The sequence below is a fragment of the Bacillus rossius genome, chromosome 12, assembly GCF_032445375.1.
Source record: "Bacillus rossius redtenbacheri isolate Brsri chromosome 12, Brsri_v3, whole genome shotgun sequence".
Lineage (NCBI taxonomy): Eukaryota > Metazoa > Arthropoda > Insecta > Phasmatodea > Bacillidae > Bacillus > Bacillus rossius.
Window position 1 is genome coordinate 20,974,882 of NC_086339.1, and position 72,089 is coordinate 21,046,970.

Below are 72,089 nucleotides of genomic sequence, written 5' to 3' on the forward strand. Positions count from 1 at the left end.
CAACACGATGATCCAACTAAAACTTCACCAACTAATATTAATGTCGGAAGGCATACGTTTTTTTTTTACATGACGTTGATTTATTTATCTTTGAAAGATTTGTGCAATGGGAGTGCATGACTTGATGTAAGCTTTTGGACATACGCCATTGATAAGCACATGTATGTCTGTAGAAGAAAACTACAAAAAACACAAAAGACAAAAAGCACAAACTAAGCACCTGTATTTTCGTACCATGTGCGTCTCTGCCTGAGGATGGGAGCAGATAGCAGTTCCCAAAACGTCGCTTGTTTCTGTTTTAGAAAACTATTGTGTTTGTTTCGTCTCTTCGATTTGTCGTGTTTTAGTCTCGTTTCAACTGTTGTGCTGAGTTTTTTTTGGGTTCAATATTTTTTGTGCTGTCATCATTTGTGGGGTTTTTTTTTCGTTCTCTTCTGTTTTTGGAAAACTATTGTGTTTGTTTCGTCTTTTCGTTTTGCTGTGTTTTTGTCTCGTTTAAACTGTTGTAATGTTGACAACAACAATTTTTTGCTTAATTTGTGTTTTTTGTCTTTTGTGTTTTTTATAGTTTTCTTCTACAGACATACATGTGCTTAGCAATGGCGTATGTCAAAAAGCTTACATCAAGGCTGATTTATTTGACCGAATCAATGACGTTTCATATAAAAAAAAAAGGTTCACACAAAAATTCACATCGTATGTCTTGTCTGAAGATAAAACTGTCAAGTTGACTGAGCAACGAAACGTAACCTACGTGTGTCCATGCACATCCGTCTGATGGCCTGACGGTATTTTCAACTGTTCGTCTTGTGTTCCGGCTCAAGTTAGCCTGTTTTCTGTGTTCTAGCCCGACTCGCGAGTTATGCTCATGCATATATGAGTCACGAGTCTGGCTCATGCGTATATGAGTCGCGAGCCTGGCTCGGCAAACTCGGCTTACGAGCCAGACGGCTCGGTATGTTACGAACACACTCCAAACATTGCTCGTAGATTTTATTATTCGAAATAAGTGTACATTTGATACTTTAACTTCATTTATCTGGCATTAAATGCATCATATTTTGTTTCTGGTCCCTTTCTATTTGTTCACGTAAGGGATAGCAATAATAATTTGACTGCGAGGTACCCATGGACATATATTTATGTTAAATATTTATGTTCCTTGAAAAAAAATGCAACTCAACTAATAGTAGATACATTTAATTTCAACTATTACACTGAATAAACAAAACGATTGACCATTTCGTTTTACCTTTTTCATCAGTAGAATATCTCTTTAGTTTTAATATTTTTAAGTAATTTCATTACGAAAACCGTCTTCCTTTTCAGTTCCCAACCGGTCTAGAAGAACGCCGTATATTTTCTATAAATGTGGAATATTTCATTGTGGTGGGTGAGCTCTTGGCAATTTATAACCTCGTAACGAAGGCTTGTGTTGCTTCAACTACAAAGCATGCCATTACATTATTTTATGGCCCTTGTGGATGCAGACTTGGAATTAATTTTGTACATTTGCATGATATGAGACGACGGTCGGTGTCCGTTTTTGTTCTTGATTTAGCATACACTAACTGACATTATCATCTCTAATTAAAAAAAAAAATACCGCAGTTAAATTTGTTGTTCGCAAAAACTAGCACTACCTATATACCTTAAACTAAAAAAGTCGCTTGCCCCCACTGTTCACGCCAGATAGCAATCGCGGGAAGCCATCACATCTGCCGGTGGGTGACGCAATTAGTACCCGAAATAGACCAACCCGCATCGCATCTGTCTGAACCACTCCGTCATCGCAGGAAGTGACGGTAAAGATTTCGACCGAATCTGTATAGACGTATACAAAAAAACTGCGGCATTCCTGTTTTCTCTGGCGAAACATCAGTAGTCAGCCAACAGCGTATTGCACGATACTGCCCATAGTCACTGGACGCCTAAATAAAAGCTCTACAACTTAAAAGCTTTATATGTCACTAGATATCTGTAAATCGTTCATATTTGCGTAGAATTTTTCAGTTAAATATGTAGTTATAATTGCACGATTCTATAAACTAGTCTACACTATGTATGTATATAATCTGTTACTTATGTCACCTGCGTTATTGTGACGGATGTTTAAATGGGAAATCACAAGGAAAGATTACAGATGGATTGGTTGGAATGTTCTTGCAATGAAGGCTACGGACGTTGAACTTCTGACCCTGGAAATCTCCCGTAGCCAAGTGGCGCGTTCCAGGATGTTCCAGGCACTCGCTCAGTATGAACACTGACACTCCCTGTGCCTGTTTGTTCATCAGTCAGGAGGTGGAACATGGCCTTGTGAGGCACACTCTGGAAACGGTTTGGAAGTTTCCTGTTTTTCATTTTAAAACGACTCGTTTCCTACCTTGTGAAATACACGTGGGAGTCACAGATTTATGACTGGCCAATTTTTTTTTGATCCCTACACTTAAAAAAAATTGTTATTTTACACCTATGTAAATATCATCTGTAATTCAAGCGATATAAGTGTTTTTTTTTTACCCCTTCATGCGTGGGTGTATTTTAACCCACACATGTCTGTGTAAAAACACAGTTTTGTCGTAAATTAAAGGTGAACATTTACTTATCACTTACAGGTAATTTAACCTTGTAGCACTAAAAATCACATATATATTGCAAGCGTAATTTCACACAGTTTTGATGAGAAATTCTACTAATTTCTATGTAAACATATGGCTACGTTATTTACGTAACTATACAATATGTATATTTGTAAAATAATATTTGCTAGTGTAATTAATACCTTTATTGCTTGTGAATTTTATTACATGTCTATTAAACAGCTGTATGAGAGTTTTTATCATCTATGAAGTAAAATTATACATACACTACCTATGTAATTTTTCTTCGAAATATGTATTTGAAACACGTAGAATGTAGGTGTATATTTACTCATCGTGCACAAGTTATTTATCCATAGTGTCTTAAATCACAGAGTAGTTTAGAATAACTTACCGTGCCAAGATTAGGTACTGGTTATTCCAACAAAGTTGAAAAGTTGTACAGAATCTGCTGCGAATGTGAGGCATTCTGGAGACGAGAATTGAATTGCAATCCTTGCAGGTGTGATGAAATATAGAGAAAATTTCCACAGCTAAAAAGATTCTACATTTATCCACTATCCACTTGATTGTTGATGCATTGTATTTACTACCCTCAGTGACTCAAAACTTTTGATGGTTTAAACAACTTTATGTAACAAAAAAAAAAACTAAAGATAAAAAAATGTTAAAGCTAGCACGACCGTGGAAAAATCGGGGTAAACGTTGCAGTTATGTTCTTAAATATATACCTATACATCTTTTTAGTTTATTAGTTGAAAAAAAAAAGATTGCATTTATTAAATTAGTTCTTATTAATTTTTGGCTGTTTTATTTAATTTTTGATACATTTAGTGTGTCTAAAATATTCATTTTTATCTTTTTTAACTCTGATGGTAACCATGTACAGAAACTAACATGAAATCGGCATGTTTGTAGATCTGTATGAATCTCTGTAGGTCCAGGGAAATCAGAGCTGCCAACTGCAGCCCTCCCGGGCCCGCATCCCGGCGGATACTGGCAGGAAGGTGGTCGCATTGGTTTTCCTCTGCATATTTTTCTCGCGCGCTTTTTCCTTGCTGCACAACCTGGCTCGCAGGTCTACCACAAGCTCTCCGCTTTCGTATGTCATACAGATATAATATATATGAACACAAAATTATTATATTAATTAAAAGTAAATAATTTAATTGAGTGATATTAAGTATTTATTTTTAACAACCAGTAGTTCCATCTTGTTTAAAAAAAAAAGTAAATTAGTTCGGTTTTGAAAAGGAAAATAATTTTTCAGTTATTCCCTAAAACGAATAGTTTAGAATATAAGAGTACCTAAAGAATTTGATAGTGTTTGAAATATGTTCGTGTTATATATAGGTACAGTAATAGTGTAACATAAATTTTGATGGTTTTATATACAATTACTATGTGTAATATATATGTATATCAACTTAAGGATTTAACACCCCAAAATAAAGATAATTTATAACCTGTGTCCACGTAAGGAGTTCAACTTTACATGTTTAGAGTGTTAAAGCGTCCTAAGTGTTTTATAGTAGTGTTACTGGTTTTTTTTTTTTCAAGCCTTTTCCGTTTTTATCGGAGCCGTGTCATTATATATTTTAAATTTTCGCTCTGCAAATCGAATGATTCGGCGGTCGACATAGCTGACCCCGGCGGCGAATTATACCGGCGCGGCGGGTGCTGAAACTACATGTGATTCGCGTCCATAAATGTAATTGAAAACCAAATTTTGCGTATACTAATACGCTCGACATTATTTTGAAGAATTCTAAGTTAGATCTGGTGTCCGAGTTTCGTATTGTGTGTTTTTTACAACATGAAAACACATGAATTTTCCCGTTGCCACTTTTTATTTGACTTGACAACGTCTAATAAATCGATGAACGCCGGCTGCACGCACGAAAAAGTGTCCCGTAACGCACATTGTCCCGTTACGCGGTGTCCCGTTACGCGGTGTCCCGTTACGCTCATTGTACGCTTGCGCCGCATCAATCTCTCTTCCACTCGATTGGAACAACCATCGATTTGACTTTTTCGAGGCACATTAAACTTGAAACACACCCATTTGTTTCCTACTTTTCCTATCATCGTCCTATCCTTAACAGAATAACACAGATTGGAAGAAGTTAAATAGCAAACATGTACAAAAGTTATAATTAAAATAATCTCTTCCTTAAAGTAATAAACATATTTGAATTAATGAGTGTAAATAAAAGTAAATTTATCAATCAAATTGCAGATTTCATTTCACTACTTCTTTGTATCCATACAAAATAGTGATAATTCAATAAAAATGATTCAATTTTATTCATAAAAGTATGCAATCATTTCGTCAACGTTTTGTTACGACGTTGTCACGTTAAACTATCGTCCGTAAACCGACTTTACAGACAACCAATATTTTTTTTTTATCATTCACGTCGCATCGTCGCGCTCCGAGATGCCCGGACACGCGCGCGTGAGAGAACGTCACCACCGCGCGACACTCGTCCCCGGGCGACCTTGCGGGCCGGGACAGCTGCGGTATCTCAGACCGCCGCGCCGCTCCGTCTCCGAAGCGCGGCGGTGAAGATCGACGTCAAGATAGCGTCCGACAGGAAAAAATAAAAATAAAATAAAGATGTATGTACGTGGCTGTCGCCGCGCGCGGACGTGTCACCGGGAGGTGACGACGCGAGTAAAAGGCAGCCGACACGCCACGGCGGGCCCGTGAGTCATCCCCTCCTCCCACCTCTCTCACACCCAGGGTGTCCGGCGCCCGGATGGTGTGACGTCCCCCCACCCGGGCGAGGCTGGCCTCGACTGCGGACCACTTCTCGTCCAGGCGTCCTCAATCAGACTCGTGTTTGTTCCAGTGTTCTCCCGCGCGGGAATGATTTCCAGTTAAACACACGCACGCACACGTGAGCGAGTCTCTCAGTACCTTTGAATATATATACTGTATAGAAGTCGCCAGCCCAGGTTAAAATTTCTAATACGGTTTTGAGGTAGTTGGTTAATTCACCGCCGCAATCGCCACCATCTCTAGGGCATCGACTTGTGGTGGTCCCTAGCGGACAAGTGTCGAACTCTTCAAACAACACCCCTTCCCCCTCCCGCTGAACGACCTTCAGCTGCAGTGAATGATAGGTGGGGGGTGCGGGGAATGACAGCGGGCGACAGTGCTGCGCTCTAACGTATAAATAACAACTAAGACGATACAGGGCGTTACGGCAGCGCACTGCAGCGGTGAAGTTCCCAAGCTGCTCATCATAAGCTTCTAAAAAACGTAGAGTAAATCCTATCCACTCGCGACTTCTATACAGTATATGTATTCAAAGGTGTGACGTCCCCCACCCGGGTGAAGGTCGCGGTCGGCGGGGCTGGCCTCGACTGCGGACCACTTCTCGTCCAGGCGTCCTCATTCAGACTCGTGCTTGTTCCAGTGTTCTCCCGCGCGGGGAATGATTTCCAGGTAAACACACACACGTGAGCGAGTCTTTCATTACTCCCCCCAGAGCCGGCGCGTCCATACAGGCGAACTAGGCAACCGCCCAGGGCGCCAAGTAGCTGGGGGCGGCGCAGCACGACACATAACAGCTGATATAACGTGTTTAACGATTATTGAAACTAGATAAAAATAGATTTTTGTAACAGTTTGGAATGTTTATATTGATATAAGTAATTATTTAAAGTCCACGGTGACCTGTTTATGATTTGTAATAAGAAAAAAAAAAGAAAAAAACTAGGCTTACGTGATGTATTTTGAGGCAAGGAAATTTTTTTTGGGGTGTACTGGCGGGAGGGGGGGAGAGGGCAGAATTAAGGTTTTTCGCCTAGGGCACCAATTTACCTTGCACCGGCCCTGACTCCCCCAGTGATGTGTAAACATCTAACCTCCTTGGCAACAAAAATACACGTGTTCTCACGTTGTCCACGTTGCCAATAAACTTATAATACGCAACTCGAACATTAAAAAAAAGTAAAAATTATTTCAAAATAATGCCAAGCCTGATAAATGGACGTACTTATGCAAAAAGGAACCAACCCACAATTTTCTTATATTTTTTTTTGAAATTAAATTAAAATAGTACAAGGTTGATCGTACCGTTGTTGCTATTATTATATCAGTATTTATACTAGACCATTTAAATTATACCCACATTATGTTATCAATACGAGAATTACAATTTATAATTAACTTTAACTTCAAAATATTCAGAATAGGTTTCATGTGGGTTGGTTCCTTTTTGCATAACTACGTCCAAATTATATTTGGTTTATAAAAATATTCTGTTTTTAAATATCTACTTAAAAAATTTTAGACGCGAATCACGCACTGACTTTCTGCGCCCACCGCTATAATTAATTCGCTGCCTGAATCGTAAACGTTGCTTACCACAATCAAGCATAGATAGCCACGAAACAGACGGAAATTTTAAACTATTAGAAACGGCTCCGATAAAAGTGAAAAAAAGAATTGAAAAAAAATCCTGAACCCCGAATTTGGAACTGATTTTCGACAAGGAATTTTATTATAAAATACTGGCCATCTTGTTAAAATTCATCAAACAGTTCAAGTTTTAACTTTCTACGGACGGATAATATAATAACCTCCAAAATGTTAGCAAGATACTTATTGCCGGCTATTTGTACTGTCTTATAAGGTTTCTAAGTACCTATTATTTGTTTAGCTGCTTCCATTAAATGTTATTAACATATGTTTGAACATATTTTTAAGTACTGAAAATGTGTTAATAAATATCATAGTGGGAAAAAAATTGAATTTAATTATTATTTAAGTGCCTAAATTTCATGATCGTCAATATAATATAACTATACAAGACAAATTTTCACCAGTATTTAAGGATGTTTGGTCTGTTGGCAGCATTAAAATGGAAAAAAAAAAAAACGTATTTGACGGACGGTTGACCAAGAATTGATTGGATCTTGATCACCATTTTTCACACACAACGTATACATTAATTAGACACGTGTTCATTGTAACACAGCGGTGAGAAGTAATGTGTATATAAAACTAGCTATTTTGTTACAGAGCATTTTTACATAATTATATTAAGTAACATTTTGTCAAATATATTGCGAATGAACCACTTTTCTGTATAAATTTTATATCAATAAAAATATTAATAAATATATAAGTAACGTGTTTCTCTCTTTTCTTCTACAACCAATAGGTCCCAGTTTGACGCACTCTTGCATACATCTCACGTTAACTTCATTTTAATTTTTGTTTTGTCATGATATTCTTCAATGCGCAAATTTTATAGTTCAGGTAATTTCTCTACAGACACCAAAAGTTCTGGTACTATATTGTTTGATAAATAACGTGTGTGAACGCGCTGCGAGGTGCCGTATCCCTGCGCTGTTGCATCTGTCACACTGACCGGTGTAGTCGCAGCTGCCGTCTTGTCGCCCGTGCGAAGGAGCAGGTGCGAACACCCAGTGTTTCCTTGTCCTCGGCCATCGCCCAGCGACTGTTCCCGACGTGACTGCTCACGACACAAATGGAACAGGTTGTTGTTTTTTTTTTTTCTTTTTTTCAGTTGAGACGAGTGACATTGGTTTCATTAAGAACGACAGAAGGTCGCCCGGCTCTGAGCGTCCAGACACAACGGGGCCAGCTGCTGCGATACACTTCAGAGCCACCACAGCTAGATGCTTTTTACCGATCGCTTATAAATTACTTCAGCTTAGGCAAGCAGTTTTAACTGCAGTTGGCGATTGTGCCGATATTCCCCATTTTGTATTTTTTGACGTGACAACGTCTAATAAATCGATGAACGCCGGCTGCACGCACGAAAAAGTGTCCCGTTACGCACATTGTTCCGTTACGCTGTCGGCGAGTGTAGTAATAATAGGTTATGTTACAATTGACTAAAAAATTATGGCGATTCATATAATTGATTATAGATATTTGATTACAGTGTATTTATATGAAAACTTGTTCATAATTATATTTAAACTTTATAGCTAAACGCCAGTTTTTAAAATTAATTACAAGTCATCTACACGTGAACTGTTTCGTTGACTGTTTATAAAGTGAAGTGAAAGTTTAATGTGGTTTTCATTGCTTATTACAACAACAATTTCGGCAATAAAGGTTAATTATTCTTGCATTTTAAAAATCTGATTACTAGTATGATTTCAAGTATTTATTCTTTTATTATTAAAATAAAAATGATTCAATTTTATTCATAAAAGTATGCAATCATTTCATCAATGTTTTGTTATGACGTCACGTTAAACTATCGTCCGTAAACCGACTTTACAGACAAGCAGTTTTTTTTAAGAGATATTTTTCATGGTGGGGGGGGGGGAGGTTGAATCGAGTCCCTCAGTACTCGTCAGAGATGTGTAACATCTAACCTCGGTAACGATCACATTCATGTGTTATCATGCTGCAAATACACTTACAAATAACAAAAATCGAAAACCGAAATTTAACGCAGAATTATTTTAAATAATGCCGAGCGTGATAAATGTACGCAGATTGTGTTTTCAACCGCATTTCTGGACGCGAAGCACCCGCCGCTAGAATTCGCTCCCGGAGCAGCTACGTCGACTATCGAATCATTCCACTTGCAGACCGAAATGTTAAACTATATAATGAAACGGCTCCGATAAAAGTGAAACAGACTTGAACAAAAAAACAACTAAATATCGGCTTTGGACCTGATTTTCGAACAAGGAATTTTATTAACATACTGCGCACCTTGTTAACATTCATTACTATAAAGTTTCCCTTTGGCTTTGTGAAATTTGGGTAGCGACATCCACTACAGACGGCAGCACCATGGTTACACATTTCCGAACCATTAAGAAATTACTTCTACCAAATGTGGAATACCGAAGCTTAGATGTTACACATAGAAAAAGTTTTATATATCCTTAAGAAGGCCACGTCCTTCCATCTTCATTCGGTGCCGGTCCTAAGGAAGGGGTGATGAGGCGGGCCTCCCACCCCATCACCATAAACTAAAACTAAAACTAAAACTAAAAAAACTGAACCTTTGTAGTCGGTTCAATATCTTTTGTAAAAATGTATTTTTTGTTACATATTCTTAGTGCTACTCGAGGTCAGAAATGCCTTAAAAAGTTATTTTAAGGTGCAATTAGTTTTTACAACATTCAAACTCCCCGTAAAATTGTGATAAGAGTCCATACCACTGTTGTGATTCCAACTTGACGCTGGTATTTCAGCCGTACACCATGTAATTATATATAAAAAAAATATATATGAAATTGAGTTAGATAAAGAGATGTATAGATGTATAGAGCTATATAGAGATTGGTATATAGAAAAGAGAGAGATAGTGGGAGGTATATATGTATATATAAAGAGATAAATAGAGATGGAGAGATACATAGATATTTATAGATGTAGATAGAGATAAATATAGCCAATATTTAGAGAGATGGATAGATTTGTATATGTGTAACTACTTCAAACATATTACAAAACAAAACTGAATTGCAATGCATGCCGAGTATTAGCTAGATAATGGAATATTTTCAATATTAGTAATCTCTTATTTTTCAGCTTTTTTCTTTAGTGCTTTATAGAGTCTAGATTACATACATACGTACCACAAATTTTTAGATATATACAGGTAAATAACTATACACTGTATAGCATAGCTAGTATATATATATATATATATATATATACATACACACACACACACACACACACACACACACACACACTAGCTGCGTTGCCCGGTTGCCAGGGTGAAGGGGACCTTTTTCGAAATCAGATGTAGTTAGTAATTGTATTCTTAATTTGAATGTCAAGTGTGAAAAATAATTTATATCACTTTCAGATCTCGACAGACGTTGTTCTGCCAGTGTATAGTTATTTACCTGTATATATCTAAAAATTGGTGGTACGTATGTATGTAATCTAGAGACTATATATATATATATATATATATATATATATATATATATATATATATATACTATATGACCCGGCAAACGTTGTTTTGCCATATAAATTATTTCTAGGGAATTTCTACTGTAGAAAAAAAAACTAACTTATTGTAAGTGTGTAAGAATGTGGTAGGTATATGAGGATGTGGTGAAAGAGGCATGGAGCGCTGTGAACGATGAGGGAATATAAAAATAAACAAAACACCAAAAAATTAATTTTTATAATTACGATAGTAACAGTAACAATCAATATCAATCTCTTAATGCTATAGCGTGAACAATATTTTTTGTTAGCTCATCTTTAGCTAACACATATAAACTGGATGGTTTACCCACTCGAGAGCATGCCACGTATAATATTGTCCGTGAGAAAAACACGGTGTGCTCAAATCTAAGCCACAAATAGACATCGTTTGGCCTTGGGACTTATTGCAAATGCCAATCTAATCGGAAACTGAATACGTATAAATTGAAGTGACACATCTGTAGGTATAATAGGGATTCGTGGTATTAATATATTTTCACCTCGGAACTTTCCATTTAAAATGCTGGCTTCGATAACGTTTTTCATTAATTTTTTAATGACTAATCGTGTACCGTTGGACAGCCGTGGTGGGTTCAAATTACGAAGTAAAATAATCGGAGATCCAACCTTCAATTGTAAATTATACGGTGGCATGCCTGGCAAATCCAGTGAGTTCAAAAACTCTGTTGGAAAATTAACAGCTTCATTGGTATCGCAAACTGTACCAATTACCTGTTACCTGGTTATCTGGCAACAACTGTTGTATCTTTAGATTTAAATCGTCAACGTCCACATTTTTTTGCCGCTAAAATTTATTATTCTGGTGTTATAAATGAAAAAAAAAAAATTGCCCAATTGTAATAAAAATTTAACTTTCACCGAATTTATTTTTGATCATTTACAACAACATTTTCGATATAAATATTTAATCTTTGATTGTACACACATTCATATACATATCATGTAAATATTAGATTGTTTTACGAAAGGGAAAAATGTTATTTTTCTTAATAATATCGAAAATATATTGTTAGAAATGGTGAAAAAACAATTCTTTGGAAGTTACAGCTCTTATAAATGAATAAAAAAAAATTACCCAATTATAATAAAAATCTAACTTTCACCTAATTTATTTTTGACCATTTACAACAATATATTTTCGATATAAATAAAAAAATTATTGATTTTATAATAAATGTATAAGAATAATTTATACTTACAACACAAAAGCCGTTGTTGGCGGGAGCTCGTGACACGTATTGAGTACTTTTGAGGTTATGTAAATCACTTAATTAACTAATGGTGCAAACTACACTCAAAATTAATAATTTTATTAATTATTAATAAAATATGAATAAATAATTATAGCGATTGGCGTTATGCTGGAACCATAATAGCGCAACGGCGGCGACGCGAACATTTCTAACCAATTACGTTTGACACATCTGTGAAGTCAGCGCGACAAAATGGCGGACGCGATGGAATCCCTGATCAGGGATATTTTCTTTTTCTATCACGTCGCTGGCGCGGCGTTACTGAAATGCGTGTCAGAATTTTGTTTTCGAAAGATGGTTAAACTGGTGCAATGCTACTTAATAAGTAGCACTATAATATATTATAATTCTTGTATTTTAATATTTTTTTTTACAAATTTTATGTGTAAAAACCTCTGAAATGTGTTTACGCACGGTGATTTTTCTAACTGAATGTTAAATTTGAATTAAAAATAGTATTCTCTCAGAAATAAAAATATATAGATTTGACATGTAGATTTAGTTTTTCACTCTCTCAAGCACAATTTCTGTTTTTAAAAAAAACTGTATGATTGGTGGTTGTCGTGTGTTTAGTGCGAATGCAATATAAATAACAATTTTATATACATATAATCATTTGTTTGGTTGAAACGATGATAAAAACTGTATGTTTACAATAACGCGACATTTTGCTGTCGCGTCGCCATCTTCGCATCGCGCCGTCGTGTAAGGCTGGGCGCACGCAGAATCAGAAAAGACGCGACACGAAACGGCGCTTCACTGAACGATGCATCGCGACGTTATTTCTTCCCATGTTCTTGAAATGATATTACTCTCGTGACACTCCTTCAAAGATGGATTATATAAAATATGTCTTTGCTGTACTAAACATACTCATATATCTGCTTCCATCTCAATATTGAGGAAAATTCAATTACATTACTTTAGAAGTGAATATTTGCACTAATTTAATTAACAATGTAAACAGTGTTTAACTAGTCAGCTATAAACACACTACGGCATGCCTTTGTCGACAAATTTGTTAAATTAGCGTATGGGGCAGAACAATGCAGCCATCGGACAGTCTGTTCGCGATGCAGTTGGAGCAGTCATTCGATTATTTTGTCGCCCCGTGTCTGATCGCGACGGTTTTGTAGCGTCGTGCCGCGTCTGATTCTGTGTGCATTGCTCGCATGTAAATACATGGAAGTCTACTATCATCAGACAAAATGTCACGTCGTCGTGTCGTGCCTCATTCCGCGTGCACCCGACCTTAAGCTCGTTCTGCAATGGCACGGAAACATGACAAAAGGCAAAAAAAGAGATTTCATTTCAATGTTATGAAATATTAATTTAATTATAAAATATATTATCCCTTAAAATTACATCACAGATACAATTTACGTTTATAATAAAAAAAAATTGGTTGTCTTTAAAGTCGGTTTACGGACGATAGTTTAACGTGACAACGCCATAACAAAACATTGATGAAATGATTGCATACTTTTATGAATAATATTGAATCATTTTTATTGAATTATCACTAGAGACCTGCAAAATTCGCGGTTTCGATGGCCTTCAGGATGGACTGCACATACCCCTGTACACTTGGGCAAATAACGCAAGTTCATTGGCTGCCGACTTGTAAGTAGTCTCAGCTGGTTTGTATGTGATTCGATCCTTCTTTGGTTGAGGGTTTATAACTGGTTGAGATTCGTCCAGATGAACAGTAAGCCAATAGCAAAATTATCTAAGAGGTATATGTGTTTGAATTCTAGCCTATCACCGAATGAATCCGCGAATTTTGCAGGTCTCTAATTATCACTATTTTGAATGGATACAAAGAAGGAGTGAAATGAAATCTACAATTTAATTGATAAATATACTTTTATTTGCACTCATTAATTCAAATATGTTTATTACTTTAACGAAGAGATTATTTTAACTATAACTTTTATACATGTTTGCTATTTAACTTCTTCCAATCTGTGTTATTCTACTAAGGATAGGACGATGATAGGAAAAGTAGGAAACTAATGGGAGTGTTTCAAGTTTAATGTTCCTCGAAAAAGTCAAATCTATGGTTGTTCCAATCGAGTGGAAGAGAGATAGATGCGGCGCAAGCGTACAATGAGCGTAACGGGACACAACGTAACGGGACAATGTGCGTAACGGGACTTTTTTACATGCGTGCAGCCGGCGTTCATCGATTTATTAGACGTTGTCACGTCAATAAACGACAGAGTTATAATAGAACACTAGATATTCTTTTACTTGAAGCAATTTTTAACGTATTTAGAACGTAAATATGGCTTCCACAGTCGGCTTCTGTAGGCCCGTCCACAACAGTCCGAACCTGTGGGCGGTCCGTGTCCTTATCCTAATGTGAAGAATGTCACATTTCGCACGGAAAACTGCCCAGTCTACAATTGCGATGTCCTGTGTCCGAATTTCCTGAATTCTAAAGTGGTCACTAAATCGCAGTAAATGTTTTTCGACTGTTTTTGTTTATTGTTTTCAAGCATAATTTTTTTTTTCAAACGAGAACTGGAAACTCAAATATCTTGAATGTTGTGTTGTTGTTGTTATTTCAACCAAATGATAGAGATTGGGACTAAAAAGTTCAAGTTGACCCATTGTATTCAAAACGGGGACCATCGCTCACATCACGCATGACGTCATGGGTTCACGTGGTGCCGATCGACGATCAGTGTCCGTCGGACACAGTTTAAAGACATTGAAATTGTAAGCGGGGCTTATTTGTCGCACGGGATACGTGAACGGGAGAGCTCATCGGGTTTCTCCGTCCAACTAGGCAACCGCCTAGGGCGCCAAGTAGCTGGGGGCGGCGCAGCACGACACATAACAGCTGATATCATATGTTTAACGATTATTGAAACTAGATGAAAATGGAATTTTGTAACAGTTTGGAATGTTTATATAGATATAAGTAATTATTTAAAGTCCACGGTGACCTGTTTATGATTTTTAATAAGTAAAAAAGAAAAAAAAACACAAGCCTGCTTACATTTGATTGTTGACAAAATATTAGGCTTACGTGATGTATTTTGAGGCAAGGAAAAAATTTTTTGTGGTGTCCGGTTGGGGCGGGGGGGGGGGGGGGCATTAAGGTTTTTCGCCTAGGGCGCCAATTTACCTTGCACCGGCCCTGCTCGATGCGATTCCAACATCTTCGCCTCGCGAGCTCGCCCGCGATACGACCGGCCGACCTGCCCGCGCTTTCCCAAGCAAACCCACAATCGGTCCAATGCCGGGCGGCGGCGACCTTGGCCGCTTTCGCTCCTCCTCGGCGCGGCGGCGGTCAGCCCCGGGGCCGGCGAGGGACACGCGGGGGGGAAAAACCCCTCGGAGACGTCCTCCCGCCAGCACGCCCTTCGGGAACTCACTCGCGCGTCAGGTATTCCAGCGGCCAGTCCCGGAGCCTCGTGTTCGCGTGTCCCCGTTATCTCTTCTCCGAAGCAGTGGCGGCGGAGGTCTGACGTCGCTCGCCTCCCGCAGAGTCGGTCCCGGTTTCGAGTCCTCAGGGATGTCCGTGGGGACCGGACACCTCCCTTCCAAACGTACGAGCGAAGAGAATAAGAAAAAATACAGCAACCTAGCAGACCAACAATAATGTATTTCCTCCCGATTACGTATAACCCTACATGCCTCGTACAGAGAAGCTGCAGGAATTTTTTTTTTGTTTCCAAGTAGTCCACACGTAATGCGTTACTGTAAGCTTGTCTTTCATACAAACCTGACATGTGTTCACATGGATTTAATAACACACACACGTGTATATATATACACATATATACATATACACGTGTGTGTATATATACAAGTATATATATATATATATATATATATATATATATATATGCATTGATGACTTGTTTTTAACGAAATAATCAACCACTTGTCTTACGAGCAAAGTATAAAACAATAGATTATAAAACATATGAAGTATTCTGTGCTCTTTTCGCAAGCAAAATCTTTATTCAAATTTCTATGTATAAACTTTGAAGTTCGAAAATTCTACTATTTCCTGAGATTTTAGTGTGACAATCAAGTTTCTTTTAAAATTCAACTATATAGAAATTTTACTCATTAAAAAAGAATTTATATTTATAATGGTTATACTAGACCCCCTTCTTCAGAAAATCTTAACTAGGGCACTGGATTCCTGCTCGGAGCTGGTGGGCCTTCTCATATCTGTGCCTCGGAGGCATAACACACTATGTCACAAATACCATATATTTCATGAGAGCAGTTCAAATAATTTTAACTAGTTCCTCACTTATTTACTCAACTATTTTATACCAAAAAACGTGAATTTTTGACGTATTGTTTATCTTAGTGTTGTATGTCACTAGAAAGAACGTCAAACGGTGGTGAAGAGTATGGTTAAAAGTGCATTTTCCCCAAAAGTGGACATAGTGTCTTATGCCTCCGAGCTCCCAAGTACAGTTATATTCAATTATCATTTCTCAATGTCGACGAAATGTTAAGGCTCAGTCTCACACACCGTGTTGATTTCTTTTTTCGTTTTTCGTCAATACTTTTTTTAAAGGATATTTCTAACATTTTAACTGATTTTTCCCTTGCATTTTTTGTTCTGCCATAATGATCTTCAATAGCTATTCACCTAGCGTATTATCATAAGTGTAAAAAAGGAGCGCAAATCTTCGTAATTATCATCACTCGCACGAAGTTTTACACCTACGATATTACCTACACTAAGTGAATATCCATCGCAAATACTTGTGGCAGAAAAAAAAAATTAATAAATAAATCGAGTTAACGTTTTAAAAATAGCCATTAAAAATTAATGACGAAAAAAACAAATAGTCAATGTGGCATGTGAGACCGTGCAGATGTTGGTAAAGTTTTGTAGAGTTGTATTAATTCATTTTAGTTGCCTGCATGAAATTTTGTACTTTTTTTCCCCTTAATTTGAGATATTTGATTATTGATTACAACCTTATTTTGTAGGTACCAAGATAAAGTTTCATTGTCACAAAAGCAATAGTTATAATATAAAATTATTAAAATATAACCTCTTGTTTAACACCAATATGCAGTCTTCTAGGGAAATGCATCTCAAAAAAATACCTAATGCTTCAAAAGAGATGATAGTTGAACCATGACACACAAAATAATCACAAAATAATTGCATTTTCCACAATTTGTCTGCGATATCTGGGAATGCTCAACGATTTGGAGTTAAAAGCAACAAATTTTTACTTCCTGTAAGTGAGTGGTTCTGGGATAATACTCTTTAAGCAGCACACATGCGTTTCACACGATGGTTCATACTACTGAAAAAACATATGAAATGGTACAGAATTGTTTGATACCTATTGGCTATTACATATAGGCGCGATTTCTGGAACCCTCAAACGAATTTATGAAATACGTCAGATTTTGAGTTTTTTGACTTCTTCGCACAAATATTTACGGACAAAGACATGCAGATGAGTGATGCCAAGGCTGCGGCAGGCATCTCACCGCCAGTAGCCCGATTAACCCTCAGCACTTATCTCCTCCATATCGCATTACTATCACATCGCGTTTAGAAGAATGATTTTTACACATCAACCTGCAAGTTACTTACTCTTTATTCTATGGCTGCAGGCCTCTTCCGCCCGAGGCGACCACTGTTTTAATCATACATTTAATACTAAAACATCGTACAATATATTTATTTAATATTAACGCACTTTTTTTTCAAATTTCTTTTGGAATGCGTACTTCTGTGTTTTCTAATAGCTACATTAGCTGTCACTGCAACCAAAGTTTGTCAGACGAATTCAGACTTAATCTGTATATGAACGAAATGCCACTCACTGATTTAATCATCACGAACTATCCGGAACAATAAGACCTACAGGCATGGAATTTGGCACATATTTCATATTGCTACATACAGGGGCGCAACAACAAGGGGGGGGGGGGGCAAGTGTATTTTACCCCCCCTCTGAAACCATGAAGTGGGGGCAAACGGGGGCAAAGAAAGTGCTGTGTAATCAATTTTTAGATGATAAAACTGCTTAAATAGCACCATTTTCCACCTTCAAATACAAATTTTCCCGGGGGAGGACCCCCGGACCACCCACTTCAATAGGAGGGATCGATGATTCTTTATAAAAAGGTATATTGCCCCCCCCCCCCCCTGGAAATTTAGTTGTTGCGCCCCTGGCTACATAGGCATTTGTTAAGAACTGATTTTACGAAAGATCAGTACATTCTACAAAATTTAATGTTGATGTTTCTTCGTCTCCACGACAACATATATTGCATTGTTGAATTTGTTAATCTTTATTTGACTAATAGAAACCTCTTCAAGAAATGTTTAGCTCGGGCAATGCCGGGCACTTCAGTTTACATAACATAATATAGCAGTTTTGGATTGTTCGGGCAAATTAGTAGGTATTCCTTGAAATATTCATAAATCTGTGGATGTTAAAAACCTAACGAATTGCTATAGAGTTATTAATAGGTTTAGTTGCTACGCCCTTATAGCTTATACAGACGCCATCTCCCAACACCAGCGGTAACCGCGAACACTGTGCGAGATCAATACAGCCAGGTTCTGGAACTGACATTTATATCAACTGCTCCATGCCCCCTCTTAGATACTCCTTTTGCATAGCCGTCTCTCTCTCTTTCACATACACACACAAGCATACACACACACACTCTCTCTCTCTCTCTTTCTTTGGGTGTTAAAACAGGCCACTACTTGCGTAAGAAAAACCTAAGAAAAATTTTGTTTTCAAGCACAGTACAAAAACTATATATTTCAGAGAATGCTTACAGAAATTAGCTATTAAAAACATATTTTTCGAAGGTTTGGTGGCTATTACTATGGTATGGCACCTTTTCTCTTATAAATGCTTTTTATTAATTGAAAAATTATTTTTCCAGTGTAAGTGTTTTAGGATTCCTAACTTCTTCGCCCTTGTTGGAAATATTTAATGTGAATATGTTTTATTATTTAAAGGCTACTACTGCTTATCTTTTAATTTTTAGTTTAACAATGAATACGTGTAAACTGTTGTCGATTAATATTTGCACATTCGACCAGTTTGTTCATTTACCGATTTGCGAAGGTTGGTCCTATCTTTGAGTTTTGAAGAGATGAAATTGGATAATCTATGAACAGTTTGGAGATACGTAAACAAACTTGGGTCGGTTAAGAAGTCGTTTTACAATATGTGTGCTTTAGACTTGGATGGTATAATAGAAAGGCTGATGAAATGTACTTTAATAACTGAAGATGAAGTTAAAGCTTTGTGTGGAAAAGCTCGTGAAATATTAATTGAAGAAGGAAATGTTCAAAGAGTAGACTCACCTGTCACAGTGTGTGGGGATATACACGGGCAATTTTATGATTTGCAAGAACTTTTTAAAGTGGGCGGAAGAGTTCCAGAGACAAATTATTTGTTTTTGGGGGATTTCGTAGATAGAGGCTTTTATAGCGTGGAAACATTTCTGCTCCTCATTGCGTTGAAGGTAAACTCATAATAGACTGATGGTAGTAATTATGCAATTTAGCGGCTTTTATGCAATAAATAAAGATAATAGGAATTTGAATATGTAATATAGAGTTATTAAAATAGTTAAAGATCTGAAACTGCTGAAAACACCATTGCATTAACACTTGCACTGTAACCCCATTTTTCTTTTTTTCTTTTTTTAAACATCTTCCCTGTAAATTGTTATTCCAGACAATAAATAATTATCTCACTAAGTAGCTTGTCTTGTAGAATTTTTAGTTCATTTCTTTGCAGTGGTATGGATTGACATCATAAGTATATGATTCTAGAGCAGAGTAACCTTTCCATTAAAAAAAATTCATATTACATTTCATTACTTACTGACTTTTCCAAACATTTATGCTAGCGAGCGTTGTGATTATTCAAAATGTTAACTATTTTAACAAGTGGTTAGATTAGCTACATTAAAATTACAATGAAATCATAAAAAAAATTGGGGTTAGGTTAACTACAATAGAAATACTGTGAAATCACTTAAATAAAATACTTATTCTAATTTGATTGACTTATCTAACCAACTACCCACACACATTTTATAGCATTTTAAATGTTGCTAACCTATCCAAATGTCCACACAATTTCACAGTATTTTAATTTGACCTAAAAAAAGTTAAATTTAAAAAAAATTAAAATGTTGTGTTAGAGAGTGATTAGAAAACATTTCAGGAAGTACATTTCATGGAAAACTTATTCTGCTTCAGGATTATGATAAAAAATTTAAATTTAAGCATTTACCATTTTTAACTTGTCTTTTGCACCTAATAAAATATAGGAAATGGGCCACAATGTATTTAACTTTATTAGGTTATCATTTAGGGTTGGATATTGTATTTGCTGCCATTATGTTAATATATATATGTAATCAGACAAAATAGTGCATGTAATATATTACACTAGATAGCATTAACATTACATACCAAGGAAATAGAAATGATATGGCAAACTTTCGACTTGTATTCCTCTATTTTTGCTCTGCATATTCTGTATCAAAAACTATAATAAGTAAAATCTGTATAATATATTAACTAGCAATACTTAGATATTGTTATTGAATAAGGTGTTTCATTTGGATCAGCAAACGGAATTTTGTGATTTAAATTACTTAACTAGAATAATTGCCTGCCAAACATTTGATTATTTTTAATTATCTAAACAGCAGTCACGAAATAACTGCATCTTAGAGCTTTTGAAGCCAGTCAGCAAAGAGGGAGTGGTTTATCAACTCTGCTTCTGACTTCCTACACAACCACGTCAGTAATGCTGTCAGTCTTAATAACTTTGAAATGTTACAGGTTCGATATCCTGATCGTATAACTCTGATAAGAGGAAACCATGAATCCAGGCAGATTACCCAGGTAGGTATTATTAGTTAAGTAAAAGGTTATTAAAATATTGGTACACTTCTTATGTTAAAATCTACCTGTATTGGTTTTTACACATCAAGCTGTTTTCTCATGGCACAACAATTTATTTTACTGTAGATGTAATATTTTGGCTTTTATCATAAAATTATTACCTATCAAAGTCTATACAACATGTTTTTAAGGTCATGTTAACATAGAGAGTGCCATCTATTTACAGTACTTCAATTAATCTGTCACGTTTAGCACTGTGTAGGTTCCAGATTACAAAAAAGGCAGTATACCTCGCAGTTGGTGAACACTAAGTTGTAAAGGATATACGTCTTTAAGAAGGTTTTTTGTCAGGAAAAATGAAAATCTACATGTAGTTTCCTGCATCCTGCCTGAGGCAGGGTCTGCATGGATGGAATGAGACTTACACTCACAGGAGCCGGCTGCCCTACCACAGGGACAGACCTGTCTTTCCGGCCAGCCTTAATTATGCGTGAGTTGAGATGAGATAGGATACTGAGCAGCGACTGAATGAAAACCTACAGGCCACGGCAACGTCTGCCACATTTACCACGTACGAAAAATCCGGGTTTGACTCTGGTCTCCTTGGAGGGAGGTAAGTGTTCTAACCACTCAACCATGACACTTCGTTTAGCAACATTTCAACACAAATGCAGGACGAAACTAAATTTTTATTGTTCTTTTTAAAGTCTCATATGTACAATTCCAAGCGATTCCAAACCGTGCCAAATGCTCCCAACTAATGCTGGGCTGTGCCAAGCCCTTTCGACTACCACTGATGTGCGTGCTGTAAACGTGTTTTCGACCTTAGCTAAAGATAAAAGGTTTTAAGTTTCCCTAGTTGACCCAAGTCTACAGTTCTCACTGGTGCTGGACCACTGAAAGCCAGAGTATTCTAAGTCTACTGTACTTGGATATTTTGGAAATACGTGTTTGGTACTATTTTATGTGACTTAACACTCTGGTATACAAGTCATTGTTCACAATATCACTTTAAAAAAATAAACAGCACTGTGAATTTTAAAGAGAAAAACATGAATTTAAAACTATTAGCTAGAAAAATTCACCACAGGAATGTGTTTCTAAGTGTTTTTTGCGGTGTTGTAATGTTTTAAACCTAGGTTATATAACATTATTCATGAATTCAGACAGGATTGCATGTCGATTTTATAAGTGAGAAATAGCAGAGGTGTTTGGCAAGAAGTAGTTTTCTGTGCCTGCTCTGAAATGGTAATTCATATTTTCAAACTTAAATTTAAACATTATCTCAAAAGAGAAGAGGGGTGTAGCCTTGCTAGTTCCCAATTTTAACAATAATAAAAATAAGAATGATCATTTAAGGGACCTGGCCCACCTACTTGGGTACAGACACGGTGAGAGCTACTAGCGATTTGAAAACTGCTTTAAGATATCCAAGTGGTGTCCGTTTACGAAAAGCATTTAAAAATGCACTGAGGGTAGATGAGTACTTCTGATTTCGTTTTTAAACTGTATTTGTATGAGAGTGGAAAGGGCTAAAACACATGCTTTTAGGATAACTTTTAGACATGAAACACCCGAATAAGAAGACTACACACCAATTCAGAGCCTTGCACTTAGAGGAGATACCACGCTAGAAACATCAGCAAGCATCACACTTATTATCCCGCCTCACTGACACACATACATCCCTGACTAGGTGGACCCCTTAGGGGGGCATATCTACTTTGAGAGACCCAACCAATTTGCAGATGGTTCTTGAATAATTGTTTCTGGCTAGTCAGGAGAACTGATCAAATAGCCAACTACATGTTTAGAGAGTTAAATTTTACAATAAACAAAATATTAAAAAATATGTGGTTGCTCCCACAAAATGGAAGGCTTAACAGAATGTTTTAAATAGTGTGGATGATTTGGGTCTATGTTAGCAAATCAGCTTTTGGATTTCAGTGTTTTTCACACATAAATAATTGTGGCGAGAAGACTTAATGGTACACAATTATTGTTGTGCATGTACAAGAGAAGGTTACAAGTCTTTCATACTTATGAACAATAATTTTAATATTTTTTCTTTCACTGAAATTTTAGGGTACCAATAAAGCATGGATTTGTGTAACATTGCAGAAACGTAGTTTTATTTCAGTTAGGTAATGTTACATTTCTGAACTGTAGTTGAAATATTTTGTGCTGGGTGTGTAGTTTTTTTTTTTTTATTCTGGAACATTACAGTGCTTTCTTAATACTCTAAATTCATGCATGTTTGGTGTAAATGTAGCTGACGTGTCGCAACCACTAGGTGTACGGGTTCTTCGACGAGTGCCTCAAGAAGTACGGCAGCATATCGGTGTGGAAGTACTGCACGGACCTGTTCGACTACCTCAGCCTGTCGGCCATCATCGATGGGAAGATCTTCTGCGTCCACGGCGGCCTGTCGCCCTCCATCCAGACGCTGGACCAGATCCGGGCCATCGACCGCAAGCAGGAGGTGCCCCACGACGGGGCCATGTGCGACCTGCTGTGGTCCGACCCGGAGGACACCCAGGGCTGGGGGGTCAGCCCACGGGGCGCCGGTTACTTGTTTGGCGCGGACATCGTGCAAGAGGTACGTCCCGTGGGGTACATTTGATTTTATTGGGCCTGAGGCAACAGGACTTACGTATTATAGTGGCATCTGAACCAATAAGTAGAGACCCGGAAAATTTGCGGGTTCATTTCGTGTTATGCTAAAATTCAAATAATTATACCTTAGTGCTGCTTCTGTCATTGGTTCACTGTTAATCTGTAGGACTGAGGGCCAATTAGATACCCTCGCTCATTGAAGTGTCGAATCACAGGCCACCCAGTCGAGACGGCTCACAAGTTAGCAGCCAATGAACAGTCGGCATTTGCCCGAGTGTGTAGAGGATATTGGAGTCTATCCTGGAGGTCGTTGAACCCGCGAATTTTCCAGGTCTCTACTAATAAGATACTGATTTAGTGCTCATAAATTTGAATAATTTTTGGGGGTGTTGAGTGTGAACCCACGACCCGGGTCACTTGGGCATGACGCTTGGCGATCATAGCCGCCAAGGACCCTCCATATGTTGGACCAGTGCTGTCCAAATACAATCAAATCAAGGTCTACATGCTTGTTTCTTTGTCAGATGAAGAAGGGCCATTTGTATGCGGAAAAAAAAATTTGGCAAATAAATTACAACTGAGATTGTGATAGTTTAAAATTGCTCGTATGTGGCTACAGGTGAATGGTAGTGATAAGTCTTATTTTAAAAATATAAACTAGCATTCGACGGATGACACAAGTTTGTATTAATGAGCTCATGACCTATATAGTCTGATCCAACAGAGGATTAAGTGCACTGTAAACCATTAAAAATTATTTCGAATATAAAATTGAAACGTGATCTGGTTCATAGCAATGAGAAACACTTTGTTTTAATTAAAAACATCACATTTTCTGCATTATGTTTTTCCCAATTTTTCTTTGTAAGTATGAATCGTTTATATCTTCTGTACTATTGCTATTAAATTAACAATTTTAAGTTGATAAAATATACATTTCAAACATGATTTGATGAGTGCATATTTTATCAATATTGTGGTAAATGTTCTTGCCTTAGAATTTTCATTTTGAAAAAAATAGAAATAACATAAAATTTACATCCAAAAAGTTTATATAACATATTATATACCTGGCAGATATTATAACAAACCAAACCTCTGGCTAGCTCAAATTTATCCAGCTATTAAATGCATAAACACTTCAAGAAATTTTGTTTGAATGTTGAAATATTAGTTCCAGGAAAAAAATCTTACTGTCGAAGATTGATTACTGAAATAAAGTCTCTTAGCAAACTGTTTCTGGTTTTTACTGCATTTTATTAACCTTAATGAAAAATTCACAAGCCACAATGGCCGCCATCTTCCAACCACAAAAACAAGTCCATAGTGAAAATAACTAGTCGCACAAAACATCTTCACTTGCACCAAAATACAAATTTACTGTTCATTAGTACGGAGAGCTGGAAAATACATACTCATGGTACACATTAAAGAACTTTTTCTTGGAACGATGACAATTTAGTCTATCCTCATTTAGGCTATTACCGACAGCTGTGACCATAATTTTAACATAAAAATTCTAAACTATGAAAAATGTTAATTATTAACGATGGAGCTCCAACCCCAGCTGAAAAATTCTCTGCCTGTACATTCTTATGTTAATTATAATCCGACGCATGACTTTTCAGTTTCTTGATCAGTTAACATTCCAGCTACTATGTGAATCTTAATTTACCTGATACTGGAACCCAAAACTTTCAGCTGGCATCTTCCCATTCAACTATGTATGTATGTATGTATGTATGAATGGGAGCCAGGTTGTGTGTTTGTAGTTTCAAACCAGCTGCACCTAATGATGAAGCTGATAGTTGCTTTGCATATTGTGTTTCAGTTCAACACGATGAACAACATAGACATTGTGTGTCGAGCTCATCAGTTGGTGATGGAAGGATACAAGTGGCACTTCACCGAGACTTTACTGACAGTGTGGTCGGCCCCCAACTACTGCTATCGCTGCGGCAATGTCGCGGCCATCCTCGAACTCAGTGAAAACTTGCACCCAGAGTTCATTATATTCGAGGCGGCACCCAACGACAACAGAGGGAGTCAGCCATTCCGCAAGCAGCAGCCAGACTATTTCCTGTAATTTGAGCAGAATGACGAATGTTCCTACACCTGTGTGAAAATATCCTTTGAGTAAAATTTAACTGAAATACATTTGTGAAGAGAGCAGTTGTGGTTTTAATGTGCAAATCTGAGTAAAATATTTTAATAATTTTCATGAATGTTTTTCCATCAAATTCTTCTTTTAACGATTGCTTTTATTTTTCTACCTTATTCTGAAGTTGTGAAATGAACTTAATATTCTAGTAATGCTGTTGCTGACATAATTATATAACAATGTTTACAAAAAAGTATGTATATTTTAATAACAAAAAACTTGCAGAAATCTTTTTTAAAACTAGAATAATGTTCTAGTATAGGGTCAGATATCAATCAGTATTATTATTTTTTTGTGAATGTGAATTTGCTGCGACTGATTGAATTCTCTACTTCGTGGTTTAATTTCAGACTTTAGCGACTTGGTTTCATTGGATTGCTTGGTAACTACATGCCAGGGATTGTGTTCACATTTGTTATTTCTGTATCGTCTGTATTTGTAGGTAGAGCTCCCACAGGTGTTCGGGTGTTAGTCATGTAGAATTTCAAGAGTCAACCACTGTTTTTTACACCACTTTTCTGGAATCTCATGTTATAAATATTCAACCTGTTTGAATGTACCTACCTAATTTCCAGCATTCTACATTACTTTTTCCTTGAGAAATGTTAACAGTTGGGGTTTTCACTTATAATTTATGATATTCTTGTGTGGTGTAAGTACATATTGTGTTTGTGTTTTGTAAAAAAAAAAAAAATTCAGTTTTTGATGTACTTTATGATTTATTATTTTTCCTCTTGCCTGTATTTAAAAATGGACAAGAAACCACATCCATTTCACATTATTCATGTTAGTTATAAAGTTATGTTATAACCTGTAATCAGCATAGACCCGCATGCTGATTTTAATGACATCCAATTTTTTTTTGTAATATTTTGTAAAATGTAGGGTTTTTTTAACCTAGAAACTAAAGTTTTATTTAAGGTTTGTCCAAGATTCATTGTTTAATAGTATCTTATTTTGTAAAAATATACTTTCATCCTTTAATATTTTGTATTGATGAAGTGGGTATGTATTAAAACTTCTCTTTTTTTATTCTGTTTGCCACAGAGAAAAAATTTCTGAATGCTATTCCATTGTGGATAGGATAAAAAAGGATATACAAAGCACTGGCCTTTACCTAGAAGTTTCAGGGAAAGAGCAAAATCTCTAGCCAGGTTTTTATCTGATGCTGACATTTCCATCTGGTTTTGACATTATTTGTGGAAGATATGAATGATACAGAACTTGATCATCTTAAGCAACAAGCAAGTGCAGAATATTTTGGCTTTTCTGGACACTTTTTTAAATCAGACTGAAAGAAAAAATTTCACTGTCTGTAATTTGGGGAAAGAAATTATGAATTCACACTGTGATAATCATGTTGGGTTAACACAGTATCAAGAAAAGTAGTGCATACCTTGGTCTGACATTGTAAAAAGCTCCATGTTAGAAATTGGTGACTGCTTAACATTGGTTTATATATTTTTTTGTTTTGTTTTCAATATAACCATATTCTGTACACAAAGCAAATAAGTGAGATAGCCAGATAGCATACTAATTTTAAAATTTCTAACAACGTAAAAGTTTCTCCTAAGTCCCAAAACACAATTCCTAATTGGAAAATGTTTTAACCAAATCTCATATATATGTGTTATTAAAATTAAAATTTTCCAAATCATATTAATGTCATATCAAAAATATGATCATACATTTTTGGGCAGTCAAGAAAATTTAAGCATTGCAATTTTTATTCCTAATACTTAGGTGTTTTCGTTTTTGCTTTAAAAAATAAGTTGAAAAATGTGTTTTTTTTGCTAAGTGGCAATCTTTTGTTTTGTAACATGCTTTTTACACTTTAAATAATTAATATCTCTGCAATTATCTCAACACAGATGTTCATTTCAACTTTGAGATGAAGACAGTGGTTCGTGTTATTCTGTGTGAGACAGACGTGCTATCACTCCCTCGGGTGAGGCCCTTATCCCTTGGCCGTATTCCAGACATCCCAGCAGCAGGCAAGGTCGCTGGCTGCACCCCTCCCCTTCACTTGTGACTTTGCTCAGGCTCGGAGATATTGGGAGCGAAATATTCTTGTTGGATTTAGAAAGTTGTGTGTGTTAACCAGAGATTTGTGTGATTTAAATCCTGGTATTGATGTGTAATGCAAAATATTTTCAGTGTGTGAATTTTTATGCAAATATCTTTTTGCAATAAAGAATTATTAATGTGGTGATCGTTTCATTGGTTCCGTTAGGGTGTTAATACCTAAAGGAAAAGTGTAATTATATGTTCATTGGGTGAATGATCAAGCAGAACTGTTAGAGATGAGAGAGGATTGAAATGGTAAATAAGGCTGCTGGCAGTGTATAGGCACCAGGGCAATAGGAGGAAACCATTCTAGAGGTTAGGAATAAACTGGTCAGGCTAGGAGAGAAGAGTTTGGGTGATGGGAGCAAGGGATCAGAGATGGGCAGTTCAATTGGTATATAGAGGACTGGAGCAGGTGGTTGGGGAGAACACCAGAAAGGGTAACGGTACAGGAGAGGAGGAAAATGTAAATCTGCTAGATGTGGTGCTGGTGAGACCAGTGGAGGCAGTATAAGTAGTATTGTGATGGAGGGGATCAGCGACCACAGGATCCCGTAGTGGAGATTGAAATGGAGCAGCAAGCAAATAAGGAAAGGAGGGAGAAAGTGCTTAAAATATGGGGAAGGGCGGATAAAGTGGAGACGGGCATATTTGAAGATTGAGTATTGTAGATGGGTAAATACTGGGGGACTTGGTGTAAGGTGGGTTGCCCTAAATGACATACTGGAGCCTATGGTGGAGTGTTGTGTGCCTGAAAGGAGGGTATGGAAAGGGGTTGACCCTCCCTACTATGGGAGAGAGAAAGGCCTGGCCATATGGTCGACATTGACCCCCTGAGAACCCTTGTTCTCTACGCTTAAAAACACAGGGAGGCTGCTGGACCCGCGTCAACTCTATTGAATGCCTTTACAAAGTCCATGAAGATTTCATGTTACTATTATATGTGCTGTTACTATTTTCATAATGCACAGAAAGTAATGATTATTTTAATGATACTATTATTTATAAAATATTATTTTGATTGTTATTATTATTATGAAATTTTATTATTTAATTTGTATATTGTTCGCCCGCAAAAGTTATTTAAATATATTTTTATTAATTATGTATATCTACGAGAGCTATGCTCTATGACCTGAAATGGACTTATAAGGACAGTCAATTGAGTATACCCCTCTAAGGACTAATGAACTTAACGAATTAACGATGATTTTATTCGGGGTATTACTTTGAGAAATTTTCATTGTTGGAAATTTTCGTTTTAAATTTACCGCATTTCTGTGTTTTCAATTGTATTAATAAGTGTTATTTACAGTATTTATATTGTAAATTACGTTAACCGATTTTGGTTTCGGCCAATGAGAGGCCGTGTTTTAGATGTGAGGCGTCTAGAACGTCTTAATTAATAAGAGTTTTTTTTGGTTGTATGAAGGCGTCTGATGCCGACGCAAAGGCGCGAGGCCTATTTTAAAATTGAAAGATAGCTAGCTAGATTATGCCATCCGACACTAAGGATGAGCTTAAACGACGTATAAATAAATAATGTGTAAGATTATAAGGGCATATTCTGACGGATATGTTACTAGGAGTGAAAATCTGTAAGTAAAGATCTTGCATTTTGTATCGCCCATAGACATACCCAGCTGTATGTAATTTCTTCGTGAATCACTCCGATTTGACTACAAACTGATTAGTTTTCACGGAAAAGGTGTTAATTATCCTGAACTACGTCATGAATTGTTATTTCCAAGATTTAAATTATTATTTTATTTTGTGATACCCAGAGGTGAAATGGGAGTACAAGTTTCGTGACTCTGCCATATAAACTGAGTTAAGCCAAGGCAAATACGAACCCAAATATAAACATCAATAATAATCATACTAATTGGTTGTGCTGAGATTTCAAACATTTCCTTTTTTTTATGTAAGAATGCGTCCGTAAAAACATCATTTGATTGATTTTCTGAACTTACACTAACGAACTTTTGTGAACGATTCATGTGTGCTACGTATTTTCCTGATGTTTAATTTACATAAGCGCATATCCACGAGTCATGTTCAGTATCGTTAGGATTGATTTTCTGTGATTTTTTTATCTAATTATATTAATATTGATTTTTATCTCTACACCTTGTCGTCGTCCGTCCGAAGGCCATAAAGCCCGGCCTTCACCCGCCAGTATTAAACCCCGCTAACGGAACGCAACCCTAGCCCAGGTCACGTGAGTCAAGCGAGCCGTCGATGTCGGTGAGTGTTTAAATAGATTACGCCCATATGCCAACTCCACCAAACAGCTCTTATGCTTCATTAATTACTGGGAGTAATTAAGTGATTTTTAATTATCAAAACAACCCTTAAGAGTGAAAGTGCGTCGTAGGGGTGCAGCGGTTTTCCCCGTGGGAAACCGCAGTTAATAAACGTTCGGAACATCCCTTGCGGCCTTCCGCTAATAATTAACAACAGCATAAATCAACCTAATTAACCTCCCCGTTTTCACCTGCAAATAGCCACTGGAGTAGTCAACAAGTGACAGACAGTCTCCAGCTTGACTTTCTATTTTCAAATATTATTAATCTCAATTTTATTAAGTATTATTATTATAGGCCTTCCGCCAACTAATTCAGACAGATTTCATTAAGTTACGAGGGTTCTAGAAATAATAATGTCTAATTATAATTATAAATTTGGAATAACGGCACATTAGAAAGTTCGGCGCGTTATGACGCTTCCTCCCCCCCCCCCCCCCCTCAAGCCGGCACAAAGCGGCAGTAGAGTTTTACTCACGGGCCGGGACGGACACGTGATCTCGCGGGGAGACTTCAACCTTTGTGCTACTGATTTCTTCATACTGGTAAATATTATAATTCATTAAAACCTCTTTTTTCCTCTCCCCGCGTGCCCCCGTGCCCTTTTCCGGTGCAGGGCTTAACCCGACCGCGTTAATTTTTTCTCGTCGCACAACAACGGTTCGCGACGCAGTCACCTTACGGTCCGGGCCGACTCCCGCGAACAGAACTTAATTTAATTCGTCGAGCAGACGCCTGCCGGCTACAAACATAAAGACTTTTCTCTTAATATTACCTTCGTGGGCCCGCGACTCACACAGGTGAGCCCGGGCACGAAGCTAGTTCCAGTTTATCACGGGAGTGGCCGTTAACCCACTCAAACTCTTCGAGGACCCCCAAGCCCATGTAGGGATCTTATTTGCATGTGCCGCAACTTAACACGTAATTAATTATTCAGTGCGAGTGTGTGTAGTGTCAGCGTATTTGTCCAGTGTAATTGTATAACTTGTGCCCATCCACACTTTGTGAGATACGGGATTAAAAACCAGCACCTAATTAACATGTTCTTTATTTCATAGACGCCCCCTGAACAGTTAGGAAACAGTCCTCTACACTGTTTAGGGCCAGTGCGTATTAAAAGCAGGGACTCCCTTCCACCATCAACAGCCGCCGATCCTAGTGGAACACGCAGGGGCAAAAACCCACGACCACCTAGGTTAATACTCAAATTAACCTGGCGCCCGCCGGAGATTTCATTAAGAGCCACTAAAACCACTAGGACCGCCCCGGGTCTCGATCACGAGACCGCGGGTGACGGCAACCTATGTTAGTTGTCCCTGATGAATAGCCATTTTATTCTTAATAATAAAAAACCTGAATTATATCCCTATGTGTTGATATATGTTACCTAGTTACCTGTGTCCAAGAGTGTGTGTTTCATGATAATAACATTTAATGCATGCTTCTAAGAGTCACAGTACAAGAGCATAACAGTACCATTGACACATATATATGTCTATATATATATTTTGAAAAATAGTAACAGCCAGTGTATATCGTCCCGACAACACACACACAACAAAAGGGTCTATTTATAAATCAACGAGTAATATTAATGGTACTGGCGCCAGTAGTAAGCAGCAGTAGAGAGAGTGGCTACCACAACAGTGGGCTCAACACACCGAAGAAGTTTAGCAGCAGTACAACGCTTAAAAACACAGGGAGGCAGCTGGACCCGCGTCAACTCTATTGAATGCCTTTACAAAGTCCATGAAGATTTCATTTATCTGTTTCTCCCAGATCTTCCAGCAACCCCACCATCTGTGTTTCACATGAGAGCCCCCTCCTGAATTCATGCTATCTATCGTACACCCAACCTAGTTCATTCATTACTCCCACCATATAACTACCCACCAGCCTCTCCATTACTTTCCCTACCCAGGACGTCAGTCTGACTGGTCTGTAATTTGCCAGGTTGGTCTTATCTCGACCTCGCTTGTAAATTGGTACCACTACTGTTTCTTTCCTTTGATTTGGTTACTTTCCCACCAGGAATTGTTAGAATATCACCGTTAGGTATGTATATATATATATATATATATATATATATATATATATACACATTCCCCCCCCCCCCCCCCCACTTAAGGTGACTTCCCTAGCCTGTCCTATTTCACACCTCTTCCATCTGTATCTCTAAACCCCTCCGTTCTACTGTGTTTACTACTTTCCGACCCTCCTATACCTCTCCCCTTACAAATGCAGATAGGTAGGCCTACTGCTCTTGTAGCAACTTTTGCCATCTCCCTGACCATAAATTCCTGCCCCTCTCTTCCTCTTAGATCCACTATTCCTTCATTTCCCTTCACCCTCGCTCATAGCTTTAAGGATATACCCCATTTAATTTCCCCCCTTCTCCCATCAACCTTTCCATGCACACATCCTTTGCCTCCCTTGATTTTCTCCCCATTTCCTTACCCAGCTACATAGCTGCCTATATTTCTCCCCCACCTGGCCCTTGCATGTAGCACCAGAACCCATGGGTTGGGCGGGAAAAATACAGATGTGCACTTGGTGGAGTTATACACATGATTGGAGGTCGGTAGATGCGCAGGCGGTTATCGACACATCGGCGGTGCTGGCCGTCCGAAAAACTACATTTTTTGCATCGCACTGCACGCACAGGTGCGCATGTACTGGTTGAGGCGCTGATAAGGCATAATGGCCTGTGCAACCTGTTAGGGAGCACCAACGGATCAGCGTCAGAGTACCACACAAGAGGCTAATGGAGAAGGTAAAGATTTTGGTGGAGGTTGAGATTGTGATTAGGAGACTTCCTGAGGGATAGATAGCAGTGGTAAGGGTGGATGAGGAAAGGTCTGAAGAGGGGAAAGTGACGTCAGGAGTGTCACAGGGTAGTTTGTAGGGGCCAATGTTGTTTACGATAGTAATGAATGATATTGTAGAGGGAATGGAAGGCAGGATGAGAGTATTTGCGGATGATTGCTTGTGTATGAGGGGTGTGGGACAAGGGGACTTGAGCAAACTGGAACGATGGACAGGGGAGAATGGGATGTGGCTGGATTTTGAAAAGACGAGGTGGTTTGATTCACAAGGAAGCGGAAGGTAAAGAAAGAAGTGTACAGCTGGAAAGTACAGTGGAGAACATAAAGGAGAGTGACGATTATAAGTGCCTGGGGGTGACTATACAAAATCACCAAGGATGGCCAAAACAGGTTCAGCAGGTGGTGAACATGGATAGGAGGGCGCTGGGGCTGCTTGGCAGGAACCTTCAGGGAGAAGGAAAAAGGGCAAGGGAGAAGGCATACTCCACATTGGTCAAGTCAGTGATGGAGTATGTAGTTATGATCTGGACCCCTTACCTAGTGACTAGGGTAAGGGAGCTAGAGAAGGTGTAGCTTAGAGCGGCGAGGTGGGTGATGTGTATGTGGAGGAGAAGGGAAGACCCGGAGGGAGAAATGCATAGTCCGACTGTGATTATTAAGGAGCATTACAACAGTGAAGTGTGGAAAGGTCAGTTAGTCCGTATAAGGTTATAAAGTGAGAGGGGGTTGGGTACAGCTGGGGACTAGGGTACACAGAGGTGGGTTTAAAGGGTGGAGAGATCACATGGAAACTTCAGAGGGAATGGAGGCTAACAGAAAGAATTAGGAAGACTTTCCTTGGGAGGACAGAGAGTGAGAAGAATGGGCTGGATGAAGAGAGAAACAAGGGATCTTTGGAGAATACAAAAAAAAATGGTTGGGGGGGGGGGGGAATTAGAGAAAGGGGACTCTTTGTTACTGGGTGAAAGCCGAATTGCAAGCGTACCTAACGTACCTAACGTACTAAATCCTTCACAATATTGTCCAAAAAATCATCAGGAATGACAAATTGTGGCACAAGTGCAATTTTAACAGCACTCCAACAAAATTGTGTAATAATTATATATAAAATGGCATTGAAGGTAAAGAAGGTTATGTACCTACTGATATTTCCACATCAGTAACAAATCAGCATACCTACCTAATATAATTCTTTAGTCACTCATACCTACCTCACACCACACACAGGTAGTAACAGTGGTTAATAACTGTCTAGTCAAGACCAGAAGAGAATAACGGATCTGGTGATGTTCTGTGCGATTGATAATAAAAAAGTAAGTATCCATTTAGGAAACAATAAAAAATCCTGAAAGCTATTTTCTCTCTTCAGGCTACAGCTTGCTGACTGTGCTAATTTTAATATCCAATCGAAAACCATTATGGTAACGCCATTATTCTGGATATGAAGAAAGGCTTGACAGTGATCTTAGGTGCTGATTGTATAAAAATAAAATGTATTAAGAATAGTACACAGTATCCTGAAGCAAATGTAGCCTCCATTTTGTTTTCAATGTACAAAACCGTTTCTGAGCGTGTATGCACTGAAACGGCTTTTTATTGTTTTATACAATTTTTAACCCCTTTAAATATTTTTCTTGACTATACTTGGACGTTTTAAATTGTTTAATTTTTTAATAGTAATACAGTATTACTACCGGTACAAGTTTGGCTACAAGTGAATTTGGAAGCTAGCTTACAAAACATTCGTAAGTCTGATGTTTATTTTTATTCTGCTAGTAAATATAGGAACGTATCATTATTTATGATAACATTGCTGATATGAATTGCATAATATTTGAGTCCATATGGTTTTAAATTATTCACAGAAGTGCAGAAATGCTGCACTCTTGAAATGCAAGTGAAAATCAGAAACTTTAAACAAGGATTTAGTTTCGTAATTGTATTAGTTATAGGTAATTAAAATATGTTAATTTTTATGACTTGTCGATTTATTAATTTCTAAGTAGTAGATGGTTGAAGTAGCCCTCTAAGTATTGTATTATTTTATTTTTAAGAGAGATGAATTATTTCAGTTTTAGGTTTGTGTGTCTACACTAAGTGGGATCCTGGTCGAGAGATCTATGCCTATAGTAGCAAGCAACGAAAACATTTCCATTCATACAATGCTGATAAATTACAGCCCAATGAGGTCGACACCCGGAGGACGGCTCTGTACGCAGAAGAAATTAATATTTCCGAATTGCAGAATCAGATAACAGAACTGCAAAAGAAGATAAAAGATTTAGAGTCTAGAATACCTCAGAGATTTCCTGATGTAAAATTTCTGAATTATCGATCAAAAAAGCGCATTCTAGTAAGTACTATTTCGATTTTTTTTTATCCTGTGGATTCTCTTAAAATAGGTCTACATTGTAAATTAATAATAATAATAATACACCTGCAATTGGGCATCTGCCCGGTGGCAACGAGTTCCCACCCCCGAACTACCATCACTCCTCCCCCCTCTGGAGCCTCCTTTATAAGTCCTTCCCTCCTCCCACATCCAGTGTCCTCCCCTCAAGCTCGTTCCACTCTCGCCCCATCCTCACAAGGAATACCTGCCTTCCTCTCTGTCTGTCTCCATTCCCTCTGAATCTTTTCCTTCATCATCACCGATGGTCTGTGTGTTTCCCCCATCCTGCCTTCGCCTTCCCTTCTCCTCCACATGTTTGTCACCCATCTCGCTGCCTTGCGCTGCACCCTCTCCAACTCCTCAATTTCTTTCTCCACATAGGGGTCCCACACCGCCGCGGCACTGTCAAATTTTTATTATGTAAGTAACTAAGTTATAGAGGTTCACTATTTTCTTGAAAGAAAGTCTTAATTCAGTTGGTTTATCAGTGATTTTGATTTCATGTTGGTCTAAGGGTTTCTTAGGAATGTTAGTTTAGTGTTGTTCCTGTGTGATTTACCACAAATCCTATGTTAGTGCATGGAGGTGAGGTGGCACATTTTTTTTAGACACTAGACTCATAGTTTTGCAAAGGTTCCTGGTTCAATTTCTGTTCGGGCCATTCTGCTTTCTGTTTTCCATCCATGGTTTCCCAAAATCACCCCCAAGGCAAATACGGGGATGGTTCTTTACCATGGGCCATGGCTGATAACTGTCGCTAACGACCTCGCTGTCGAAAAGACAAACACAATTAAAAATAATATGCAGGTCTACTTCGTATACTCTAACTACATTTATTTTGTCTTATATCAAAGGCGAAGGCAGGGGAGGAGACGGGCATGTTTACCTCTCTCCCCAGCCTTCCCAAAATCATAGAAAAAAAAAACTGTCATTTCAACCAACAAAACGAAATAATTTGAAAGTTAACAGCGAGCAAAGTTGTTTTATCCCCTGAAATAAAATTCCGTGTACGATCCCGTATCGTATGTTGCCAAGTTGCAGGAAAAAAATTTCATCAGTTAGGCCTTGAAAAGGAAAGTTTCCAACGCAGTTTCGCGTGCAGATCACGGGGGGCGCCGGCTTCGTCGGCTCCCACCTGGTGGACAGCCTCATGATGGCGGGCCACGAGGTGATCGTCGCGGACAACTTCTTCACCGGCCGCAAGAGCAACGTGGAGCACTGGATCGGCCACGAGAACTTCGAGCTCATCCACCACGACATCGTGAACCCGCTGTTCATCGAGGTGGACGAGATCTACCACCTGGCGAGCCCCGCGTCGCCCCCGCACTACATGTACAACCCGGTCAAGACCATCAAGACCAACACTGTCGGGACCATCAACATGCTGGGTGGGTGGCCGCCGGAAATGTCAGTGCAAGAATCTCCTCAGGATACTTTTCTTTTCTGAAAATTAAAAAAATATATATAACCACAAAGCGGACAAAATTTTCCAAGCTCCCGCCCATTTGCACAGTAGTCTTTCTACTCTGTCCAACTCTTCTTCCAGAACCATCCTTCTGTTTCCTGTAACCAACCTGCTTGTAATTAATGCATGAAATTTTTGCATCCCGCATGTCAGTGCCCAGGGTTTCCCCTGCTGTGTCCGTGCAGGTTTTACCTGGGCCCGACTTATCTAGTTTTAACTTAGAATAGTCAGCGAGGGGAGTTGGTCGTGGCTAAAACGTTGCCATGGCTGGCCAATCCCCCTCCTAGCACATGATGCATGCTTCCTCTCCTGCATGGTTCGTAACCTGCATGCTTAGAGCGTATAGGCTTCGGCCTGAGACACACTTAAGAGTCTTCCCTACCCAGACCCCTCCCAAATAAACTTAGTAATTAGTTAGGTTAGGAAAAAAAAACGTAATCACAAATTTTTCCAATGCTAACATAAATTTATATAATTTAAGGTAGGTTGATATACTAAGGTAATAAATAGTACACTATATCTACACTGTGGGCTGTATTCGTATATACTATTTATATGACTTGTAAAGTTTTACAATTCAGATGAAGTAGGTAGTTTGAAGGTAAAAAAAGGGGTACCAAACTGTGAATCATGCCCGTATGTTAAGAATTTTTTTTTTATCACATAATGGCTCACTTGTTCTGTAATTTTGAAATTTTTGTATAAAATGATAAAATTTATTTGTGAGTTTCTGTAAAAGTATAATTCATTGGAGAATAAAATAATACAGTTTTTTTTTCAGAAACATTTTTGGTAAGTTACCAAAAAAAATTTCCCAACAATTCTTTCACGGAAAACTAACATTTCTAGTTGCTGCACCTAGTTTTGTCTCTGTAAGGAGCTCGCTGCCCATGAACTTCCTTTAGGTGAAAATAGTGATGGTCACAAAGTCACACTAGTTCTATGGTTTAAGCTTTCCCCCTCTTCCTCACTTTATCTTAAACAATTGTAATTTTCTGATTTGATTAAGGACTGTATTTTTCTAGGAAAAAAAACATTTATCACCAAACAAAAATCAAGGAATTAAAAAAAAAAACATTAAAATTGTTTTTTTGAGTATGTAGTTTAGCTGTTTACTTTTTGGATGTAGGTTATCTTGATAGCCTATTTCTTAAAAGAAAAAAGAATTAAAGCTATTAAAAATGGGTTTACAGAAAATTGAAGGAAACACTTTAAGTTGTGACAGTCTTCGTAGCAAATGAAAATGTAACAGAATGTGCTGGGTAAGGTTTAATTATTATGCGGCAATGTTTTACAGAAAGAAGAGCTAGACCTTTTTCAAGTCATTTGTGGTTTGTATACTTAATAATAAATGGTAAAGGTAGGATAAAAACTATAAAAATTGACAAAGTTTTTAACATCTGACCAAATAATTGCAAATTATATGCCAGTTAAGAGTTCTGAAGTGAGGTAGTTTTTGCATCGAACTGATGTGAAGACTTCAGCAACAACTGCAGTGGTTATGATGAATTGGCATGGAAGTAATTACTTTTGAGTTTCTGTGCTACCTGAACAGGGTATAGAAATTCTGAAAAGTTAGGGAAATTGGTATTGGTCAAGGGGAAAGTCAGGGAATTTTCTTGAAATCCTGGAAAAGTCATGGCAAAATACCTAGTGACAGTAATTTGAGGGAAAAAAGTCATGCTCCAATATGCCCTCACAAAGACAGTAAAACCATTTTATTCCCATTCACTTTGTAGTGTGTACTGTTTGATTTTTAAAGAAATAAATAAAGTGGATAGAGAACTAGGTTAGTTAGTGGAAGATGATTTTTTTTTAATTTCAGAAAATTGCAATATAGGTAACTTTTTTTTTTTAATTAGGTAAATTTGAAATGGTAATTAGGGAAAGTCGGGGGGGGGGGGGGAAGATAAATTTCATTTCAGATTTGTGTGGACATGCTGCTAAATCTTGCTGTGACCAAGTAAAAAAGGTAATAATCTAAGTCTATTAAAAAACTTAAAATAATAATAGGCCTACTTTTCTCTTGCTTAATACAGTTAAAATCTTTAAAACAGCAATATTCACTGTCACGTATCCTGACCTACAACCTAGTTTTAAAGATCGTGTAGTTATTCCATAAGACGAGGTGACTAGTGGAAATTTCCAGTTGTGTTCCTCGCTGGAGTTAACCTGTAGCTTGTTTTTTCCCCAGGCTTGGCCAAGAGGGTCGGAGCCCGCGTGCTTATCGCCAGCACTTCCGAGGTGTATGGCGACCCTGAGGTGCACCCACAGCCGGAGAGCTACTGGGGCCACGTCAATCCGATTGGTGAGTGCAGCTACTTGTTATTGCTAGGGGCAAGATTTTATCGCTTTATTTTTATGTTTTTAGGTCATTTTCGTTTTTAAAACAGGAGAATTTGGTGGTATTGTTTTAATTTTTATACATTGTATTTATATTTTAAAAAATCTGTATTATTCAACAAACATGAAAATTCAAATATTTCTTAGTGTGTACTTAATCCACCAAAATTGTCTCATTTTGACTGATGCCTGATTCACTTCTACAATAAAATCATTAGTAATAACTAATAAGCATGCCTAGAACAGAACTAATCTGAAAAAATAAATGTAAATAAGCATATATTTGTGATAATGAAAAATATACTAACATCATTAATGTAAAATTGTGTACTGATAAGAGATGCAAGATCAGGCAATTATTTCCAATCCACTTAGTTAATACATTTTGTTACAAAATCAATGCTAAATAAATTACATTCAATGTATTTATAATATTCAAAAAAGAAAATTGTTGTAATTTGAGTTATGTTCAGTCAAATTGCACATTGATTTTTTTTTTAAAGTTAAATTTTGGTGTTTAATGGTCTCTCTACTTGCATTTCAGTGTTATATATGGTGTATTCTATTGACATACTTTGTGGTGGTATTTTGGTTTAATCACTGTTCGCCATATAATCTTGTCCCAATTGCCCTTTCTCTGCTATTCCGATACATATCCCTTTGCTCGACATTTTCCTGTGTCTATCTGTTAGAATTGTGTATAAATTCTGTTTTACCAATTACAGGTTATTTTTTATTTAAAAAAAAAAAACAAGTTATATTAGCTTTCTCCTTAAATAGCATCTCATAATTTTGGTCCAGTCTGCATTCTCAAGTCTCTCATCTGCAACACTATGTACAGCTGTTCTTAAATAGCTGATTCATCTTTATTTCTCAAGGGGTGTTGAAAATCGAGTTACCAATAAGTTATTGTTTTCTTTTGACATGGCTATACATCTCGATCAGAAGTTTTAACGAGCCCACCTACTATTACAGGGTGGCCACTGACCGGTAAAACCGGGAAAAGTCGGAGAATTTGAAACAAGTCAGGGAAAACCTGGAAAAGTAAGGGATTTTTTTTGATGAGTCAGGAAATGTTTTGCATTAAGCTTGTTTCAGCATTTTAATGGTTTCTTCAAAGCCATTCGTCATAAAAACATATACGTGACTGGAGGGAAAAAATAAGTTTGTGGCCAAACTTCTAATGATGCTTCATTGCAGTAAACAAAACATCTTTGGTCGGCGTGGTACTCATTTTTTTCATTCATGACAATTTTTTTTTTCCTCTCCAAGTAAAAACATATCATTGACAGTTAATCCATAAATAAAATATTTTCTACCTAATATCTGTAGAGATGTGTATTTACAATTTACTTCTAGAATTTAAATGGATGTATTGAAACTTTTAACAGTATTTTTGCGGGAAGAATATAGTGTGAAAAAATAACTGGTAGACTTCTACAACGGTACAGAGAATGCTGTATTATGTTTTTAGGAAACCTTTAAGTCATGTTATATTTTGGAATAATTATGAAAGCCTGGAATAAAATTTTTTTTACAGAAAGTTGAAATATGATTTCTAAGGTTCTTATGTTTGGTGTGAAGAAGCTGATTCATATCAACAATTTTGGGTTATGGTCTAAATGTCAGGGGTGCGAGGCTTATTTGAATAATTATAAAGAAAAGCCACTTTTCTGTAAAAAAAAAAAACTTTAACTAGAAATTCCAAATAGAATTTTTTTACTTCTTTACGTGTTTTACAATTATTCTGTAAGAGGTTGTGGTGAAGTTAGGTTACACATTACAAATGATGTGATTTGTGAAAATGATCAGTTAGGTTAGCTACATTAAAAATCCTGAGATATTGTTTAAAACTACTGGTTAGGAATTACCAATATAATGTAGCTTACTTAAACTAATCAAACATCTTTACTATTTTATAGTGCTTTTAATGAAGATAATCAACAGTTAACATATTTTATAAGTAAAGCTAAAGTAAGTAACCTAACCTAAACAACCATCCACACTATTAAGTGTTTTTAACTAAGCTAACCTAAGCTAACCTAACCAAACCACTAACCAACCATTCTCACAAATTTACTCTGGTTTAATGTACCTAACATAACCAATCTTTAAAATGGTCAATTACTGGGAAACTACTTGAGGTATCACAATGCTCTCTTGGATAATAATATGAAAATATGTCAGGAACTAAAAAAAGAAGGATTTTGGAATTTTTATTATAATTTTTGCAGTAAAGTGGCTCTCCTTTAGAATTTATGCGTATTATTTTGGTAACTTAATTGTCTGCTACAATTCATTTGGGTTACTTACATAATATCATTGAGTTTTGTACATGGATAATAAACAACTAGAAATACATATTATTACATTTATATTGCCCTACATTGAATAAAATTAAGTTCAATCTTTGTTTACTCATTTGTCTGATGAATACTTGCAGTTAAAAAAAAAGAACGCTGATTAATTTTTAAAAGTGAAGTACCTAGCATAACAGTGCAAAATAAGGGTCAGGAAAAATTATAATATGGTCAGTGAAAACCTGGAAAAGTTAGGGAATTTCATTTGAGAATTTTGTATGGCCAACCATTATTAGTTTGGTGTTACAAATAAAAAGTTTTTGTGGTATTTTTAATACCTCCCATCAAGCTTAGATTTTTCACACTCAAAATTATTTTTAGACTTATACATAGAAGTAGAGATTTAGGATTGTAGCGGTGACTGTAGTAACTCAATAGCAATATGGCATGGAATGGGGGGAAAAAAGTAACAATACGCTCATAGTATGAAAAAAAATATACCAATGCATGAATACTTGTCTAGTAGGTCTGGACACCTTATGGATAATTTCTTAATTGGCGCTTGCCTCTAGATGCTTTGTGTGGTGGTTCCTTGGCACAGAACGCGTAAAGACAATACGCTGCTTGTTCAGGGCCTCGTGCGTGTTACGACGAAGGGAAGAGGGTTGCAGAGACCTTGAGCTACGCATACGCAAAGCAAGAGAACGTCGACGTCCGCGTTGCAAGGATTTTCAATACCTTCGGACCGAGGATGCACCTTAATGATGGTCGGGTCGTATCGAACTTCATTCTGCAGGCATTAAAGAAAGAAACTATCACAGTGAGTGCTTGAAATATATCATTCCTATATAGTCTACACATGGTTAAAATGCATGTTTCGCTCATGCATTTTTGTATGAGTTCTTATATTGTTACTTTCTATTTTATAGCTTTTGTAATATAGCATTGTTAAGAATGTGGGTGAATCTGTAATATTTAATGAATGTAATTTTTGATAAATGCCATTTTACATACAGCAAAACCCCTTATTTGCACTTTTCATGGGGACAAAGTAAAAAAGTGTAAAAAGCGGGAAAGTGTAAATAAAGGGAAAAGTATAAAAAGGAGTACAGTTTACCTTATTTAGAATTTTTTTCCTTTTGTTTAATAGCACATACTACAATGCAGGTACAAACACACTAACAGCAAATTTTACTTTAGTATTTAATCAATTATTAATTTACCACATTTGACAAAAATAAAAAAAGAATGAAAGCCAAAATGTTTTTCTGATTACTTCCTAAAAAATAAATTTGAAATTTTCTTCTGCTTGCTTTTTTAGCTGTTCAAGGAGATTATTTGCCTCTCCAAATTATAAATACAGTTGCAACCGGCAGGGTTTATAACAAATACGGGCTACATACACATTGCTCACAGTAAAAAAATTTTTAAGAAAAGGCCGCAAATTGATGAATATTTACCGTCAATAGCGCGCCAAACGCGGAGAAAGGTCATTGTACTTGGTCAGCTGCTGTAACGACGCGGCGGCGCATGCGCACTCTATGCTCCGCCCAGACTCATGACGCCATCAGCCGCCAACCAATAGATGCGAGCTTAGCGGAAAAAAATATAAGCTCCACCTCCCGTGTACCAATTTTATCCAGTTCTAATACCAATTTATTGGTATACGCACCAGTTTTCTCGCTGCCGTGACATGTTCAAGTTTACGTTTATCATGATGTCTTGATACCAATAATTAATTATTTACGATCCCCAGAAATAAATGGTTAGTTTAAAAAATATGGCGTCAACTGTACAATACTTCCCAAATTATAAAAGACGTATAAAACAGTTACCAAGACACCGCTCATTTTATCTTGTGAAGTTTATGTCTCGTACCAGTATTTCGGCTAAGTTGTGACATAAATACAGTATCAGAACTTACAAGCAGCCATGTTTGTACATTCATGAGTTTACGTTTTTCCCTCGTGCATTTTAGATTGTCTCCTGCTATAATTACTCGTACTTTTACACGCCTAGGCTTAAATTATTACATGTTTAGAAATAAAAGCAACTTTTCATGTTATAAAATATGTATATTTTGCTATTTAAAATGTTCATTGCCTACTAGCTCCACGGTATTTTCTGGTTGTTTATGGTTGTTACGTGACGTAAATAGCGGGATTGATTCGATTTTTGAGACGTAATTCGCGGGAAAGTATTGTATTGGACTATATGGGAACCAAACGGGACCTGAAGAATATAGTGCAAATAACGGGAAAACGTAAATAACGGTAACGTAAATAAGGGGTTTCGCTGTAATTACCACTAACCATATAGGTACTAAAAAAAATATTTTTTTTTATACTTGCATTTCTAACCACACTATTTAAAACAGATAACAATTTGTTATGTTTAAATATTCATGATAAAATTAATAAAAAAATTATTTATTAATGTCTTTAATATGTAAGTAATTCATTGATTCCTTTCATATTTACAGTAATGATTTACTAAAAAAAAAATGTTTTTTTCAGTGGTTTGGAAAGTACTGTATTTACCCGCGTATGGATTGCCTATTTTCTGCCTATTTTTAGTGTAAAATAAGTACTGCAATACGCATGTGAAATTTGTGTTAAAAAAAAATTATATTGTACTGTGTGGTTGAACGTGTGCATAAACAACTAACTCCACAGCGCAGTTGTACTTGTGCTGTGTCTGCCGCCCGACCGTCTCTGGTCGTGGTGCCGGAAAGTGACACGTTTGCTGCGCTGTGAGGATGAGGAGAGGAGAGGTAAATCTAAAAATAAATTAGCCAGTGCATTTAGCCAAATTGCAGTGTTGACGATTTTCCCTCCCTCTCTTTCTTTGTAAATATCCAGTGAACTGGCACCCACACAATTATTTACGTGTCTATCTTGACAGGTGTTCATGACACAACTGTGTCCAGTCATTATTGTTTTTGTATGAGTTTTGCCACACTTTCAACTGAACTTACCATGACAAAACTGCAGCCATCGCTAGTGCCTCACGGTAAACTGCACAGTAGTTTTTATAGATGGAACTGACAAACAGTAAATAGCCACCTCATCTCAGCTGGGGCGACCCGTATTGTGAAAATGTTAGATTTGTTTTGCCCAATATAAGAGGGGGCGACCAATACGAAGGGGTAACCCTTCTGCGGGTAAATATGGTATTTATGAACTTGTTTATAATTAAGATATAGCTACAGTTCTGAACTTTTTAGTATAATTCACCTACAGTAAGCAGATATTCATGAAGCTTCCCGATGCACTCTAAGTATAGAACAGTGTGTTGGTTTAAGCCCAGTTTGGTAAAAAAAGAATGCAGTTTTGATGGTATAAGAAGTTAATGCAATGGTTGAACTATTTGTGAAAGATGTTAAGACATGTTATAACATGCAACTCTCAAGGATGCCCATGATCTCATGCTTTATGCTGAAGTTATTCTTTCAGCAAAGTCGTAGTAGTCCAGAACAATATCCGAGTTTCTATATAAGAATATGTATTGTGTATTTTTAAACTTAATTATTTGCAGATATATGGACACGGAAAGCAGACACGATCATTTCAGTACGTGTCAGACCTGGTGAATGGCTTGATCCGCCTCATGTCTTCCAATTACTCTCAGCCTGTTAACTTGGGGAATCCAATAGAGCATACAATTGAAGGTGAGTGCTGTAGAGCAGCGAGTATGTTTAGTAGGGCTGCCTAATGTTCACTTCCTATAGTCTGTCTCACGCTTAGAATAAATAGCGAACACTGTAGCCATTTTGGTGCTAACATGCTTGTTAACATAACAAATCTTAGTGTAAATATAATAAGTTTTAATTTTTTTTTTAAATTTTACTATTGGTTGATTTTTTATGACCATGTAATGTCTGCTGATAGTATTATTATAGCTGTTACATTGTGACAGAAAAGAAAAACTCTTTGTAGCCGTCAGTAACTATTTATAACTAGGCATTCAGTAAATGATCTGCAATGCTCAAAAGTTTCAAACTTTTTAATGTTAAATTATTTTTAAAAATTGTAAAAAAAAACCAATTGAAACTAAGATGGTGTCATCCAATTGCATTTCCTTGGAAATATAAAATGAATATTATCAGATGATATTCTTGATGAAATACAACAAGAAAATGTATTTCAAAAATTCTCATTCCAAATTTTACTTTACAAAATACGATGTATCAGATACATTAAAAAAAAAATTTCTTTACATTACAAAGTTGTGTCTAAAACCTTTGTGCTCTATGGTGTACATCTAGCAACAGAGCAAACTGAAACAAGGACAACACTAATGGTAGAAATCATGAACTGGAAAAAGAGAGTAAATCAATGCCCATTTAAATAAATGCAAACTGCAAACTTAGGACGAGACACGCTATATACTCACCCCTCATCCCCCCTCTTCGCTTGCTAGTAGATGTGACGTGGTGTTGGCAGTCTCGCCAGCTTATCTCACTTATCCCTCCATTCCCACAGTATGTCTACTCAAGTTGCAGGTAACAGCTGGAGGCATACAAAAGATGTATTATCTCACACACAAAGTTGGTCAAAAACATTTTTTCTCTCTCTTTTGCTGTATTTTTTTATCTACTGAAACAAATGTTTATCATCATAAAAAAATTGTTCAACTTTATTGTAAGAAGCCATGTAAAATCAAATGTGCTCAAAAACTTACTTGTTACTCTATTGATATTAAATATTGTTACAATATTGATACATTAGATATCCCCATCTATGGTTGAAAACAAATGTGTTCTGAAGACATTTTGCTAAAAAATAAATTAGTAAAACCTCTAAACATCTTTTTTTTTTCTTTTTGCTACAAGCCACAGAAAATGAACTTAGGGCTGGCCAATTCCTGAAAGCTATGAAAGATTCATTTTTTTTTGTCGCAATGAAATATTAATATTTTCCCTTGTGTGGTATTGTTTTATTCCAGTGACTTCTACTTTCATAAATAAATGTATACTTAAAAAAAAATATTAAAGTTGATATTATAATCCTTTAGCTATGGATTTTTTTCACACATTTTGCTAAAACTTCGTCACTCCTTGCTTATGCTTAGTTTTTGCTTAGAATAAGCCAATTTGTGGTCTCTTTATGTTTAGGAGACATATAGATTGTAAAATAATTTATAGTTTTAATGATGAAAATAACTTTTTTTGCTGGTTGCTCTCAAAAAATCTGGCAAGACTGTGTTTATTCTTCTGTTGGCAAAGATAGACGTTGTTTATGCCTTCTAATGTAACAATTAATTGGAAAGAAGTACTACATTTAAATAAACAAATGTTTTCAACCGTTTGAGATTAAATTTTTTGTTAGGCCTATGTATTACATACATATTAACTTTGTGGTTTATCAGTGGTATTCTCAATGAAACTATTACTGATGTTCAATATTTTGGCAAAATCTCTTATCTTGAACGTACCAGATTAAAGAGCTTTTACTGTGATGGGTTATTGGAGGAATAGTAACAAAATTCATTATGTTTATCATTATAATGATCTATAACCAAGGGTCATGCACAGTATTTGAGTGAAGGAAAAGAAGAAAATGTGGAGTTTTGTAACTTAGAAAATTAATACATATGTAATTGTAAGATCTGTTTATTTTCTGTTGCTTGCAAAAATAAATATTATAATAGTTTAATACCATGTTATATATTATTATAGCTCGTCAACTGAACTACGGTTTTTGCACCCTCCCTGTGTGGACTAGGTACTAGAAAGTACTCATTCTTGTTTCAGAGTTCGCAGTAAAGATCAAGAAGCTAGTTGGAGGCCCGAGCAAAATAAAGCAGATAGCTGCGATGGAAGACGATCCACAGAGGAGGAAACCAGACATAACGCGGGCCAAGACGTTCCTCAGTTGGGAACCCAAAGTGAGCAACATCTTATGTGTCTTTGAATGTTGTGAGATTTTGACCAGGCTCACTGATGAAATGCTTTCATGATGTGTAGTAAGTTGGCTGGTATTTTACTGTTTCTGGTGGAACATGGCATTATTGAGGATACATATAATGAAAGTTACATAAAATGTATGATAGATAAATTGACTTAAGGTTGAGGTTTACACACTAAACTTTCTATTCATTTTGTTGCTATTACTATTATTTGAGTGCTGTTCCTGTATATTTATCGTGATAGCTCTCTTCCATTTTATGTTTTGTCTCAAAATTTCTCAAAGATATTTATTGAATGCTGTATGGTAGCTGTAAAATACTTACAAGTCTTTATAATTATGATCTCTTGTGCATGACCTTTTAAGCTCGCTAATGATTAGTAAATATTGGTGAGAAAATTTGAGACAAAGCGTAAGGTGCACGAGAGCTATTATAATAAATTTACAGGAAAAATCCTGTAATTAATAATAATCACAAGAAAATAATAAAATCGGCATGTGAGACCTTGGGCATTAAAAAGAAAATGTCAAAACAATGCTAGCTTCTGCGTAGATGTAGCAAAAGACAAAAGAAGATGAACTTTTGACTATGAATATATATTTTGCTTGGGAAGTGCAGAAAAAAAACAGACAAATAATAATGTCCTTTTTGTGACAGTATTGTTATAATACTAGTTCATAGTTTTAAAAATTACCATGAACATCTTGATTCAGATTTCTTGAATTAAGTGAATTTTTGTGAAATAAGTTAAGACATTTTATGATTATTCCATTCTGTTAAAAATTTATATGGTATCTTGTTAATTTTTTTTTTAACTAATTAATTTTGGTTTTTATTGAAGGTTCCATTGGATGTTGGTTTGCTCAAAACAATTTCTTACTTCAGAGAAGAGCTTCAGATGGGAAATACTTCACATCACTCACGTGTGTTGAATGAGAATATAAGAAGCTAGTTAGATGTAAATGATTGAAGTAAGTACCATTTCAGTCATGCAAGATGTATAATTTTTTTTTATACTTTGTGAATTAAATAGTAATTTTTAATATTCCAGCAAGTTATGCTCCAGAGTTAATTTTACATTTTTTTTTAAAAATCAATATTTGTTTTTGTTAACAGTTTCTTCTTGTTTCAAGTTGCTTTGTGAACTGATGCTATGAAACTACACATTTTATATATATATATATATATATATATATATATATATATATATATAAATAAATAAATAAATATATATATATATATATATATATATATTGTGCCGAAACATAGGCCCAGATTGTTTGTTTATATTTACGTTTGCAAAGATTTAATTTAACATTGTGAATCATTACAAAACAGTATCGATTGTCAATATTATTTGATTATAAACAGAAAACATCTATCAATGTGAATGCTCTCTATGACTGTGGACCGAGTCGTTTGCAACAATACATTTAAAAACTTATTTTTTTTATTACAACATTTAATAACACGTATTTTTCCTTGGTTAAGTTTTATTTTGAAAAACATTTAATATTTCGGTTATTGTTGTAATTGTGTGTAATTGTTTTGGACTTAAAGCTTAAATCTTACGATTCGTACGGGCCAATAGGAATGCGCCATATGGACGTTTTTGAACGGGCTGGCAACGATCGAAAGAATGTTGGTGACTTTTTGAAGACCGAAGGACGCTCGAAGTTAAAGCCAATATAGTTTGTTAAATAAATATAACAATTGAAAGTAAATAGGATTGTGTGTATTTATGACAAAAGTAGATGTGCAAAGCTACGTGTGTAGAAAATGTTTTAGGGAAATATGTATAATTTATTTAATTATTGTGGATAGAAATTGCGATTGTCGCCGATACCGTAAGTTACGCCATTGTGGCGCTTGTTAATTTCCCTAATTGTCACCGCTACCCAAAACACACATCTGATTTTTATGACCCTACTAGCTACCCGACCCGGCTTCGCACAGCTATACTAATGGAAAAAAATTAAGCCACATCTCCTATTTACAGTAATGGTAAATAAAAAAAATTCAGTGAAAATTTATTACAATGCTGTATAATGTACCGGAAGAGAAAATTAATAGCACCGATGGTTTCCCGACTCGTGCACGCAACGTACAACTGATGTACCCGTACTTCGCTACGGCAGTCTACAGGCAGATCACTCTTGCGCCGCTCATTATACATGCCCCTCCTTGTGGGTACGTCACTGCCGCGCGATGCCCGTTGCCATGTAGACGCAGAAGGCATGAAAAATGCAAAATCCTGTTCTCATACAGACAAAGTACCCACTGTTGACTGGTTTTAACCACCCATGGGATCCAATTTTCGGAAAATGTCATCGTGCGTAACATAAGGAACATTACTGTGAAGTTTCAAGTCTGTAAAATATATATACTTGAAAAAAGGGCAATTTTTTATATTTAAAGTACCCGCAAAATTTCAACGGTGATGAGGACTACACTAACAATGAAATAGTCGTTGCCATGGAGACGAATGAAGCATCAACAATGCTACAGCCGTTGCCGTGGTGATTTTCTGCCAACTCATACATACATCACATTAGAAAACTCTAAAATTATAAGATTAAGACCATTAATCGAAATAAAAACTATCTTATCTCTCAAGTTGGAAAATATTACACCTAAATGCCAATTTTCATCGAAATCGGTTAAGTGGTTTAGGAGTCCATTGAGGACAAACATTGTGACACGAGATTTATATATATTAAGATAGACAAATGAACCCTAAGGAACTTAATAGAATTTCGTGACATAATTTTTATAAACATAATTTTTTTTATTTATTACAAACTTCATTATCTCTTCTAACCCCAGGTGTCTTGTTTTTAAAGTTATCTGCTCACCCTGAACTAACTAGCCGGCACATTATAAATAGACTAAGCAGTTAAAATAAAACTTTCAAGTGGTGAAAATATTTGGTGACATAAAATCTATCAGGACAAACAAACTTTTGGTTTATGTGTGTGCCCTACATACCTCCGGAAATTACGAATTTAAGGATGATCTGTTAAGCTAATCTATCACTGCCACAGTTTTTTATTCTGAAATCCAAACTGCCTGTATTTGTACTAGAGTTGAATTTATTTATGTGGGATATTTGTCTAACAGTGAGGGATAAAGTTATTAAAAATATTTGCAGTTTTCCAAACAACATAACTACATAGTGTGTTTTTATTTGTCTACTGCCATTATTGTCCCATGTTTTTATGTGGTTTAAAATTGATTGTCACCAATACCTCATTTGAAAGTAATAGTAAAATGATATAGTCCAATAACAAGGTAAAAGTAGAATATATATATATATATATATATTTTATAATTTTAATGATTTAATACAAATAAGTTTATTAAAGTACCTCCACCAATACATAGTTGGTTTAAATCATCATGTTTTTGGTGATAGTATTCAAATACTTTTATACTGAATATACCTTAGATTTGTTTCCATAACCAAAAAAAAAAATTAAGGATTTGTTTTTTTTTCTCTCCAGAAAGCAATGTAAAAGGAGGCTAAAGGAAAAAATTAAGTTATTAAACTTGTAAAGGTATATGCAGTTCATTCAAGCACCCTATTGCAACATTACCCACCAAACTCGTTATCATAAAACAGTAAACTTTTAAGTTTGTCCTCTTATTTCCAATTAAGCAAATAAAAAGATATACACACACGCACGAACGCGCACGCGCGCACACACACACACACACACTAACACACACACACATACACACAGAGTTTTCAAGTTAAATTCAAAGAACACAAAATTGCTATCAGTGCACCTCAGAAAGAAGTGTACACCAGTGTTAAACAGATCAAATAAGTGATGAAATTATATTAAAAAAATATGCCTTTGTATACTTCCTTCGCCCCTCTCCTTCCTTTTTCTTGATGGCCCGGATTACAGTGCTGACCACTGGGTGGGAACGGGGGTACTAATCATGGCTCAGTGCTCTGCTGCAGAAATATTGTGCACTGTTGCAGGCTTTCCTGGATCTCCGACTGTTGCCAAAGTGTTGTCGTGTTGTCTGCTTGGGACGAAGCAGCTCTTGCTCGCTGGCCTGGCAGACTGCCCCTTGACTGGTGACAGCCGTGGTAACTTCCGGGGCTGCGTGGAGGGCAGCTACTCTACATCTCTTTAAAGTCTGTGCTGCACCGCAAAGCATAAAGTTAATGTAATGAAGAACTGTAAATATGTTTAAACTGTGTATTGTAGTGTGAAACCCTATGGGGTCCGTAAACTTACGTCTGTTATGCCCATTTTGAAAAGTTTTCTGGGTTTCTAAGACTGAATTTTCAAGTTGTCAGAGATGTTTTAGTGATATTGAGGATTATTGATCCATTAAAATGTTTTTGTAAAATAAAATTATTTTTTATCAGTATTTATGTCATTTGAATAGACAACACATACTATGTATAAGTTATGTATAATTTTTCTCACATTAGAGCAGTGCAGTAATATTTAGGTCATTATGCAAACTAACAGTGTACCTGAAGAAATATTACTTACTAGAAATTACATTTGTTGCAGAACACACTTATCAGACAGTCTCTGACCAAAGTTTGATATCATGAATTTCTTGAATCCCAGTAGAAATTCTTAAATTCAGATTTCGGGATTGAATATTTACGTAAGTTTGTGAAAAAAAAATTTATCTCTTCAAATACTCGTCTCTTAAGTTCGATAATAAGCAAGGCTTTTAGTACGTAATTGATGACCATGTTTACGCCAAAATGTTACTAATGTGAATTTCATTATTTGCAATGGTTGGTTACCAGTAGTTACCAATAGTTAACAGGTTTGTTTTGGAAGTAACTTGTGTAGTTTTTGTGAATTTCTTAAACAAAAATAAATCAATATTTGTTGTGTGGTTACCAGTCAGCTATTCTTTGAATGTCATAAAATGTTTTCACTTAATCAAGACTGCAAGTAAACGTTCTAAAGTATATTTTTTAAGTCTCAACTTATCATATTGATTGTATCATTGCTGAAACTTTATTCAATTTTATTTGGGAAATTTTAAATTATAGTTTTTTCATGTAAAAATCTTTAATGATGTCACATGTGGCTGTTGTGAATTCAACTCAGAAAATTGGGAAGTATTTTCAGGTGGTGGTTCTGGTATAAACTCTTCTTGTTTAACAATCATATACCAGACCAACTTAATGTGTTTATATATATATATATATATATATATATATGCTTTAAGTCATGTCAAAAGGGAATTGCCTGTTGTACTTTATTGTTATATGCAAAAATATTTTATTTATTCAGAAAACCCAGTTAGTGACTAGATAGATATTTTTTTTAGCTATGTTATGCTGAATCATCTATAATAGAAAGAACTTGTTACCTAAATCCTGTGTAGCTTTACTTCAGGAGTCGACCATTATGTCTTTGGACAATTTCAAAGTAGGTGCATATAAAAACACAAATTGTTTCTTAGTTTAGATTGTGGTAGTGTATTTTTAAGATCAGTGAGAAAATTTGTTTTGAATTGAGCACCTCAGATCTAAACTTCAAGCTTGATTTTTTTTTAGTTATTATTTGTTTCACAATTTTTAAAAATTTTGGTTTGGTGTCAGGCGTGTTATTATTTGTTAACTATGTGAGAATTTATGCACAAATACTAAACACACAAAGTGGGTGTGTTTAGGGTAACTTTATATATACTTTTATAAAATTCACACATCACAGTTGATTTTTTTCAGTGGTTATGGTGTAATATTAGTACAATACATAACAGGGGAGTTCATTTTTATACTTCTAAAATTTTTTTCTAATGCTTACATGTTTGTAATATTTTATATATATCAGGTTAAACAGTTCTGTATGTACGTACTGTATTTTGTATGAAAGTCCTTAGTTATTTTTAGTTACATTTGTGCAACTAATATTTAATTTGTTTCCCGATAATAAGCATTGTTAATACTGCAAACATCAGTTGTATTATTGAGTTATGTTTCCTATGCAGCAATAAAATGTTATTAAAATACATTGTTTAATATGATAATTAATCTGTCTGGTTTTTGGCGATGTATTTTGTGTTATTATTAAAGTTGTTTAATTATGTTCTTTATTTATTTCCAAATTGTCAGTGGTATGAGAATAGTACAAGCAATTAAGTGTCTGATTATTATACACTGTGGGTTATGTTTTGAAAATACGTATCTGAAAATAATATAGTTTTGGTGTGAATTGTGAACTTTGTTTCTGGTCCTTCAACCCACAAAATTTTATCTCATAGCTCATAGGTTAACACAGAAAAAAATACATATATGATGTATTCTTGAATTTTTCCAGCCCATTAAGAACTGTACTTAATGTTTTGTTTTTCTATGAACTGTTATATCTATAACCAATCATTCTACAGTGTGCAGAATTAGGGATAAGAATAGCTCTAAAAATGTTATGGGCCAAGCCTTTTTTTTTTACTCAAGTGATTATATGTGGTGGATGTTGCCATCAGTATCAAAAGTACAAAATATGCTCTGTATTTAAAGATATAGCTAGTACTAAGGTATATCCAATCTTGCCAAATCTGATACCACTGGTGATATGTGTTTTTTTTTGATACAACTTATTGTTTAGCTGCAATATACCTCCGAAAAACATTCTGATCTTAAAACTGCCATGTGGAATGTTTTTCAGGGTTACAAATTAATAATTTTCACTATTTGCAATTTTTACATTGAACCCTATCCCTATCCCCCATACCTATGATGCTATAATCACCAAAAATTTCACCTTTCTAGCACATTACAATATACAATAAAATTAACATCTTGGATTAACAGAGATGCTGTCCAGCAGTAGTCTTAACAACGTCCTGAGGTGTTCAGGGATGCTGCTTAGTGGTATGCTCAACAACATTCTGATGTTCATCAAGATGGGCAGCATCTCATAGCCCTCTCCGGCGTGCTCTCGCGACAAACAGTCTGCGGCGTCGCGACACTCCTCCAAGACCGTGGGCAGGACTTTGTGAAGAAAGAGGTCCATTTTAAACACTACACAGAATTTTTTAAGTAATGACTTTGCTTGAGGGGGAAGAAAAACCGTAAACACTTTATATTTGAGTTTTTATTTATACTTCTATTTAGTACTTTATTTTTAAGGTCATTTGTTTGGTCCAAATAGGTACATGTTATTAACTACAGAAACATACTTGTTAAGTTTGTATGAGAGACATACGTTTGCAACTGACATTAAATTCAGACTACCTGTGAACATGATTACTCTCGCTTCTGTGCTGGAGGCATGTCGGGCTATAATGGGGAGGAAACACATTATTATTGTAGCCCGCTAAGGATTACAATAATCCTTTCTAAATAATCTCTATGTAATATTATGTAGCAAAGTTGCTATAAGATTTTATTCTGTCTTCGCTTGTTTTGTTTTTCTTTTAAATCCTGGAAGGGAGGGGTGCGGACTCCACGGACAAACACCCTCTCCCCTCCCCTGTCACTATCCAGCGGGTCATTTTCACCTCAGCTACAGAACTGTGGCGTAAGCCCCTCATAATGATATTCAATTTTTTTTTTTTTGCAAAAAACCTCAGGACAGCCGAAACGTTTCCATCTATTGTTACCAGTTGCCTGTTCAATTTTTCCCTAGGTTGGCAATTGGAATTTAAATACATTTTTGTAGCTGCCTTTAATTACTATTTAATAATTTTAAGAATGTTAATTTTTATCTCACTTAAATTTTATAGTTTGGTTAAAGTATTATTTATCGCAATTTTTATATAATTTTCTGTTTTTTTTTTTTTTTCTTTCTTGTTGTAATTTGCGCTTTCCCGAGGCACGCTTGCTAATTGTTCCCACTTCAGTTGTTTTCGGAACGAGCAGTGGCAGTGTGTGCTGTGGTGCGAACTATCTGCGGCCCTTGGACTTGTGGTTTGGCCGGCTGCGAGAGCAGAGGTCCTAGCTGCCTGCGGCGGATGACGACGGCGAGGATCTCGCACCAGGAGCCACGAGGGACGCCTCCGAATGCCTGCGTCGTGAAGTAAAGTAAGGTTGACAAGACACAAATAAGTAAGATTTAAATCTTTGGACACGGAAAATACTCAAATTCGGAAGGGCTGATTTTAGTGTGACGGAAGCATGCCGTTGCTTCAAATTTGTCAGCTACAAGACTTAACAATGTGGATTGGTTCCTGAATTTTGCTACAGACGTTTATATTGCTAGCGAACAATTATGGATAAATTGTCTTGCAAACGGAAAAAGTTTGAGCGATTATATTAACTTATGCTTTCCGCCTTTACAAACTCTGACAAAGTGGAAACGGTTAAATGGGCAGGCAGTGTGATTCCGGGTTTTATGAAAATACTGCACGCACAAACGGTAAATTTCAAGTCTATGAATTAATGTAACTATTAATTACGAATTATGTGCTAAAAATATAGTCTGGCAAGCGTGATAATAATTGATTTGAACTTTCATGATGAACAGAAAAGGCCTTATAAAATTTGATGAAGGAGCGCTGCTTTAAAATATTAATATTTTAGATAATGTGTTAGATTACTATTTTTTACATCTCGTATTTGTATTAATGTGAGATTTTAACTATATTGTGCAATTTTGAGGTATGTATTTTATTTACAATATTTTTATCATTATTTGTAGGTGTGTATGTATTTATGTGTGTGTGTATATGTATGTATACTTATGTGTGTGTGTGTATATATATATATATATATATATATATATATATATATATATAGAGAGAGAGAGAGAGAGAGAGATAGAGAGATAGACATAGATAGATAATGGTGGTTATGAAGCAGACTGAGTTTAAAAAGGTTTAACATGTGCATAAAATGGCATTGTAAAGTATCCCGCAACAGCCAAGGTCGGTTTCACGATTGTAATTGAATTTAATAAACTACAGAAAGTTAGCTTAAAGTTTAAATGGTTTGTTTTATTTTTATTTTCGCTACCCATGAGATGCTTTTCTATAAGGTTTTGATGATGTGTTTGGATAAATTTCCGTAATCTAACATTGCGTGTTTAAGGGGGTGGACTCCGGCTTCGAGGAAGCGAGTGTAGACAGCTTGTTTCGGGGGAGCTGTGTGATAGACCCTTTTGGTAGCGTGGGTGTGGGGAATTTTTGTCAGCCTTGACCGTGGAAGTAGGTCAAGGTCGTGACAATGTTGTTACATAACTGAATGTTATCTGTGCATAACACTTGGTCCATTTCTGGTGACTAAAATTTGTGACCAAACAAACAATAGGGCAGCCTTTGAAAATAATAGTAATGACGAGAAAATTAACCAATCAACATGGCGTATGAGACGGAGCCTTGTTTCTGATTTGACCAAATCATGTGGGTGCTCCAGACACCATTCCTCGAAGGGTGATGAGGGGGGGGGGGGGGGGAAGCAACATCCTTTGGGCCTGAGCTCCAAGGGGGGGGTGGGGAGCGCGACGGTACCCGGTTGATTTTCGAGGTTATGTTTAACGATTTGGTTTACTTTATCTGACAATTGGAAATCCATTGTTAATAGAATTTACGAGCAACCTTAGAAGTTATGGCTACATGCATAGATCACGCTTACAGTTATGGCCACGGTAATGTTTGCAGCCTTATGGATTTTATTTTTAATTTGTATGGTTTTAAAAGTTTAAAATTAAATAGTAGCCTACATTTCGTGGAGAGGGTGAAAAAAAAAAAGGTGGAGGGGGATGATCAAACCAATTTGTCCGCTATTTGCTTTCAAATTTTACCTTTTTGTTAGGATTTTGAGGGGGGGGGGAGGTGATATATGTATCCTCTATCCCCCTTCTTCCTACGCACGCCCCTGCCCTCCTCCCCCGGTCGTGTTTAGCGAGCACATGTCGCGGGCAGTTGCGTGAATCACTGATGCTTCTGGTGCCATCTCCGTCGCCCACTGTCCGCGCTCCCACCATTGTCTTCAACGACACGCGTATGTAAAATTGCAAGCGCTTTGATTTACGGCGCAACTGGGTGCAGAGAGGCCAGCTCTTTTTTTTTTCTTCTCCCCCTCCTCCGCGAACCCAATTCTCCCGAGACAAACGTTTATCTCGGCCGGGCCATTCATCACTCCTCCGAGACCGCGGGGCGCGCGCATAATCGGCTTCATCCGGCGCGACACCAGAGCGATATTTATGGGACCCACGCATCCCCGCCGGTACGCTCGCGTCCCGCTGGCAACTGGCCCCCGCGGCGCATCCCCGCCCGGGGGCTGTCGGTCACGTGACGGCCGGAGACACCTAAACTCTTGAGTGGAGTTCTTTGAAATACCGCCGAGCTTTGTAAACACGCGCAGATTGCGTCTTCAAACAACGCGTACGGACGCGGATCACCACGTAGTTTCCGCGCCCGCCGCTAGAATGCGCCGCAGGAGTCAGCTGCGTGTGCGTCGATACTTTAATCATTTTATTGGCTGACCGAAATTTTAAACCATATAATAAAAAGGTTCCGATAAAAGTAAAAAAAAAATGGGGTAAAAAAAACTACTAAATCCCGGCTTTGCGCCTGATTTTATACAAGGTTTCTTGTTAGAATTCATTATTAACATTTAATACTATAATGTTTTCCCCTTTCTCTCTGTGAAATTTGCTTCGCGCAATACGCCAAAGATGGCAGCATAGTGTTTACACATTTACGTTCCATCCACGAAAATATTCCTACCAAATGCTGTATACCGAGAGCTAAAATGTTACACATTGGGAAAAAAAACGCGAAATTAGCTGTAACAGTGTTGGAAATCTCGGAACTTTAATATTCAGTAGCCTTTTGTAACTTGCGTCTCTCTCTCTAGTTTTTATTCGCACATCTCTTCTCTTTCTCTTATATAATAGTAGAAAACTAGGTCGCTATCCGCGACTGTCTTTTCGTTCTCTTACTTTATATAAATTATACAATGTATTTTGATGCGGTTTCCACCATCATTCAGAAAATATCTTCCGGGAGGTTTATGTGGAAAATACATTAATATTAAAATTTAAGATAGTAGAGAAATCTCGATTTTTGTAATGAAGTCATAAAAACACGTTTTTATATGGCTTACGCTGACTTATACATGAACTGATAGAAACATCAAATTAATGCGCAATGTACATAATTGTAAGTATTAAAATGGCCTAGAGAAAAATTATACTTCACATTTCCACATAATCTCCATTCAAATCCAAGTACTTTTCGCAACGCAGCGCCAGTTTTTTTTTTAGTTTTTTTTTTTTTTTTACTCTTTTGCATAGAAGTTCGCCGTCTAGAAATTAAACAAGTTGACAATCGTAATTTTGTAAACTTTTTCTGTAATTTTTGACCCACGTTTCATTAAATCAACCAAAGACGCCTTTTACGTCTAAAAAAAATTAAGCCATCATTTTTTGACTCGAGTACGGGTTCCGATGTTTACTAAGCGGTTGTACTTATGCTAAACGCATTGCGTGTGCGAAGTCCATAATGCCTATGGCCAAGGCGTCCGTTTCATTGTTAGTCATTAGAAACATTTTTACAACCCTGTGTTTGAAGCTGGGTTGCGAGAAATAAAAGAAATTCTAAAAAATTTTAAAATTAAATATTCTTACAGGTTAGCAAGTCATTAATTGCCTCTTTGTTCATAAAGTACAGTCCGTGTTTCGTTGGTGATGAATACAATTTCGCAATTTTGCTCTTCACCTGCCGACCAAAGATGTTTGGATTTTTCCACGACATCTATTCAATCTCTTCTGCGGTCGCCATCTTCCTTTCACATTTATTATCGATATTTTTAAAATCTATATAGAGTCTTCATCACTATCACCAGCCATACAGACAAAATCGTTGCCATTATCTCAGTGATAATCGCCATCATCTTCATAAATACAAGCACTTATATTCCTATTTATTTTATCGTGGCGTTTCTATTACACTCTTCAATCTTGTCAGCTTCAAGTGCTTCTACGTTGTTCTCAAGTTCGCTGAGACGATTAGTAGTTTGTGTATGTGATTTTATTTTTCATTTCTCATGGAGATATTATTTCTTTCTTCCAATGTCTTCTTAATACCTTCACCAACTTTCAGTCATTAAATTTTACTGACGAGAGATCAGAGAGTCTACATCTACGTCTACTAACTTAAAAAGTATATTTTTATACAATCAAATAACATGAGCAACTGAGCAGTCTGTTAAAAGCATCAATTTTAACGTATTTAGAACAAACAAACATGGCCACCACCGCAGCCAAGTACTCGGCTTCTATTGGGGGAAGCCTTCATTTCACAGTCGAGAGAGCCACACCCGAAGTTCTCCGAAGTTCATGCTCGCTTTTTTTTTTTTTTTTTTTTTTTCGTTCTATCTCATTGTATAAACCGGTGTGGCATTAAATTTTGCGGTCGATTTGGAAGGGTTAGCTACATTATAAATACTTTAAAACATTGTGGATGGTTGGTTATATTAGGTAAGTATAGCTACATTAAAAATACTGTAAAATCATTTTATGGTTGCTTAGAAAATAACCTTTTTAATATGTAACTATCCAGCGCTAGGAAACCGTTTACATGATTTCACAGTATCTTTAATGTAGCTATCCTAACCAAATCAACCGTCCACAATGTTTTAAAGTATTTATAATGTAGGTAACCTAACCTAATTGACCATTAGATATCATGAGTTACAATGAACCAAACAAAATCCGAAATGCACGATCGGTCGTTTGGCTCTCTCGTCTGTGAAAAGAAGGCTTCCCTTCTATTGGCCGCACGGAAGAGCTAATCCGTGTGGGTCTGTCTCCGTCTGCGCGCTACTTTCCCGCGAGATACGTCTCTGTGTTTCCGAGTCACTGCAGAGCGGGGCCTGAGCGGGCGGGTCTCGTACTGTCTGGGGGCGCTTCTCGTCGCCTCTTTGACGTCGTCGTCCCGCCAACAACCCGGAGGTTCAGTTTGTTCATTGCGTGTTTTGAGGGGTCCCTAGTGCGATGTGGGAGATCGGGGAAGGCGCCAGCAGTGGTCTTAGGGCTCAGGACACAGTCAACTGCCTGGTTAGCTGAGGTACGGGGCTGAGGCGGTGACTATGCTGGGTCGGTGGCCCCAGCCGCTGGTCATTGACGAAGACCTAACACCCTCCCGATCAAACAACAGGGGGTGATCCCTAACAGTTCTGTTTTAAATAAGCTCTGGAATGTTACTAAAACCCTACCCTATTAGGGCGCATATGTGGGCGGGGAACGTGAGAATGCCGGCTGTAAGGTCGGAATAATCTGTGTCGAAGAGAGGGGAGAGCAGAGGAAGGGTTTGCTCTTGGCCTTGTGCAGATGGCCGGCGACCCGGGTCGTTTGTCTCGAGAGAGTGTGAGAGAGGGGGTTGGAGAGGGGGTATTGCCGCGGGCTCGCCCACCGCTTCCTGATTACAGCCGAGAGTGGCCGGCTAGAGGCCTCTCCCCCCCCCCTCCACGCCCCCCCTCCCCCCCCCCCCCGGGACACGTGTCGCTGGCCCACGTGCCCTCCGGCTCGCCGCCCGAAGGACCTCGGCGGCGGCAGCGGGAATTCCGCTCGTTTGTTTCCCCGCAAGGCGTTGCGTTGGCGTGAGCGAGTGGGAGCCGGGAAACCTAACATTCACCGGCCTGGAGTCAGACGCCTCAATCATCCCCTCTGAGCGTACTTCTTCGTTTTTTTTTTTACGTGACAACGTCTAATAAATCGATGAACGCCGGCTGCACGCACGAAAAAGTGTCCCGTAACGCACATTGCCCCGTTACGCTGTGTCCCGTTACGCTCATTGTACGCTTGCGCCGCATCTATCTCTCTTCCACTCGATTGGAACAACCACCGATTTGATTTTTTCGAGGCACATTAAACTTGAAACACTCCCATTCGTTTCCTACTTTTCCTATCATCGTCCTATCCTTAACAGAATAACACAGATTGGAATAAGTTAAAAATAGCAAACATGTATAAAAGTTGTAGTTAAAATAATCTGTTCGTTAATGTAATAAACATATTTGAATTAATGAGTGCAAATAAAAGTAAATTTATCAATTAAATTATAGATTTCATTTCACTCCTTTTTATCCATACAAAATAGTGATAATTCAATAAAAATGATTCAATTTTATTCATAAAAGTATGCAATCATTTCATCAATGTTTTGTTATGACGTTGTCACGTTAAACTATCGTCCGTAAACCGACTTTACAGACAACCGATTTTTTTCAAAGTGAACATTTTTTTTTCCTTCAGCTGGTAGATCAATAATTCAGAATTACAGGGTAAAGGAAGTAAGCAGGGAAACGGGAGTTAAGTAACGAATGTTTCTCGATGACGCGGATTTTTTTATTTTTTTTTATTGAAATGTCTGCATATTTTTTTTTTGCATACTTTATCAACTGGTAATTCGCAGCTCTAAACCCGAAACTCTGAAGCATGAACAGGCACTGGTAAATAAAGGTCTATTTTTTTACTCGTGTATCGAATGCTAAAGTTACCTTATAATGTCCTGTCACTCTTACTTGTGACGTTTCGCTTCTAACGTGCGTTTGCGGCCACGCGCGTGTTTTTAATTAACAGGTTAGTTAAGTTAGGTGAACCACGAAAATAATGCGTTGAATAGTTGTTGAAGTATTCGAATTCCCGAAAAAAAAAATTTCCTTTTTATTATTTTATCCGTGGCGGTTGGTTTTCGCTCGTCCAGACGATCTCAACTTAAATGAAAGATCGGTAAATGATAAGTTGTAATCACGAATCTGAATACTGCTTTCGTAAAGCTGAATTTTTAGCTTTTTATTTTAGGTTATGCGTGACAAAATGTTGGCGAATGATAAATTTACAGTCGTTGCATGCTCTCTATTCTGAGATTCATAAACAATAGCATACTTAGGGGATGAAGCAACGTTATTTTTTATCCAAGGTCATTACCCAGTGTGCAGGGCGAGCCGTAGGATTATGGCGTCTTTCGACAGAGAGAGAAAAATCAGATTTAAGGCCGTCGGAAAAAATAATAGGGGCCTATGTAAAGAGGATGAGAAGCAGCAGATTCGAGAAAGCGAAATTTTTTAAGAAAATGAGTCTGAAACCGTTGAGAATTTTTCGCAGGCTTCTCAAATGAATAATGGATAGAAAGTAACCAGCTAAGAGAGAATACACACTGCTTCGGGGTATGGAATGGAAAGATAATCTCTTTTTCTCCCCTCATTTAAGAAAAATAAAAGTTTGGCTATAAATTCAGGAGAAGCACGTACTTTTCTTACAGTGTTTTTATTATTATTTTTTCTTGGCCTAATTTTAAACTTTTATTTTCAATAAAGAACATACTTTCCGCGTGACAAAGGCTTTCAACTAATATCTGTCTTATTTTAACTTCGGGATAAAGTTGCGCTGTAGAGTTTGAAATACGCGTTTTTTTTTTTGCAGGAATTACTAACATATACAAAATACGTTTCTGCTCGAAAAGAATAAAACTTCAGATTATGCAGGATGCCTTCTTCCAAGACATTTGGCACTTGGTAATTTTTTTTCTCCGAGGCCTTCAGCATGATCAGAATGATAATATTCACCCTGCCTTATCCTGTAGAATCTACAGGATAGTAGATAGTGTAGATAGTGAATATCCACGAAACCATCCAAGGGGTGTGAATTGTACCTTGTCACATACTTTCTCCGAGAATAATTATTGGTTCGTCACTTGACGTTTCATAGGAGCACGCAGCTCCGACTTGCACATAGACTTCTTATTTTGGTGCTGATGTAGCCCTTAGCCCTTCTACGCGTCCATCTGAACAACAATAGTAATAACTCCAGATAGACAGACAGGCCCCTTAATTACACCGTTTATGGCAAATGAGCTTTCTTTTAATCAAACTGTATATTATTAAGCCTATTTATACACTCCAATACATTTTTTTTTTCGTTTCACCATTAAAATAATGTTTTATTTTGTAGGTTAAGTAAGGACTTTCCTTTGTGTCTTGACTTTTGTGTAGGATTATTGCATTTCCATGACAATAACTTTATCCATGGTAATTTATACTAATGTTTCATTTTATAAACATTGCATTGTGTGTTTTGAAGCATATATATGTACATAAACACATACAATGGTACCGGCAGACGTATGTGCAGGACTGAACGCGGTGAAGCGGGGCAAACGACGCTAGGTGGGAAGAGATGCGCGCGCAGGTCAGGCTGTGCTATCAGCTGTTCTACAAACATTAGCCGCGAAGTCTTTGCGTGGAAGGCTACGGAGGGTTAAAAAGACGGTCACAGTACTACGGGAAAGATATCCACAGTAGTGAACGCGTAATTGTAAAGTCAGTGATTCAGTGTTTGTGATGAAGAGGCTAAAAAGAGTTTGTTTTCTCGAGGCGCTTCAAACACGAGCTGCCAAATATGCCGGCGTTAGTGAAAGAGCCATGTGTAATATTCGTAAAGCCACCAGAGAACGCCCAAACAAGCGCCCCCCCCCCCCCCAAAAAAAAAAAAACAACAGGAAAGAGCATAGTATTGTAAACACAGTGTTTAAAAGGCGCATATAATTTTGTATTAAACAAAAAACAAGTCGATATCAGAAGACGTTGCCTAAACAATAAAATTTAATGACTTAATGCATCTCATAGCTGCAGTGACTCGCTGTTATTACGGGTAAGACTGTTAACAGATAAATTTGGAAAGTATTCCAGTTTCCATCTCGGTCGGCGCCGCGGAGCTGATCTCCCCCGGATGGCTGTGGCGGTCCACAAACCCTCCAGGAACGTAACGAAAATCGGAAAGACAACAAAAAAATATATAATCTTCTCCAGACAGCACTTGACCTTTTAAAGTAGCTTTCATTTATTTGTAAAAAAAAATGGATATGATGTTATTTAGTGTTGATGTACTGTGTGGAAAATTTTAAGTTAAAACTTCTTTAAGCGCGTCATGAAAAAAATGATGAGTGTGAACTAAAACGATGCGCGCGCACCAGGCAACGAAATTTTCACAGGATGAATTAAAAATAATATATTTGCTTTTAAACCCTACACATACATTAGGGATTTATATTGACTACTATATAATTAAAATACCTTTATTTACTGTGAATATTAGTGACAGAAATTGTGTTCATAAACATTTTCAAGGGTATTCACATTCTGGGTCCGTCACTGTTGAAGTTCTTGACCGTCGGCTGATATCCAAGATGGCTTCGCCCCGCCAGCCAATACTAGTCGCGAGGCAGCACGCAATGAGAGATGGTAGTTATTCGCTGGTATTCGCGAGGGAATACATCGCGCTTGTCAGCCCCATCGTAAATTACCGGCGGTGTAAACAGTTTACCTCCTCCCCCCACCCCACCCCTTCCCACAGGCTAGGGAGCCCGGACGAGGCTGTGGTCGCCTTGTGGGAAGTGTTTAGACGAGCGCCTGTCCTCGGAGAGAGAGAGAGAGAGAGAGAGAGAGAGAGAGTGAGAGAGAGAGAGAGAGAGACCGTTCGCGCCCGTGGTGGAACGAACTGGTGGTGGGGCCGTGCGGTCGGCATTGCGCAGGGTTGCCCGTGACGTCAAGATAGTCGCGCCCGTTCGACCATACAGAATGAGCCCGAGTTCGACCGACAATCTTCGTCTGCAGGTTCATCATGAAACAAAACAAAAAAAGAAGTTTAAAACATACACACGACTTCTGGTCTGAAGTGCTTCCCCAAGGCTGGTACATTTCTTTGATCTCGAAACTAAACTACCGGTTTACTGCGGATAGTTGTATTCGCGGATTAATTCAGCGTCACGCTATAATCGTTGGCTTCAAAGTTTATGTGAAGGGCTCTGAGGCTATGAAAAAAAAACCTTTGACCAAAGAGGTATTGAATCGCAAGCATCCCAGTTGACATGCTTGACAAGTCAGTAGGCAACGAGCAGGTAACATTAGCCCGATAACGTAGGAAAGCCTTCATTTCACAGACGAGAGAGCCACACCCGAAGTTCCCCGAAGTTAATGCTCGCTTTTTTTTTTCCCCCGTTCTATCTCGTTGTATAAACCGGTGTGGCATTAAATTTTGCGGTCGATTAGGATAGGTTAGCTACATTATAAATACTTTAAAACATCGTGGATGGTTGGTTACATTAGGTAAGTATAGCTACATTAAAAATACTGTAAAATCATTTTATGGTTGCTTAGCAAATAACTTTTTAATATGTAGCTATCCAGGGCTAGGAAAAAGTTTACATGATTTTCACAGTATCTTTAATGTAGCTGTCCTAACCAAATCAACCAACCGTCCACAATGTTTGAAAGTATTTATAATGTAGCTAACCTAACCTAATTGACCATTAGTTATCACGAGTTACAATGAACTAAAAAAAAAACCGAAGATGCACGATCGGGAGTTTGGCTCTCTCGTCTGTGAAAAGAAGGCTTCCCGAGAACGTAGGGCACTGTGGAGGTGATTGAAACCACGGATTTTTGCTTTTATTTCTTCCAGTGCCTGCAAATGGAAGAGGAAGTACGTGAGATGGTGCCCGATACGTCGCACGGAAGGACCGTAGTTTCCTTCGGTGCCTGTCCTGACACGTCCCGAGGACACGTACAGTCGGACAGCCGCCTCCAGCCGCCTCCAACCGCCTCCCTGAAGTGATTAATGTTTTCCCCTCTTTTGACGGAGCGCGACCTCTGAACTTTTAACCGTTTACGATTTCTTCTTCGTGATGCTCTCGGAGCCGGGGACTGGTCGCCGCGCGGTCTCTGCCGTGAAAAAAAAATGGAATCGTGCGAACGCATAAATTATGTACTCTGGGTCTGTCCAACCTCGTTACTCCACACGCGCATTCCCCCGCCTTCCCCCTTCTACTACCATTACCACCCCCTCCCCCTTAACAGACCTTCTCCTTCGGGGTCACGAAAATTCTGAAGCACGCGTATCAACCCTGTGGGTCTCTGGTTATTTTTATTATCAGCCATAAAATTTCCTCAACGTACGAAAATAAAAGGGGGGGGGGGGGGGTTGAAATAATGAAACCAGAAAAACGAAGAAAGCCTCGGGTGGGTGACTTGTCCCATCTCGACAATAATCACGACAGCTCGTTCGAGCGTAAAAATATCAACAATAGCGTGTGATATATTCCCGAAGCTTGAGGAGTTTCATCGCCGGAATAAGTGGCTGTAAATTATTTCCTCAATAAGGAATGGGTTGTATCGAAACACTGCGACAACGGTATTATGGCCATAATCCGCTTTAGATTATTGATGATAAAGCAAGCAAGTCGTGAATCATAACTTGGGATGGGCCAGTCAAATTCCTTAAATACCATCAAATCTTTCGTATTCGAATTATTCTATATTCGAGGAAAAAGATTCGAAAGAAATCTATTAGAGGAAATAAAGTAAATTAAAAAAAAACCAAACCCTGATAACCTCTGAATTTTACTAGGTCAATTTTTTTCTTCATATATCCTAATACCATTCTCCAAGTTAGCGTACTTTAAACACGTATTTAAATAAATAAATTTACAGTTTGTGTGTATTTATTCTGGAAATTTAGTTAGTGAGGCAAAAATTTGAAGTGTTGAATGTTACACACCATATTTAATAATTTTCATTTATTGTACTTCTTTTTTAACACTTGAGACCTAATATTTGGATTCAAGGGATTTCAGCCAAGCCAACAAAATAATATTTTCTTGAATAGTAAGTATGAAGTATTAATTTTTTTTTCTTAGTCTATTCTTAATGAAATATTTATCGACAGTTCAGGGCAGTGACTTAATTTATCGCGAAAAAAAAAATCTAATGCCCATCAGACGGCAATAAGGTATGCGCACTCCAGCTGTTCCTTCCTTGTGATTGGCGGCCGTCTGCGTCAGAAGCCATTGCCTTATATGACCGGCCAATCAGGACACGTTTGCTGCCCCACTGAATTTTTGTGATTGGTGTGCTTACAATAGTCATTTACCTGAAAGAAACTCGACCAATCACAAAAAAACAAACGAGGCTACAGTGTTTTAATTCTCAGCTAGTCTCGAAATCTTTTCACGAAACATAGCCTACATGTCCCTAAAAAAAACATGCAAAACGCACTGACTGCAATCGGTGATAATGCCTCAATAAGATTTATCTTCAAAATCAGATCATTGAATATGGCATTTAGAAAGTGGACACACATTTGTATGTTCATTGCTTTTGATAGAGTTCGTTATTATTACAATAAGTCACCAAAATTTGTAAACGAATATCAATTACTATTAGAGATAAAATGGTAAAAAACTATTTTATTTTAGACATAACTTTTTCAACTCAAACAGTGATTTTTTTTTTCAAAATCATTAATTCTAAAATTTTATTTATTTATGATATTTTTATATCCCAACCAATAACAATTTTTCAAGGTGATCGTCGAAGCATTGCGTTCAACAATGAACGTATGCAATAGGGCTGGCTTAGCGCAGGGTTTCCAAACCACACTAGTAGGTCGTGTCTCTATGACGTCAGATCTTGGCAAATAATAATTTTAAAAAAAAGTACTCGCCAGTGACGTGTAAACATCTAACATCCGTAACGAGCGAATTCAAGTGTTCTCTGGTTGTTCGTATTGCAAATAAACTTATTTGCAAATAAACTTATTTGCAAATAAACTTATGATACAAAACTTGGACACGAAATTTAAAATTATAAATTTTTAAAATAATGCTGAGTGTGATAAATATACTAATCAATAACATATTTCGTTTTTTTTTTTTTTTTTTTTTTTTTTTTTAGTTCATACCAAAATTTCTAGACGCGAATCGCACACTTACTTTCTGCTCCTGCTGCTAGAATTCGCCGACTGAATCGTAAACGTTACTTGCCACCATCACCAGAAACGGAAATTTTAAACTATTAGAAAAGGCTACGATAAAAGCGTAAAAGACTCGATAAAATCCTAAACCCCGGCTTTGGCCTTAATTTAAGCAAGGAAATTTATTTTTAAATACTGTCCATGTTGTTCAAATTCATTATTCAGTTAAGTTGAAACCAAGATGGCGTCTTTCAGTTTCTTCTCCTTAAAAGTAAAAATTATATACCAGATGATTCTCTAGGTGAAATGCGATAAGAAAATGTATTTCCGAATTTTCTCATCCCCAATTATCCTTCATAAAATACAATGATTCAGATATATTTTTAAAAAAATTATAATAACATAAAGTTATGTATAAAACAGCTGTGCTCTATGGCGTATATTTGTCAGCAGAACACATTGAAACAAAGACAGCGCTAATGGCAGAAATCGTGCATTGGTAAGAGAGGGTGAATTCCCATTCAAATGCACACTGCAATAAAAGGACGAGACACGGTATAGTAGTAATCAGATAGTTCTGGGACCGCTATATAATCAGAACATCCTGTCGCCTCCGGCCTTTTAGCGAGCAGCGTGCGACCCGAAGCCCAAACAAACAAGGCTAACCACAGGAACCGCCCGAGTTCCTATTCGTCTACTAACTAACCACAGGCTGCATCTCCGAGACCCAGAGACATTCATCACGTCATACTTTCAATCTTAACTCAACATGTGTTTATTAATAGTTACGGGACAGTGTAATTGGGACTCGGGACTGGCTTGGTGATAAGTCAAGGACGTCTTACCCTCGAGAAACGTAATCAATTCACCTCCACGCATACGCGTCTCTCTCTCTTAAGGCCGGAATTACAATAGCCCGTCGCCTCCGTCCATCCGTCGATCACGTGAACTGCAGCCAATCAGAGGGCCCGAAAATTTTCATTCGTTTTTCCTGATAAATGTTTTTGCAAGCTCGTACGTTTACGGACGGACGGATGGACTTTTTTATTGCACCAGTCAATTGTCCAAAAAGAAAGGCCTGTGAAGTTTGCATTTGTTCGTTCAGATGTTTTGAATTAAACATTACGGTTGTTAAAACAGTACTCCGTAAAATAAAACTAATTTTTTTATAACAAGAGCATATATATTTAGGGCAGGGGAAAAATTCGCGGTTTCGATGACCAGGTAAGACTGCACAATCCTCTGTATACTCGAGCAAATAACACTAGTTCATTGGCTGCTGATTTGCGAGTCGTCTCAATTGGTTTTCCTGTGACTCGATACTTGTTTGGTTGAAGGTTTCTTGTTTTGTGCAGAGTCGCCCAGATGAACAATGAGCCAATATAAAAAAAAATAAACAGCTTCAAGGTATATGTATTTGAATCCATCCGTTTTTCCGGTCTCTACTTAAGGGTAGAGACCTGCAAAATTCGCGGATTCATTCGGTGATAGGCTAGAATTCAAACACATACACCTCTTAGATAATTTTGCTATTGGATAACTGTTCATCTAGACGAATCTCAACCAGTTATAAACCCTCAACCAAAGAAGGATCGAATCACAGACAAACCAGCTGAGACGACTTACAAGTCGGCAGCCAATGAACTTGCGTTATTTGCCCGAGTGTACAGGGGTATGTGCAGTCTATCCTGAAGGCCATCGAAACCGCGAATTTTGCAGGTCTCTACTTATGGGATACCAATTGTAAACAAAAGCAAGTGTGATTGCCTACACCGGTTTATTATGATATTTTGTAATGGTAGATCGTGATAACGGCGCCATGCACAGAAGGCAAAGAGTCGCCGCCACGTCATAATTACTCTTTGCTCGGCGCACGTCATCCGCGGCTTCCCGTCGTCAAAATGGCGGCGGCGGCGGCGCGGCGGCTGCAGTTCGCGGGAAGCACGCCCCTCGCAACGAAGACACAATCAGAAGGCGATAACTTTCCATCGCGGGGTTCGTGGAGAACGCTCTCTCTCTCTCTCTCTTTCTCTCTCTCTCTCTCTCTCTCTCTCTCTCTCTCTCTCACCCACTAACATCCTGTGCCCGCCGCCGCCGCCTAGCAGTTCGCGGTAGCCCGACAGCGAGAGAACCCTGGCGGCCGTTCCCCGAACTAGCAGCCCGGCGCGGCGCCGCGCAGCAGGCGAACATTCAGCTCGCTTCCTCATTACGCCCACTCGAGGTTTTTTTTTTTATGAGAATGTGGGTGAAGCCTGCAGACAAGATGCCTCCTTTCTGTCATTTGCCAAAATACGCAATGTTCGCAAAGTGCAGGGCGTGAATTTAATGGGTGGCAGGAAATGCCACAAACAGGCTATTTTTTTTTATGTTGAGGAACACTCTCACATTTGTATTGTGCCTTCAACGGTTTATTACGTTTATTTTTAATTTTTCCATAGCTAACAGCGGAATTATTTTATGCCTCTTGTCAACATTATCTATATCTTGTTTCCTTGTATGTAAGATAAACTTAATCTCACGCTGTGCAAGAGACGACTAAATGTTGTATTTTTATGCAATTCAGCTATCAACAGGAAATAAAAAGATACCTAAAGGGCCTGCGCTATTTTTTTGCGCATTTTTGAATTATAATTTTATTCTATGGTTTAAAAAATTATTTTCGTAAGAAATACTCAGTATTATCTCTAAGAACGTATACCATATGTGCAAAAATAACCGTAGCCATGTGTTGTAGAAAGTTACAATATGTTTCTTGTAGCATTACATTACATACATTCTTGTAGCATTTCTTGGCAACTGGTTTCCAAAGGCATCTTTCGTAAAAGGTACAGGAAATTTCTTTCAGTTTACAGTCTCGGGCGACCCCAGTACACAACCCACTCTTCACCAACCGCCACTTATCACAATCTACATGCTGAGGAGCGCTTGTTGAAAACGTAGGTACCATTTCCATAGATAACGTAATTTTTATAACAGAATACTAACGAAGAGACAACGATAACATACACTGGAAATACATAATATTTAGAGCCACGTATTTTTCAAGGAAAAAAATCTTATCCACTAATTAGATTACAATAAGGTTTGCCCGCGGTGATTGTGCCCTTGTAATTGGCGGCCGTCTGCTAGTTAGGCCGCTTCCTTTTTTGGCCGGGCCAATCAAGACGCGTTTGCTTCCGCACTCGATGGATATGATTGGTGTTGTGACACTGGAAAAAAAAACCTCGAAATACAGGCAATTCTAATCTACTAAGAAAAAATAGCCGAAAAGTCTACTAACAGATAGATCCTGCTCATATAGTCTTGGTAGTAAACCCTTTTTAAGACAGTGGAAACATATTTAATATAATAATTCATAACTTTCATATCCCTATAGGGAAAAAGAGTTCAGGTCGAAACTTCACTTATACTTCATTTTTTTCCTGGCAGAAAATAATTTTACCATGCAATAAAATTGTTACATTTCATGTTCATTTTATTGTACTTTTTATGGACAGAAACACTATACGGTATACATAACCATATATATGCAGTTTAATGTAGGTAGGAGGTAGGCCATCGAATGTGATCCAAGATGTATGTTCTGATTGATTACATTATTTTGGACATACGTCATTGTTGGTGTCTACTGTGTGCTGTTCGGAAAACCCCGGAAAAAAAAACCAAAAAAAAAAGAGCACACAAACACACAGAAAACATGCCAAAATCAGCCGATGTCAAATGTTAAATAATTATATAGACAAAACAAGAGATTTCTGTGGAATGAATTAGTCAGAACATGTATGCTGTCCATACATTCAACATTTTAAATCGTCTGATTTTGGATTTTCCCATAGGTATTTGTGTGTTATATATATATATATATATATGTATATATATATATATATATATATATATATATTTGTCCATTCTTCAGGTTTATATTTATGTCGTGAAGTGAAAACCAGCGATCGCATACGTAAAAAAAAATAATGTTTTTAAAATCAATCTTCTCCATTGCAACGATCATTCGAAGAACGTGCGTGCGTGTGTGTGTGTGTATGTGTGTGTTCTTCTGACTTTGGTAGCACATCTTCGCAGCCTCAACAACTATCTTCCTCTCGCAAAAGGACCACTCCTCCGCCGGCTGAAGCAGGTTGTGTTTATTTTCGGAAGCGTTCAATTTTCGGTCCGCCGGGCAAGTCTGGTTGTGCGCGTGTGTCGGATGGTGGAGGGGGTAGGGGGGGGGGGGTTTGGGGGTAGGAGGAGGGTATTAATAAAAGACGGAGAGAGGTACGCCAACGGCAT

General features: G+C 37.2%; 2 protein-coding genes across 4 annotated transcripts; both read left to right on the plus strand.

Moving 5' to 3' along the window:
- The first annotated feature begins 18,526 nt into the window (after positions 1–18,526).
- LOC134537686 (serine/threonine-protein phosphatase 4 catalytic subunit-like) lies at positions 18,527–27,713 on the plus strand. Of its 2 annotated transcripts, none has more exons than XM_063378397.1 (4): positions 18,527–18,686; positions 20,668–20,730; positions 23,024–23,329; positions 25,178–27,713. In XM_063378397.1, the coding sequence occupies exons 1-4, from the start codon at positions 18,684–18,686 to the stop codon at positions 25,430–25,432; spliced, it is 627 nt and encodes a 208-aa protein (XP_063234467.1). In that variant the 5' UTR covers positions 18,527–18,683; the 3' UTR covers positions 25,433–27,713. The 2 variants fall into 2 exon arrangements, with proteins under 2 accessions (XP_063234467.1, XP_063234466.1); XM_063378396.1 differs by lacking the exon at positions 18,527–18,686 and adding an exon at positions 18,845–19,331.
- A 6,758-nt stretch (positions 27,714–34,471) lies between these two features.
- LOC134537687 (UDP-glucuronic acid decarboxylase 1) lies at positions 34,472–51,502 on the plus strand. 2 transcript variants are annotated; one of them, XM_063378399.1, is made up of 9 exons: positions 34,472–34,657; positions 34,778–35,058; positions 36,200–36,485; positions 38,757–38,870; positions 41,838–42,025; positions 44,743–44,875; positions 46,961–47,094; positions 47,957–48,086; positions 51,107–51,502. In XM_063378399.1, exons 1-8 carry the CDS (start codon positions 34,597–34,599, stop codon positions 48,065–48,067), a joined length of 1,308 nt encoding a protein of 435 aa, XP_063234469.1. In that variant the 5' UTR covers positions 34,472–34,596; the 3' UTR covers positions 48,068–48,086; positions 51,107–51,502. The 2 variants fall into 2 exon arrangements, with proteins under 2 accessions (XP_063234469.1, XP_063234470.1); XM_063378400.1 differs by having other exon boundaries at positions 34,473–34,657; positions 34,885–35,058.
- The last annotated feature ends 20,587 nt before the right edge of the window (positions 51,503–72,089 follow it).

Bases quoted from the DNA above. Each gene is read 5' to 3' on its own strand.
- LOC134537686 (XM_063378396.1), top strand. From the start codon at position 19,032: ATGTGTGCTTTAGACTTGGATGGTATAATAGAAAGGCTGATGAAATGT. The intron at 19,332-20,667 runs GTAAACTCATAA...GAAATGTTACAG, and splicing joins TGCTCCTCATTGCGTTGAAG to GTTCGATATCCTGATCGTAT. The intron at 20,731-23,023 runs GTAGGTATTATT...CGCAACCACTAG, and splicing joins AATCCAGGCAGATTACCCAG to GTGTACGGGTTCTTCGACGA.
- LOC134537687 (XM_063378399.1), top strand. From the start codon at position 34,597: ATGCAAGTGAAAATCAGAAACTTTAAACAAGGATTTAGTTTCGTAATT. The intron at 36,486-38,756 runs GTGGGTGGCCGC...TTTTTTCCCCAG, and splicing joins CGGGACCATCAACATGCTGG to GCTTGGCCAAGAGGGTCGGA. The intron at 42,026-44,742 runs GTGAGTGCTTGA...AATTATTTGCAG, and splicing joins TAAAGAAAGAAACTATCACA to ATATATGGACACGGAAAGCA.